The 72,089-nt window shown below is 40.5% G+C and overlaps 1 protein-coding gene across 7 annotated transcripts; it reads left to right on the top strand.

The window, feature by feature from the left end:
• Nucleotides 1-11,297: 11,297 nt before the first annotated feature.
• On the top strand, nucleotides 11,298-50,414 carry LOC148522960 (transmembrane protein 176B-like). Of its 7 annotated transcripts, XM_088473526.1 has the most exons (8): nucleotides 11,302-11,383; nucleotides 13,585-13,761; nucleotides 22,319-22,565; nucleotides 27,796-27,909; nucleotides 31,117-31,173; nucleotides 45,771-46,007; nucleotides 46,687-46,803; nucleotides 50,086-50,414. In XM_088473526.1, the coding sequence occupies exons 3-8, from the start codon at nucleotides 22,329-22,331 to the stop codon at nucleotides 50,152-50,154; spliced, it is 831 nt and encodes a 276-aa protein (XP_088329652.1). In that variant the 5' UTR covers nucleotides 11,302-11,383; nucleotides 13,585-13,761; nucleotides 22,319-22,328; the 3' UTR covers nucleotides 50,155-50,414. The 7 variants fall into 7 exon arrangements, with proteins under 7 accessions (XP_088329651.1, XP_088329654.1, XP_088329655.1 ...); XM_088473525.1 differs by lacking the exon at nucleotides 13,585-13,761 and having other exon boundaries at nucleotides 11,298-11,383; XM_088473528.1 differs by lacking the exon at nucleotides 13,585-13,761 and having other exon boundaries at nucleotides 11,298-11,383; nucleotides 45,774-46,007.
• Nucleotides 50,415-72,089: the final 21,675 nt, after the last annotated feature.

Below are 72,089 nucleotides of genomic sequence, written 5' to 3' on the forward strand. Positions count from 1 at the left end.
ATCTGTTATACAAGTGTAAATATGATGTGGTTGTCTTAGTGCATTCCTGAGATATGTCATATCTTCAAATCTGTATGTCTCAGTGATCTGGGAATTGCACATAACCTAGATATGGAGTCCAGTTATATGTATATAATTTTCCAAGCTTTCAGCTATCACTGATACATCACTTTTGTCACATAAACCATCCAAATATGACTGATCATTGATCTGCCATATCTCATCAGCCTGGTTTCTATTTGTTTTACCCCCTATAGTGCTGACTGTCTATAGATGCAGAAACAAAGGCTGAGCAATACACATGTCCTGGTGACAATGTTACCATAATTGAAAGGAAACAAAAATAGGCTCTAAGCTAGATAAATCTGTGTTGTATTTCCTAATTTCATTAACAGGGAATTTAGCCTGTCCCTGTTAATTTCATTACCTGGGCAATACTTTAACCAAAAGGTTTCCTGCCTTGTACACTTCCAAGAATAATTATCATGTGACAGTCATGTTACATTTAACAATTCTTAAAACTGAGCTGGGGCTCTGAAATGTGAGAATAGGCCCATTCAGGAACATACAGAACTAGGTTCCATTTGCATGTCAAAGGGTTAGCTTCCTATTTTTCCTGCCTGTCATTAACCTTGTAACAGGACTAACAGGCTACATGACCTAATAAGGACAGTCAGCTCTCCTGCCCTCACATTTATAAAACAGTTATTCTATGAATTTTAATTACCAATCTGTTATGACATTAAAACTATAATTTGCGATATGTGCCATATCGCTATATTCCTCACAGATGGTAATACGATGCGATCACAATGATTTTTTGATTCAACTCTTTGTTCTAACTCAAAATTACTTTACATGTAATGAATCCCACTATCTCCAGGTTAGAGGGACAGCAATGGGGACAGCTTGTGCCCCTACCTACGCTAACCTCTACCTGGGGTGGTGGGAGAAAGAAATAGTATTCCAAGAATCATTGGAGATGTATACGGATAACCTCCTACTATACTTTCGATATATTGATGATATCCTGTTTCTTTGGGAAGGTCAATTGGAGGAAATCATTACATTTATTATGATACTTAATAGGAATGATCTCAACCTTAAATTAACATATGAGACAAGATAGAGTTCAATTAATTTCCTTGACCTGATGATTCATATTGATGAAGAAGGCAATATCTCCACTGATATTTTTAGGAAATTGACAGCTACTAACGGCATTCTCCACTTGACCAGTTCACATTTTCCATCTACGATTAAGGCAATACCAAAGGGTGATTTCTTGTGGACAAAGAGAAACTGTTCAGATATGGATACCTTTGATATCAGACAGGAAGAACTGAAGAAGAGATTTATTAATCGTGGATATAGTAAAAAGTTGATTAGGAAAACAATCCAAGAAGTGAAGACCTATTCTAGAGATTCTCTCCTTATACCTAAACTAAAATATAACAAGGAGGAACCCATAAGATTTGTGGGTACTTTCAATGCTCAGTAGAAGAATATTAACAACATCCTCCAGAAGCACTGGCTGATTTTACAAACCAATCATGATCTTAAGACAATTCTACCTGTTAAAGTTCAGACAAGCTGGAGGAGATCCCGCAATATTCAGGACCGGATAGCAAATAGTAATTTTTCCAGCATACAGAAGCCTAAATATAAGAAACGAGGCATTTCGTGTTGTGGGCATTGTAAAGCATGTAAATTTATGACTTCTAAACAATACTTTTTTGATGAATACAACAATAAATGGTCCATATCTTCCTATATCACATGTACTACGGTTGGTACAATCTATCTTCTAGAGTGCCCATGCCATAAAATATATATCGGTAAGACATCTAGACCTCTGAAAGTCTGAATTCTTGAACATGTAGGTAACATCCGGAATGCCAATAAAGATCAGGCTAGATTTAAAACCTTAACCATTGTGGTAACGCATTTTCAAAGATTTCATAACAGTGATCCCACAGGCCTCCTAGCCTATGGTATGAGACACATTCATTTGGGAATTTGAGGTGGAGACCTAGACCGGGATCTTCTAAAATGGGAGACGAAGATGAATTTTCTGATGAATAGCCAACATCTAGGAGGTCTGAATGAGGCTAATAGTTTTAGTCCATATCTCTAATATTTTTCAGTCCATTTTTTCTAGATAACCCCTCTTTACATATTAAAGTATATATTTATACCACCAGGAATTTTTCGGTTTAATTATATTATTTTTATAAAATTATATTAACATATTAAATTTTGTATGAAAGTTGTTATATTTAGTGGGACTCAATAGTTATACATTAAATATGTTCACATGTTAGTGTTATGTTTAATTCTATTTGTGATTTATATAATTAATTTCACTAGAGTAAATGTTGTTTTTGTTTGCACATTCACACATAATTTTTTCACTTTTTTCTCTTTCACTATAATTTTCATTTTTTATATATTATATTTAAAACATAATTTTTTAAGCAAATTTATACTACCATATAGAAGTATTATCACATGGTAATCATTCTGTGGGATTTATCAAAGATCACTTTATTTGAATTAATTAATAATTATTCTTTGTTTTCACTCATCTACACAGGTTTTACTGTGTTCTTACATTATGCATTCACTCACTTTTTTAGATTTTTTTATGTTTTTGTGGTGTTTTTTTATTATTAATAATATTTTTATACTCACACTCCACATTTTATTATTTATGATTATGCCTTAATATTTATGCATGTATACATTATATATAGTAGTGAATGATGGTGGCATGTCTGTATGCCCTTTAGTGGATTAACTGATATCTGCTTCTTTTTATTTGTAATAAATTTATCATTCTTATTCTTTGTAGAGGAAACTAGGTTTTGATTATAAAACCATTATTCCGATGGAATGTTTTTATATATACTTTTTCTTATGGATCAATAAATACTTGCCTTTTTTACTATTAATTGATAAAATATTTCTCAGATAATAAATATAGATATATGATTGTGGTGTATTTAATAAACCCTATATCAATAAAGTATACTGAAGGATGATCCATATATATACATACCACTTTATTTTATGGATTAATAAATACTTACCTTTCTCTAGCTCTAACTGAAAAACTTCTTCCTGGATAATTAACAGAGATGCATGATCGAGATGTACCTAATAAACTCTGCATTAATAGAATACACTGAAGGATGACCCGTAAGATACTGTTGATCTCCGTTCTTATCACAAATCAATCATTAGACGGCTGCGTCATGTGATGTAAATAATAACATGACGGGAGGCTTGAGTATTACTGAATACACTGCTGAACTGTGTTGAGGGATAAATCATGTGACCTCTGATGTATAAGACATAAACAAAAGCTCTCATTGGTTGATTGTACCATGTGACATAAATCTGGAACGTGATTGGAAATCTCTATTCTGTTAAATATCTTGTCGGGTGAGACAATTGGGTTAAGGCTTGACAAAGCTGTTTATGCAGTGAAATGCGTGTGTTGGCGTTTCAGCGGGTCCACTATAATATATTCTCAATTGAGATTAATATATAATACTGCCTAAATATATACTATATTGTAGTTCCGTGCACCAGCAGGTCTAGCAAATGGCTAGAATGGTGAATGGTGTAACCAAATGAAAATAATGTATACTACATAACCTATTTACTGTAGAATATCACTATAGGTGGTGTCAGCTGCTGAGAAACAAATCATCACATATTTTATGGTTTTATATGGGGTTCTTACCAACTTGATTTTATCCCTATATGAGTTTTTTTCTCCATAATTTATGGGGATAGTTTGTGTTACTATATATTTTAGTAGAGGATGCAATAATTTTAGAGACGCTTCTCCATTATAACCAGCACTATATTTAGCTGTATGAACCACCTGGGTAACAATAAGTGAAACGCTGACACTGTGTAACAGTGATACTGCCAGACAGTTGTTCATTAAATGCTATATTGTTGCGACCTGGGATTTGTAACTTTAAATCAAATTGCAATATATTAGGTATAAACAACCATCATAAATTGTATGTATCACTTGATAAACGCAACTATAGTCAATTAAATATGTTGCACATCCTGATTAAATGAGATGAGAAATGGATAGCTGTTTATTAGTGCCATATTGTTGCGACCTGTGATTAGCAGCCTTAAACTAATTACCATTTGTTAAGCATAAATAATTATTTAAAATTGAATGTGCTGTTTAACAAATGCATCTATAGTTGGATGAAAATGTTGCACATCCTAATTGAATGAGATGAGAAATTGCCAGCATGTAGCCACCTAATCAACACAGTTATTACCCCATAATTACATTTGTGAAATATATATCCCTAATTAATCCAACCAGTTATATTCCATCCATCATAGATCTCCCTTATGATTGTTGTCTCTGCGGACACAAATCATTAATAGATGATTTATCTTTATACTGATTGGAGATAACTGGTGCCAGTAACTACATTTGCACAATTGATGTTAAGATAAAAATGGATAATCTCAGCCAATATTAGGCTTAATCATATGATAAGTCATCCATTAGATCTATTCATCTCTAGTAGAGGATAAATTTATAGGGCAGTATTTAGCATTAGCAGAGATTTATTAGTGGACCCTGCTTTTTATAAATTTTTCATAATCTATCTATGTATCTATTTTTTTTCACTTATTGGTGTTTGATTTTTTTATTATTTAAACCTTATATTTCACTGTTTAAGTCCCTAATATGGGATATTTTTATATTGAATATAATAAATGTTATAGTTTAATAAATTTACTTTTGTGCACCCATGAGATAACAACCCCTGGTTCTCTCTCGTTTCACTCTAATATATTATGGTTGGAATAGGGCAGCACCCCCATACCTAAGAATTTACTGATATATAGAATTTTGGGGCCATCTGTGTAATATCAAGCAATAATTTATGTAGAGTGCAGACATACTTTTTTCTTTTTGTATTACATATTTTGGTTGTAACTGACCATTATACTAGATATGCACCAACGTATGTTACTCATAATCAGAAGGCTCAAATGTAGCAAACACTCTTTGGGATAAATTCTTTGTCCATTGTGGACTTCCTCAAAGATTACATTCTGATCAGGGAAGGGAATTTGAGCATAAGCTAATAAAAGAATTATGTCTGAGTTGTGGGATTGCAAAGTGTAGAACTACGCCAAACCATCCAAGGAGATCCTCAGCCAGAGAGGTTCAATAGAGCATTGTTAGACATGTTGGGGACCTTAAACCCATTAAATAAAAACCACTGGAAAAGGTACATTGATCGTCTAGTACATGCATACATTTGTACACATAATGAAGCCACGGAGTGTTCTCCATACTATTTAATGTTAGGGAGGGAAGCTAGGCTTCCCATAGATGTGAGTTTGGGAGTATCCTCAGATGATAGGACTTTTTTCTCACATATAAAATATGTGGAGGATTTAAGGAAGGAGTTAAGGAACGCTTATTATTTGGCTGAACAAACTGCAAAAAAATTTGGAAAAAAGAACAAGACTCTATATGATAGTAAAGTACATAACCATGTACTAGTCTCTGGGGATCGAGTGTTACTCCGGCAATTGGGAACTCCAAGGAAATTTAAGATAAACAATAGAAGGAAAGAGTAACCTTAAATAGTAGTGAAAAAATTTCAAGACTTACCTGTACATAATGTAACACTATGTATAAAATATAGGGAGTGCTATAAGTTATAACTAAATGTAAGTTCAATACATATATGTACACCAATAGTTTAAATATATTTATCTAGTAAAATTCTATCTTAAAGAAAATAAATAAAAAGAATAAGACAAATATATATCAATGTTTAATATGTTACTTAATGTATTTATAGTGTTCATTGCCTATGTATATTGTTGTAATAATGTGACTGGAATGGCCTGGGAGGGGAAGATGTGCTGCATGAGATGTGCTGCAGGAGCAGAGGAACACATGGCCTGGGACAGCTGTGTGGGGGAGGAAGGTTCTAGTAGCCCTCGAGCCTTCTTAACTGTCAATCAACACTGTCGTGCTGTAGGTGGGAAATGAGGGACACAAGCCCCTACCTTGGCAGTCTCATGCCTTTGTGATTGGGTTATAAAAGGGAGAGCTGCCATAGCACCAGTGGCTTTTGGCAGTTTGCTCCCTCAGAGCTCACCCCCTGTGGTATAACATCTAACTAACTTTTAATGAACATACCTTACAAAGGAATATAGCTAATGAACTGCAGAAAGGATACAGGAAGGATACAAAGTTTCACTAAGTCCATGACTTTAATGTTCAGGCTCGGCTCAGGAAATAAACTGAAATATTACCTGCACAGAAGCTTCATTTAACTAAATAGATATATATGCATATATATTCCCATTATAAAATATCTACTTACAGCATATGAACACAGATGAAAGACTATTCAATATTTTAGTTATATGAGCTCATACACTTAAGAAAGTTATTCTTAAACAATATACACGTTTTTTACCATTGTAGATGGAAAGATTGTTATTGTTGTATTTTCTTTTATTCTTTGTACAAATTAGGATATGAATTATACTGAAGATCGAAGAAGGAAATAAACTAGTATCAATTGAGATACACTCAGAGGTTTGTGTAAGTGGTACAATACGTTTAAATCATATATGTTCACTGTACATTTGGATGTAGGAAGATATTATTGATATTGGTGGATTTTCCCAAGTAGGCCCATACCTACTACCAATACTTGGGTGGAGGCACTGATATAAGGTTACACCACCAGTATAGGAAGTTAAAGGTGGATACATATTAGGCACCAAGGTACTTAGTAACCTATAGTCCCTTTATCAATGTAGAGGGGGGTTACTTAAAATTAAACCAGAAATTGGAGGGGATGTAATCTTAACTTACCCATAGGCAGCATTTGCTCCCAATAGGGCAAGAAGTTTGTTTGGATAGGGTTAACCCTAAAACTTAGAGAGGAATAAATTCAAGTGTAAAACTTAGAGAGGAATAAATTCAAGTGTAAAACTTAGAGAGGAATAAATTCCTGGGATGATACAATGTTGACAATAATAAAGAAGAATGGGAGGAGGATCTGAATCAGGGTAATTTCTATAAAGACTCAGGTACACAGTGGAAAAGAGCTGCCAATGATTTTTAACAGAGGCCAGTCAAGAGTGCACTGATAGAGAACCAAGTCAAATAAGTAATGAAGAAATCCCTGATAGAAGTGAAGAAATTCAAAGTGAATATTCTTTGTATAGTAGTGATAAGGAGGAGAGAATTCAGCATGGCAGACCTAAAAGGTCATGTCGGCATCCCTTAATAATTAGCTATGATAGGTTAGGAGAATCTAAAAGTATTCCAAGAGAAATACACCCGAATATAGTGTTTAGTTGGCCATATTTTGGGTATACTGAAAGAGGGGGATAGCGTATAATTAATACTAGTGTCTATTAGTGTGGTGATCTAGTTGAGTGAATTAATGTAGATCACCAGGGGGAGAATTGTAGCCATATTTTATATATGGCTAATTTTTAGGGAAATGTATGTGGACATATTTGTATGTTTGGTGTATACTTCCAGGTATATATGGATAAACTCTTGTGTTTAGATGTAATTTATTCAGAATGGATTATCACTGTAATATAGGTAGGATATATATATATATATATATATATATATATCAAATATATAAGAATATATAACTAAGGTAAAATCTATGTAATGGAGTGCATTATATGTATTGTGTATATTAACATTATAAGTATATTGGGTCCTCGAGGTAAAGCCAGTAGCAGTGGCATGAGACTCCCTAGGAAGTGCTAGAAATGGCATGAGCACTAGGTAGTCTATTAGTAATGCAGGGACAGGAGAGAAGGGTTTGTGCTGCTGGCAGTTAGGGACTGGTCGCACGGCTGTAGAGTGGGGATATATAGGTGCTGGGGTGGCAGTTAAGTCAGTCTGCAGTTCCCCGTTGAGCGCTCAGATCGGAAAGTCTTTCTGGTACCACTTGGCAATTAGCGATGGTTGGTGGCGGTGCCGGAGAGCCTCCGGCACTGAAGCCAGTGAGGGCTCTTACCATGAGCTGTGAGAAGTCACCGTAGGACCTGCTGAGCTTCGGCGGGCCCCAGACTTTGTATCTGTGGAAGTGCGGCAGTGAAAAGGGGTGGCGGCCATTCCAGAAGATCCGGATGCTGGTCATAAGCAGGCTGCCGTATCAGAAGGGTGAAGAAGCAGAGAGTCACCTGACAGGCAGTTAGAGGCGAAGAGCCACGACAGGCAGTTACAGAGGAAGTGGGCAAGGCCTCCATTCAGTCTCCCTGTACATCTGCTAAACAGTGTAACAGAGTTGCAATTACAGGCAACTGTAGCTTTAGCCCACCCTTCATGATCAGCTGAGTCGCAGTGCAGGACGGAGCGAGTGAGTAGATAAAGAAAAGTACACTGCCCTGCAAGCAGCATTAAGTAGCCACAGTAGTACACTAGTTGCTCTGAACTCAGAGAGAATATATATATATAGTATAGAAGCTGACTCCCATACTGCGGGCACTGAGTTTCAGACTAAAAGGGAAAGGAAAGGATAAGACTATAAGACTAATGCAGTCGCTCTATGGTGACAGAAGCTAATTATTGGTCTTACATTATCATTTATAAAGGATTCGGGGGAGGAAAAGGTAGTTTGAGGAAGAATCACTTCAGGAATTCTTTTGGCTCTCAGCCAGCCTATATAAGAAAGAAAGACAGTATAATTTAGCTGTATATATAGCACTGGCTTACCTCTACTGACTTATATGTAATTCTTCTAAATTTGTCAGTGTGTATGGATATATATTTGCAGCAATATAACTAAGGAAGTTTGTGTTGAACTTTAATAGACTTTCAACTTATTTTTGCGCTGCCAAATGATACTAGGATTTATGCTCAGGTGGTTCTGGACATTTTAAGGACCTTTATCTGCTACCTTATGAACTTCATAGGCAGAGACTAAAATACTGAGCAACATTTTATGTGTATAGGTATTAAACTTTATAATAGTTTATATTAGTGTAAAAGGTATTCCATTTGCATTTGGAAGTAAAATTGGTGCTCTATATGTAGTGAACCTTGTATCAATATGTTTTTCCTCTGAATTTATGACATATGTAAATACAAAGTGTTAACCTACTATAAGCAGTGTGCAATACTTACGTATAGGAATTGGAAGAGCGTCATCGAGGGAAGCCTGTGGAGAAAAGTAACAGGTGGTCAATTCATTATAGTAAAGTGTTAATGCACCAGTATTGTATGAATTACATATCACATTAAATTCATCATATTATACCATATAATTCAAACAGGGCATAACTAGGCTAGCCCTATAACCACAGCCTAGGTGGAGGCACATATATTGTTAAGTATAGTATCTGGTAACCTAGGTACACTTTATAAGGTACGATAGAGATAGGGTTACATTTGGAGGCACTGCTGAGATATGATATTAATTCAGGAACAGAAATGGAAAGTTTAAAAGGAGATGTATATAATTTGTGTCAGGATGTGGGAAAGAATACAAGGAAATGTATAGGTACAAGTGGAAATTTCTCTGAATACTGTAACGAGGAGGTAGTTAGGCAGTTATATAAATTATATGGGACAGCCCCAGCCTAGGTGGAGGCACATATATTGTTAAGTATAGTATCTGGTAACCTAGGCTCTCTTTATAAGGTACGGGAGAGAGGGTTACAATTGTACAAAGAAAGAACTGTTTGGAGGTATGCATGACATACTTGCTGATATTTCTTTTCTCTTTTCCGGGACAAGCAGTTAATCGCTAATGAGGGCGGAGCCAGGTGCTACTTGTCACTAGATGCGCCTCCTTATGTCATAACAAATTGTGCATGTAAAAAGAGGATGCAGGGATAAAATTATGCAATTCTCACTAAATCAGCATCATATTGGCCACGCCCACTTCTCATGGACCTGCAAATCACAGCATTATGCTCGTCATCCTTCCCATATCAATAGGAAATGTACGAGAGGGCCACCTGACCTTTCCCGGAAATCTCGGAAACACCCCGAAAATTTGGGATTCTCCCAGCTACTCCAGAAGTGTAGGTAAGTATGATGCATAAGTGCCATAAAATACAGCGAGACAGGAAGAAAACGTTCCTCATTATGATCATAGCAACATGTACCTGTTTTGATTGTAAAAGTCTAAATTACAAGACTTTTTGTACATTTACACTCAGTGCCTCATTCCTAGGTAGTCTCACCTGTCACTCCTAAGAAGTTATAGCATATCTAAACTTACTAAAACACTGCACAAAGTACTATAGTAGAGAGGCAAAAACAAATGACAGATGCACTTTAAATGGGGTGAGGTATTTTATCTGGACCATCAGAATGTCAACATGGATGTTATACCAACATGTGACAAACCAACATAGTCTCCCGGAGAGGAGATATAAAATGTCGGCAAGTACACTTACCCTAACCCTAAACCATACTTGCCTACTTTTGAACCAGTACTGTCAAAATCACATCATCATACCTCCCAACTGTCCCGCATTTAGCGGGACAGTCCCATTTTTATGGGACTGTCTGGTTGTCCCACCCATGGGCCACAGTGTCCCGAGGTGGGGGGGAAGTTGGGGAGAGTACACCCGCTGCTCTGCAGAGCAGCGGGTGTGTAGATGGTGAACAGATGCCGTGCGATGTGCATGGCATCTGTTCACTAGTGTAGGTAGAGCCTGGGGGGCTGCCCAGCATCTTGGAGAGTGCTGGGCATGCTCCCTATAGTGACGCAAATATGGGTTGCGGCGAGGGTCCACCCCATTTCCTATGAACTCCACCCCCCTTGCGGGCTCCTTCAAAAGTTGGGAGATATGCATCATGTCGGCATATTTACAATGTTAACATTTTGTTCATACCGACATGATCACTGTCAACATTTCGACCGCGTCAACATTCTGAATAACAACATAATAACTACATACTGTACTCTTTAAAAGTTCAGCAATATAAAACATGGAAATGTTGGTTGTACGAGTTTTTTCCTATTCATTTCTAGATAACAAATGTGTGTAACTTGTCTGAGTTTGTTTCACTTAAAAATAGGTCTTGCAAATGCCCTCCCTAAATCCATAGCAATTAAATTACATTAAGTAAACTACTAAACTACTCTATTGTAAATGAACAAGAGAAAGTAATCTAAGCAGCTGAGAAAAAAATAGTCCCTTCAGCTCAGGCTGCTCACTACTCCCATATCCTTCCACCGTATTCACTTCCTCTGTAATGTTTACAATACATACAAAGCACAGCTACTTGGAACAGGTACACAGAGACTGTGCTGACAGGCAGGGAGAGAGCTCCAGGAACAGTGACTGTGTGTCTGCTGGACTAAAAGTGAGTAGTATACCCACTGCATTTTACACTGAGGCTGTGGACTAGATCTAGAAGCAGGGGTGGGCACTAAGCAGCCCTCCAGCTGTTGGTGAACTACAAATATAATAAATAGTCTCTATTAAATGCAACTGTTTTTTTTAAGTTGTTTTTTTAATAATGTCCCCCTCCCCCTCCTAACATACCTCTAAATTAATATAAAGTGGGAAATTTTGCATTAACATGCATAATGATCAGTAGGGTTAATATTTGGGTACATTCTGAACCTTTTTCTGTCACTTTAAAAAAAATTTGAAATTGTCCAGTTACCCCCCATGGGGTGGGGAGGTGGCAAGGAGAGAAGACTGCCTAAAATGCCACTGGAGAATTTGGATGGATTCTGATCTGTATACAGATTTCAGGATTTTTACTTTTTTTTTTTTTTTATCCAGTAACAGCAGAATGCCTAGCTGGTTTATTACTGCGTTGTCCTCCCTCTTTTTTTTTTCTTGGCTTGCCTCTCTTTGTAAATGAATTATCGTAATAATTTTACAGTATGGGTTATAGGCTAGCTGAATGCTTGTTTGCATGACAGAGATCCTGGCTGTATTCTGTTTGTGCAATGTTACCAAACGTAGCTTCTCAGGCCCAGGTGCGCTGTCTCTCCTGGAGAGGGGGTCTGGTTATCATGGGATACAGGATGTGGAACCTATGGAGCTTTCAGAAGCCGGTAATAATGGTTGCTTCCCTGTAGTCCCTAGCAGTCATTGACTGCCCAGCTACAAGTGTTTATCACATTCCTCTTCTTTGCCACATTTACACATTATTTGTGCTATTTAGGGGCATACATATGTATCAAAGCTTGATGTGAGATAAAATTGTGAAATATATATCACCAACCAATCAGCTCCAAACTATCATTTCTTAAACACAGCCTGCAAAATATAAGTTAGAAGCTGATTGGTTGGTGATGTATATCTCACAATTGTATCTAACATCAAGCTTTGATACATATGTCCCTTATTGTGGATTCAGTTTTTCTGTGCGTGTTCGCTGTAGTCAGGCCTTTTCTATATATTTATCATGGAACTAGCCTGTTCTGTATATTTAAGCTGCCTACACAAACAACGATTTTGTAAATGAACGATTTTAATAAACGATTTTCGTTCATTTTTTACTAAATGTAATGAACGATTTTTTTGAACTACAAATAATTTTTGTATATTCCCTTAATGAAAATCTTTGAGTTGGTCAGCCTGACTGAACTACAAACATGAACGCGCATGAACGATAATCGTTCATCATTTTAGCTTAGAAAGTGAACGATTTTTTTCAATGATTGAACGATAAACGATATCATTAATGATAATCATTAAAAAAATAATTTTGTGTGTATGCACATTTAGTATCGATCCAGCTTTTACCGTTTTCCGATTTTTGTGGAAGTAATAATGTCTGGCTTCTCAAACAGGGTTTACCAAGTTATCAGTGGAAAGGAAAAATAATCAGGGTTTTGAAGCTAAGCAGTAAAAATATAAGGTGTGTAGGTGTCACTGTTTGCTATTTGTAGCTGGAATATTATGCATATTTTACTGATTAGGAAAAAAACAGTGACTAGATTTTGCAGTGCTGCACTGCTAGATGACAGCCATAGACCATTTCAGACACAGCGATTTTGTCCGGACAGAAAAAAGATAATGGCATGGCAGCCGTCCTTGTCAGTGGGTATTCACGGCTGTAACTCGGTGACCGTGCCGTCTGAAAGCAGGCATGTATTTCTCCGTTTGACTACAAAACACTCTATGGAAATAAACCTGACATTTTTTTTCTGTCTATACAAAACCATTGTGTGTGAATAGACCCATATGAGCATTGGGCTGGATTAACAAAGGGAATAAATGTATGGTGGGACTCCTTTTTAGAAGGTGTATTTTTTATATGATTAGAATAGATGACAGGTTCCCAAACTCGGTCCTCAGGACCCCACACAGTGCATGTTTTCCAATTCTCACAATCACAATTGAAATAAATAGCTTCACCTGTGGATCTTTTAAAATGTGTCAGTTAGTAATGAATACACCTGTGCACCTGCTAGGTGAACTGGAAAATGTGACCAGTGTGGGGTCCTGCGGACTGAGTTTGAGAACCACTGGAATATCTATCTATCTGTGAGCCGTATTCAATTTGAGCTAACTGACTTTCCGCCAATTTCACCTGTTTTGTAGGCAGGAAAGTATCGCGCGCGTGCCCGTATTCAGTTTGAAAGTACGCAAAAACGGGACCCGGCGAAACTTAAACAGGCGGAAAGTACTGTCAGATTTGGGGAAATCAGCCTGACACCCCCCAGAAGATTCCCTGACATGGGGGTCCCCTATAGCACCCCCCGATTTGGCTTGCTAAAGGTATTTCATTTGCAGTTTGAAAAACAGTCATTAACTGAAACAGAAACAGCTGTGTAGGAGGCTTAAAACTGGATGAACAGCCAAATTATGCTACAAAGGTAAGGTTGTGGAAGACCGTTTCATACACCATGGCAAAATTGAGCCAGAGGCAAGGCAGTTATACTGCAACAGCAAGGTCTCTCCCATTTTCAAAGCAGACAGGGGTTTCAAGATGTGCCATCAGCTCAGAACTGGCAGAAACCAGTGGGAACCAGGTACACCCATCTCATGTTCTGAGAAGTTTGGCCAGAAGTGGTATTCATATAAGAATTGCAGCCAAAAAGCCATACCTTTGACAAGGAAACAAGGCCAACCGACTCAACTATGCACGAAAACATAGGAACTGGGGTGCAGAAAAATGGCAGCAGGTGCTCTAGACTGATGAGTCAAAATTTTAAATATTTGGCTGAAGGCAGTTTGTTCACCGAAGGGCTAGAGAGCAGTACAATAATGAGTGTCTGCAGGCAACAGTGAAGGATGGTGGAGATTCCTAGAGGTGGAGATCAGTTCTCCAAGATGTCTGAAACAACCTCCCTGTCGAGTTCCTTCAAATACTGTGTGCAAGTGTACCTAGAAGGGCCACACAATCCCTAAAAATGGGGACACTTAAACTACACAGGTTTCAGGGTTTGCTCCAGTGGAAATTGGCAGTCTGCCAAAACCTGAGAATGCTGCAAAAGTATTCTTTTAACATCAGTCTGAGCTACCTTTATGACTCATGCAAGTTCATATTAAACTCAGAGCCTCTGTGTTTACGTGCAAGGGGGCGTAACTAAATTTGTGAGCCTATGTAATAAAAATAGAATAATAAAAACAGGCGCCGAACACTTATATTGCTGCAAGCAAGAAGTCACCGCAGTAGCACCCTAAGATACTGAATATTGATACATAACAAATGGGTAGTGACGACTATATGTGCGCACGGTGTTATAATAAAATATTAAGAATACTTCCCAAATATGGTGATTCTTGTAAATAGATGTCAATAGATGATTTCTCCATGGACATGAAAATCATCAAAAATATATACACATCGTGTGATATAGTACAAACAAAATTTTATTCACCACAAAGAGAAATAAGATAAAAAAAAATAATAATAAATAAAATAAAAAATAAAAAATATGAAAAAATGAATAATATATTGTAAAGGACAAGCCTGATGTGACCTTCAGTAATTAGTATACCAAAAATTTAGAAACAAGGTATATGTATGGAATCCTTAAATGATATTCAATATGAAATTACCAGAAGTTCCATTTCCTGAGGGCTCGTAGATATAAAAGGTGGAGGTTTTCCGGATAACCTCTCATCAACTCCTCGTCAGGGGGCTTCTTGTAATGTGAGTCTCACAAGTCAGGTAATCCTGTCACCAAATGCCAACGCGTTTCGAGAGCCAAACTCTCCTCCTCAAGGCTGTGTGACAAGGATTCCCACAGTCTGCCTTATATACCAAACAGTCAGACCACTTCCGGGTCAAGGGGTAATTAATCCCATCTGTTCATAACCACTTTTTAGAACATCGCAGGGGAGGGTTTTCCTATCCCCTATGGTCTCTCAACATTATACACTGATACTGGACAAAAACAGCCTCTTTAAAGAAATAGTTTAAAACATTGCGTGTGTGAACCGGAAGTGCGTCACTCCTCTACTTCCAGTTCGCGATATGCCTTATAGAGTTACTTGCCGCAGTCATTACAATCCATATGTGTTGTATAGATTCCCGCAAGGCTGCGCTGTCTTACTGTATGCTTCAGTATGGCTGAATTAACGCCCTACAGGACCTCCGTTTTCTTGGAAGGGTACTTCCAGTTTTGGCGGCCATTTTGTTGAAGTCTTAGAGTGCATATTAATTCAGACCAAAAGTTTTATTTTTCTTGGAAGGGTACTTCCGGATTTAGTGGCCATTTTGTTAAAGTCTTAGAGTGCATATTAATTCAGACCAAATGTTTTATTTTGTTCATAATTCCTCATAGCAGTTGAAAATTTTAGTTCTTTGCAACCTTGTAAGAACCAAAGATTAAAATTAAAAATCATATGATCATGGAACGACTGATATCAATGGTGGCAATATAGATAGATAAAGACTTATAAAGTGACTTGTGCTAAATGTCTAAAGTGACTAGTGCTCATATAACAAGTGACTGATATGAAAATCTAAAAGGAGATGTGATCTTATAGATATAAAATGGATTAAATAATACTATAAATATATAAAATCTATAAAAACCATTTTAATTCAAAATCTGAATTGAGTCCCCTAGGTATAAGGGATTTTAATTTAAATATCCAATTCATTTCACTCTTAGCCAGACGTTTCTCTTCATTCCTATCTTTCCATGAATTTTTAATATTGTCAATGGCCATAAATAATTTTATTTCTTTAGAAGAGCAACCGTATGCTTGTTTAAAATGGTTTGATAGGGAGTGTGTCAAAACACCTTTTTTTATATTCCGAAGATGTTCGCTCAGCCTTGTTTTAAGTGCTCTGCTGGTCCTCCCTATATATATAAGACCACAGCTACATTCAATGAGATACACAACATTGGTTGTGTTACATGTCATGAAATGATTCAGTTTATAAGTTCTCTCATTCCTTGTGAAATCCACATACTTCGTTTGATCCATTTTTATTTATCTGCAGGCAATGCAGTTTCCACACCTAAAAAATCCTTTACTCCTGATTGGATGTGGATTAACTGTGTTAAGTGCGCTGCGTGTTAATTTATTCTTCAGATTTGGGGCTCGTCTGTAAATAAAAGATGGTTTTATAGGTAAAGTCTTTTTCAAAATAGGGTCCTTCAATAGTAAGTGCCAATGTTTTTTGATAATGCCTTCTACTTTTTTGTGTTGACCTGTATATTCGGTTATGAAAGCATATTCATACTTATTTGCACCGTTATTTTCTTTAACTTGTTTTTCTTCTAGTAATGTAGCTCTATCTTTATCCATAACCTCTTTTTTATATTTACATAATATTTCATCCTTGTAGCCTTTATCTTTAAACCTTTGTTGCATAATATTGATTTGCTCTTCACAGGTTGTTTTTTTTACTACAATTCGGTCTCAGACGTAAAAATTGGCTTTTAGGCACACTCTTAAGCCAATTTTCGTGATGTTCACTCTTGGTAGATATATAGTTATTTGTGTCTGTAGGTTTGCTGTAACCTTTGGTTTCTAATTGTCCATTTTCAACATATAATGTTAAGTCCAAAAAGTTAATTTCTGTGCGGCTCACTTGAAAACTAAAACCGATGATAAAATCATTCTCATTTAAAATGGTTAAAAATGAATCCAATTCCTCTTGTGTGTCTTCCCAAATAAAAAAGACATCATCTATATATCGATTCCAAATTCTAAGATTTTCTTCCAAAATTTCCTTCATTTTTGTTTCTTCCCAGTACGCCATGAAAAGATTGGCATAACTGGAAGCAAATTTTGTACCCATTGCAGTACCTTTAACCTGCATATAGTACTCCCCATTAAAATAGAAATAATTATTATTTAGGATAAAATCGATACTTTTTAATAAAAAGTCTTTCTTATCTTCATCTAAATCCGTTTTGTTTAAAAACCACTTTACAGCCTCTATACCTTTTATCATGTGGTATATTTGTGTATAGTGCTGTTACATCTGCAGTTACCAAAGTCTTATTCTCATTTCATCTTATGTTCTTTATTTTCCTCGAGGTGTCGGTAGTGTCTTTTAGATGTGATTTCGTTGTGCATACAATAGGTTGCAGGTAGGCATCTATGTATTCTGACAAATTAGTGGTAAGACTACCTAATCCTGCTACTATGGGTCTGCCCGGCGGGTTTTTTGGAACCTTATGTATTTTGGGAAGAATGTATATAGTGGGGATTGTAGGGTCTTCTACTTTTAAGAAATCATGTTCTTTCTTTGTGATGATGCCTTTCTTCATTGTCTCCTCCAATAGTTTCCAGAGATTATTTTTAATTTTGGATGTTGGGTCACCCCGAAGTTTATGATATGTACTTCCTTCTAGTAGTTGTCTATCAATCTCCATAATGTAATCTTCCTTGTTCAAAATAACAACACCACCACCTTTATCGCAAGGTTTTATAATAATTGTATCATCCTTCTGTAGTTCTTTTAGTGCTGTTCTTTCTTTTCTTGTAAGGTTCATTTTCTTCAGATGATTATTTTCTAATTTTTCAATGTCTTCTACTGCACATTTCTGGAAACTGTCAATCAACGACCCTTTTAGGTGCTTTGGATAAAAAAGGGATTTCTATTTAAATTCTTTTCTATTTATCCCATCAGGAGTTTCTGATTCTTCTTCTTTATCATCAAAAAAATTCTTTATAGTTAGTTTTTTCTTGCAAACTTTTCCACGTCTATAAAGGTGTTAAACTGATTGATCTGTTTGCTCGGTGCAAATTTTAACCCTTTTAATAATAGGCACTCTTCATCCTTTGTTAATATTCTCCGACTCAAGTTGTATATTTTCCCTTCATAATTGTTCACATTTTTTGGTATAAGATCTTCATTATTTCCTTTTGCTTCCACTTCTATTTCCTCTGTGTTAACCTTGGCTTTCTTTTTTCGACTTTTCCTCTTCTTCCCTCCCCTTTTTCCTCTTATCGTTTTATGTATCACCATCTCCTTCTGGGATGGTGATCTCCATCTAAAAAAGGACTGGATTCCTGTACATCCTTAAGATACGTTCTGTTTCTTCTTATTCTCCATGATTTATCCTCTGGATATACATCATATGGTCTTGTATTCATCTTTCTATGATACTCCTTGTCCTCTCCCATCTGCCTATTGCTTTTATATGGTCCAATTTGGTAGTTTCTTTTATCTTGATATTTTTGATATCTCCCATTTCTTCTCTTGTTATCCTCATATTTGTAATTGACATATTTGTTCTCATATATCCTATAGGGAATTCTTCTCCTTATCTCCTTGTTCTCGACATCTCTTCTATAGTCATAGTTCCTTGTCCGTCTTCTTTCTTCATTTCCTCTCCAATTGTCATTCCATAGTTCTTTTTGTGCTACTTCTTTGACATCTTCGTTTGTTTTGTCCCTTCTTTCTCTCTTTCTTTGTGTTCTAGTAGTTTTCGTTTCACTTTCCTTATTTTCATGGCATATATATCCTTCTGGGGTCTGTATATTCCAAACGGTTGATACCTCTAGATCAGAGGGTGTATCATCAAAGGAATATGTGGAGCCATCATGTAATACTTCTCTAAAGATATCTCCTTTACCTCCTCTATAATACTCATGATCTCTCTTGAGTTTTGTTTTTTTTTTCTTAATAATGTATTTTGTGTTCTTAATGATTTTCTGTTCTATCACAGTCTCTGCTCTTTTGTATTCTATTAATTCATGACATGGTTCAAGTAAGGTTTTAGTAATATCAATTTCCTCCTTGATTCCCTTCAATTTCTCTCTGCGATCTCTTAAGATTAGATCCATTAATGAGAATGAGCATGTTTCCAGTGTTCTCATCCATTCATCTCTGAAACTCTCATTGGTATCTTCAAAGGTGGGAAGTTTCTTAAATCTCAATCCTTGGGGGATAATCTGATCTGACACATATTTTTCAAGTGTCACTGTTTCCCACCATAATTGATTTTCTCTTATCAAGAGTTTCTCTAATTTATTCAACACAACATCTATGTTGTCATCACTTATTGTGGGAATTATAAGACTTATAAAGTGACTTGTGCTAAATGTGTAAAGTGACTAGTGCACATATAACAAGTGACTGATATGAAAATCTAAAAGGAGATGTGATCTTATAGATATAAAACGGATAAAATAATACTATAAATATATAAAATCCATTTTAATTCAAAATCTGAATTGAGTCCCCTAGGTATAAGGGTTTTTAATTTAAATATCCAATTCATTTCACTCTTAGCCAGATTTGTGTGTATAAATTTGTGAGCCGCACAGAAAGATCTTAAAAGGGTCCCCCCAGAGGTAAAAAAAAAACATTTGTCCCAACATAGAGCCCATTCATGTAATGCCACGCAGACCCCATTCAGGTTATGCCACAGAGTAGTACCCCTTGTATACATTTTGCCATGCAGTAGTAGTGCCAGTTACACATTATGCCACATGTTAATGTCCCTTAAACATTATACCACATTATAGCCTTTACAGATTATTCCACATAGTAGTAGTGTCCCATATAACACATTATTCCACACAATAGTAGTGCCCCTTACACATTATGCCCCCCAGCAACTTGCCTCCTTGTGTCCATCCAGCAGCCTCTCGCCTTCCCCCTGTGTGCTATTAGCAGCCAGCAGGTGTGGATTTGAATCTGGCGCCAGTCATGAGCCAATAAGAAGCCACCACTGCTGATTGGCTGGTGGTCCACAAGCATGGATTGCCTTGCAACCAGCTGTGCTGTCTCTCCGTGACTGCTTGCCAGTTGTAATCAGGCAGCGTCCACAACCAAATCAATATCGTTGACATCTGAGCCCCCCTTGACAGCTCTGACTGGACCGGCCCATCTTGTGTGCGTGACTGGGTGCAGGGAAAGCGGTGGGCCACAGAGGCAGCTCAGGCATCATAGCAGCTGCACCTCTTGCACCCACAGTAGTTATGCCACTGTTTCTATGCATGTTAGCAACAAAAGGGGTCCTTTTTAGAATCAATGGAATGGGGTTATCGGCGCAGACAATGTAAACAAATAAAGGCGGCAGGTGTACTTCAGGGTCCAGTGTTCAACCCTTCACAGCAGATAACGTGGTCAACTCCTTTCCTTTCCCTTTATACTTTTTCAGAGAGGCAAGCAGCGTGTCCAACTTAACCAGTTATGGCTGATACAATGACCCAGAACACAATTTTATGGTTTTTATTTTTCAGGAATAGGTTTCTTGAGCATGTTTCAAGGACAGCTATTACTCCGGAATGCACAAACAATGCATTAAGTAGTTTTACACTAAGCAATTGGTATTGAATCAAGAATTCATAGTTTAAGCTAACCATCTGCAAAGATCATACACCTCATCCAATTCTGACACTATTCATTACTATAACAAGTATAACTAGTATGGACTTACCGCAGTATAAAACCGTTTTTCTATTATAAGTCTCTAAGTGTTTAACCCTAGGTCAACATTGGTGGTGCACAGTTCTCCCTCTCTCACTTTTTGCAATGAATCCTAATTGTTTAGCTAGCAGTCAGTCGCAACTGAAATAAAGGTGAGTACACACCTAGCAGACATATCTGCAAATTGAGTGATCTGCAGATATATCTGTAGATGATGGTCGTTCATATACACTGAATGACCTGCATCTTCCAAGCAGGTCCCGCTGGCTTGGGGTCAGGTCCACCCCCCTCCCCGCGGCTGCTGCTGCTGCATGTGTATGGGCATGCTGCAGATGGACAGATATATCTGCAGATATATCTGTCCATCCACTGTGCAGCATAGCCAATGCGCTGGTACACACTGGCCAACAGGCACCAGATATATTGGCCAATCAATTGATCAGCCAATATATCTGTCAGTGTGAACCCAGCTTAGGACCTAGCTTTAGTTGGGCTGGGAGGTATTACTGAGTTTATTAACATGGGAGATGAAGTTCAGACCAATGAGAAGACATTGCTCAGTTGCGTATCGGTAGCAGCTATCTAATAGTTATAAGTATGGGCACTGAGCCAGCAAGCAGTCACCTGGTATTGTAAACATCTCCCTCAGCTTAGCTCCAATGCTGTCTATCACTCTGCCACACACCTTACGCAGACCAGGAAGCTCTGCCAGTCCCTCTGTCTCCCAATTGCAAGCTCCTCCTCGAGTCCGAACTGTGGACATGCTGAGGTGAAGGGAGCACCATGGGACGAAGACCTCTCTCACTTAGGTACGAGTTTAAACAAGCTGGTTTAAACCAGCCAAAGAGGATGTAGTCGGCATCCTGGAATTTGGGATACCAGCATTCCGAATACTGGCGCCGAGGTATCGATGGCAGTCGGAATTCTGGCTCCAGAATCCTGATTGCTGACATTCCAATGGTAAGTGTTAGGGTTAGGCTGCGGGAGGGGAGGGTTAGGGGAATGTGGTTAATATACTTACCGAATTTTGTCAGGATTCTGACTGTTGGGATGCCGTTATCTGTATTTTGACCAATGGGAACCCGTACCCAACCCTTCATTAGATATCCGATCCACATTCCAAACTGATTTATACTAAGTAAAAATAAATATCCCCTTCTGAACTGCCACACTCAGTGCACCTCCTGAGTTGATTTACAGCAGCTGCAACACACTTTGATGTCTTTTGTCATTTAGAATACCGCTGTGTTAATTGTCCAAAAAGTACTTCAATCCCCAATGGTAATCATATTAAATTCTAGGTAAATGCAGTTCGATAGCTGCAGATGGCCTCTTTCTGGGTTAACATAGGTCAGTCATGTCAGAAGCGATTGAGGACTGGCTTGTGTGTGTTTTAAAGAACATTTAATGTTTGGTGTAGGTTACATTCTTGCACTATGTTGTTTAGATGACTTATTAACATAAGTTTTTCTTTATATTGAGTTGATTGAAAATGGTGCCAATCAGCACAATAAATACTGAAAATGGGAAAGTGTCCTGTGAGACTCCGGATGGGACCGTGATTAACATCAACATTAATCAGCGATCTTTCTTGGACTGTCTTCTGGACACCATCAAGACACTCCAGACCAAGACAAAATCTCCAAAATCTCCTACAGAGACAAAGCCTACCAGAGGGACTGCAAATGGACTTACCCTCGGGCTCGGGGTAAGGTGTCCTAAATTAGAGGTCGTGTGCTTTTCTGATTTTGATATGTGTAATTAAAATGTCATATGGGGTGATATTAGAAGCTGAACCTATGTAGACATGCTGTTAATGTGAATGTTCAGATATCCTTTAAGAAGTCCTGTACCACAGGAGGGGAGTTCTCCGAGTTTGGTTTGTCAGTAGATTCCAACACTGTTTTATATTGACAGAGTGGAAAGTCTTGACTGCTCTTATTTCTTACATCATGGTAATAGACTGCAAAAGCTGTGACAGGGACTATGCTTATTGGATGAGACATCCTCAACATCCAAATTCTTTATATTTGGACCGGAAACCCCAGCAAGAGTCCTAAATGATTGGTAATTAGGTTTTCCTATTAGTACAGAGGCATACAATTGTTGTTACTAAAGGTAACGCTTAGCCCAGTGCTGGTTGTGCTAAATATAGGGGACCCCTACGTCTTTTGTCCCCTGTATTTTCACAACCAGGACTGGCTCTGAAAAGTCTGGGTCTGGCTGTGCTTTTAGCGGGAGGGGGCCCCACATCAAATTTTTTGGGGGGATTTAACTCTTTCCAATTTAGTTAAACACAGATACATGCACAAATCTCACTTATCTGTGCATGCTTCTGTGTCAATTGGACCTGCTAATGCTGAAAACTAAAGCATGAAGCAGGTTTATTATTTTGGGGATTTGAGGTTCGGTTTTGAGTGAGATTTGGGGGTCTATTTACAAAAAGTGTTAGGAGACAGAGTGAAAAGTGATAAGGTGCCAGCCAATCAGCTCCCAACTGTCATTTTTCAAACACAGTCTGTGAGATGGCAGTTAGGAACTGATTGGCTGGCACCTTATCACTTTTCACTCTGTCTCCTAACACTGCTTAGTAAATAGACCCCTTGGTGATCGATTTGCACATGGCCATGTAAAATCGAACCAAATCGAATTTGATTTGAAAATTGAATGCAAAATCATATATTAGTACAGTAAATGAGTGATTTGTTTAGGGATTTTGCAGTTCAATTTAAATTTAGATTTCTGTTGATTTTATAAATTCTCATAATCGAATCCCATATCGAACCTTAGTAAATTTAGCCCCTGGAGTAGCAGCCATGAAGGTGCTATTGCAAAATAAATGAATCTGCAAAGTATCAACAACACAAAGAGGAACAAGTTTTTATTTCAAAGGATTTTTTATGTTCAAAAATAAATAAAAAAAATAGCTCTGTGTTGAAGAAAGCTCAACGTACATATCAAACACCCCGAAATTGTAATTTGTTGGTAAGGACCATTGTGAACGTAATGGGGGTAGGAAGTTCCCAAACTGATTGGATCTTATAAATGAAACCACTCAGCCAGGTGTCAAATATTAATTAATATTACAGATATTCAATCCACATTTTCAATACATACAATATGTCTCTTTTGAACTTTTGAACTCACGAGGACCTTTGCAAATGTACTAATTGTGATCATGGCTAAGTTAAGAAAGGGTGGAATATTCCTGTATTCTGGTAATGACAAGTTTAGAGGTGTCGTCCGCTCAGGTTACAGGATGGGTTCTGTCACCTATGTCCAACTGAAAAGTAAAATTTCCTAGAGATTTTTTAAAATACCATTCATAGAACGATATTTCTAATTCTAGAAAGAGAGCTGACATTTAGGCAGGAAGTATTTACACTCAGGAGCCCTTGGGCAACAGCAGGACTGTGCCTCAGAGACATGGACCTTACGGTGGTCACAGGAGAAGTCGTTCCATGGGCCAAACTGCATAAGAGAAATCTGTAATGCTTTCTAACAAATTGAAACAAGGATACTGAATATCAAACTGGATTTTTGCATTTATCAAAAAGAAAGGCATACAGTGGTGGTCTGTAAACAAATGCTTGATAAGTCGCAATTATTGCAGATCACAAATGCATCATAATGACCATAGATAGGAATACGCAAGGATAGGACACATATATATCACAAGGTCAGGGGTAAGAAGATAAGCTGTGTATAATGCCTTTTTAAACTTTCACGAATACCTTCTCAATGATGCCTCATTTCATTCATACAACTGATATTTTATCCTATATTAGCCATACAGGTGACACAAGGGCTCTGTATGATAGAAATACATCATTACTGTTATTGGCAGAAGGCAATCTGTTAGGGCTGTTTTGCAGTCCATATAACAGGGACAAGCAATGTCAAGGCCAAATTGAGTCACAATAGGTGCAAGGCGAGTCCGTACAGACCAGAGACAAAAGATTGGAAATTCAATCTGGGTTATGTGTTTCCACCAATACCCAATGAATTCAAAGCAATGAAAAGATCTGAAATGTATTCATGCACTGAAAGAAACGTAGGATCAAGAAATTCATCAATACCTACAATACTGGACTACTATCAAGATGGTCTTTGATAAAGGATGGACAGCAAGTACATTTAGGCACCGATTCAATGCAACATGTCACCAAGGCAATGCCCAGCCACAGACATCTCGGTCAATCTATATCAAATGGTCCAGAATTAAATTCATTGGTAGCTTGACCATTTTTAATTTTTATTTTTTTGTGTGTGATGACCCCTGTTAGTTAATAGTTAGAAATCACCATTACTTTAGTTTTATTTACCTTCATATGAAGATGGCAGCCATTTTTGTATCATGGCGTATGACATTTTTCACTGTTGCGGACGTTTGGGGTAAATGCAATATATCTGCTCAGAAAACTCATAGAAAGCTGGGATAAAAAACATTATTTTCAGCACATTTCAAGCTACATTTTTTTGTCAAACACTATTTCCCTACCTCACTACCTTTTATGACTGAAATTTAAGCCCAAAGTTAATTGTCAGATTTTAAGAAAAGTCTATTTTTTGCATTGTATTTCAGTAGGAAGGCTAAAATTGCAGAGCTGTGATATTTTTTATTTAGGGGGGGGGGGGAATAGCTATATACTCCGAGATTTGCCAAAAAATGTTGAGTTATCTATCGTGTCTTCTTTTTATATTGGAGCACTTTGAAATTGCTTGTTTTTCCGTTTTTTCACCTAAATTGACCTCTAATATCTCTGGTGGGGGTCCTGATAAAAATGTCAAATTCACAGCATACACAGTACTCTGAGGGATAGTTGCTTTAAGTAAGAAGTAGCTCATACTTGCCTACCCTCCCGATTTGGTCGGGAGCCTCCCGAAAATCGGGTGCCGCTCCCGACCTCCCGGGAAGGCAGGCAATCCTCCCAGCCCCCGACTATGTGCCCGCACCCCCCCGTGCCTTTAGGTTCAAACCCCGGCAGCAGGGGGGCCGGTGACTCGATTCGCGCTGAATCGCGTCATCGTGGCTCTGCCCCCGCTGCACAATGCCATTAATCACAGCATTGTGAAGAGGTGGCAGAGCCACGATGACGCGATTGTGCTGTCACGCCCCCATGCTCCGCCCCCAATGCTGCGTCATGTGCCGGGTCCCGCCCCCTTTGGCCGCGTCACGCCCCCAGCCCTGTAAGCCCGACAGCTCCCTCCCGGAAGGAGGGAGCCAAATTCAGCAAGCATGAAGTAGCTTGTCTGCCCATAGTGCCTGCAAATCTGAGAGCCTCCTTGCTGATGTAACAGCCATCAGGAATACAACCTTCATAGGGAGATACCTTAAAGAGACATCTTGCAAAGGCCCAAACATTGATTCTGTGAGAGGATAGAAGATTAAACTAGGGTCTCAGGGAGCTAAGGGGGACCAAAAGAAAGGTCTACTTTTCTTTTCTGTCTGGACGTATATTCTCATTAGCAGCTAGCATTTTGTACAGCAGTTCTCATAGGGCTATAATTTGGACGTTAAGGGGGAGGATTCAAACTAGAGATGGGCATTGATTCCCAGTACCTCTGTTACATTGATATTTTCACACGATATGATACAATCCTCCTCCTGACATACATTGGGCAATATATTAGGCAGATCAATTCTAACTTTGACATCATTAATTGCCACCCAGCTGCTTTTTCCTATCCACCTCAGCACCAGAGCTAGTGCATTTATTGCTACTGTGCAGTTCCTGCAGCTGAAAAACATCCCAACAGCATGACACTGCCACCACCATGCTTCACTGTAGGGATGGTATTGGACTGGTGATGAGCGGTACCTGCTTTCCTCCAAACATAATGCCTGGCATTCATGCCAAAGAGTTCAATATTTGTCTCTCATGGTCTGAGAGTCCTTCAGATGCATTTTGGTAAACTCCAGGTGGGCTTCCATGTACTTTTTACTAAGGAGTGGCTTCTGTCTGGCCACTCTACCATACAGGCCTGATTGGTGGATTGCTGCAGAGATGGTTGTCCTTCTGGAAGGTTCTCCTCTATCCACAGAGGAATACTGTAGCTCTGATAGAGTGATCATCGGATTCTTGGTCACCTCGAAGACTAGGGCCCTTCTCCCCCAATCGCTCAGCTTAGATGTCCGGCCAACTCTAGGAAGAGTCCTGGTGGTTCTGATCGTCTTCCATTTATGGATGATGGAGACCACTGTGCTCATTGGGACCTTCAAAGCAGCAGATATTTTTCTGTACCCTTCCCCAAATTTGTGCCTCGAGACAATGCTGTCTCGGAGGTCTACAGACAATTCCTTGGACTTCATGCTTGGTTTGTGCTCTGACATGCACTGTCAAGTGTGGGACCTTTTATATAGACAGATGTATACCTTTCAAATCTTGTCCAATTAACTGAATTTACCACAGGTGGTCTCCAATTAAGCTGTAGGAACATCTCAAGGATGATCAATGGAAACGGGATGCACCTGAGCTCAATTTTGAGCTTCATGGCAAAGGCTGTGAATACTTATGTACATGTGATTTCTTCGTTTTTTTTTTTTTTTTTTTTTTATTAAATTTGCAAAAATCTCAAAAAAACTATTTCACGTTGTCATTATGGGGTATTGTGTGTAGAATTTTGAGGACCAAAATGAATTTATTCCATTTTGGAATAAGGCTGTAACATAACAAAGTGTGGAAAAAGTGAAGCGCTGTCAATACTTTCCGGATGCACTGTATCTTTTTTAAGTCTATTATGGGTAATCTTTAATCTTCAAATGGAATGGCTATGTGTTTCAGCACAGTTTACCTATGGCATAATACCATTGTTATTTCTACCATGAAAGGAAAATAGAGCTTTCTAACTTGCTTGTCTATATTCTGGAGTCCTTTCTGGAACATTGCATTGGTAAATTTACTATATGCTCTTTAACTTGACTTCAATATTAAACAATTGTTTTCCTCTTACTGTAGGTCTCCTTGATCAGCTTGGGCTGTATATGTGTCATGCTGGCCATTATTTTCTCTGTTATACGCCCAAGTTTTCGCCTATACAATAGTGGAACCCACTACTGGGTAGGATTTCCGGTGAGTATTGTCTGTAAAGCAAGCATGGACCCACCGTGATAAATTCATGCCAGCTTAACCACTTTATCATGGTGAGTTAGTAGAAGTAGAATATGGGAAATTTAAAGTTTCCATCAGGAAACTATAATTTATTTTAGATTTTATCAAAGAAAGAGGGGGTAGTTTATCCTGCTTCCAGAACTGAGCAATGGCTGCCCTGGAAGCAATAAGTACATGACCTATAAAATACCTGTGGTTAACTGGAACATCATCCTGGAATATATATAAAAGGGCAGTGGAGCGGTACAAAGACAACCTCAATCCAGTAACCTTCAGGATCAAATCCTCTACTTCCAGCCAAAGGGGGCGTATAGCATGGCAATTCGAGAAAATATGTAAGATCTCACCAATTTGACCACATGCACGCCAGCATAACCTAGATTGGGAAGGCCAAATTTTGTGTAATCTATCTGGGGTCAGATAAATGCGATATAGTACTTTCATATACATTTCAATATGTGAAATACATCTAGACATTTTAAATATAGAAAAGAATAGTTGGGACCATACCTGTGGAACTAGACATATATTTAAATGGTGTTCCCATTTAATAATGGCCGGTAGCTTATCTGGTTCTTCTGCTATAAGTAGTAGAGAATACCAAAAAGAAATACCTCTTTTGCGGGAGATCGAAGATATACGTGAAAAAACATGAGGAGGAATCATACCAGTCGAGCCTACCAAGTGTGGAAAGGACTGAATCCAGTGCCTGACTTGAAGATATTTATAGAAATCTCTAGAGGGAATGGAAAAGCTAGCTTGTAATTGGGCGAAGGAAAGGAGGGTATTATTTATAAAGAGGTCACGAAGAGTGCGGATACCACCGAGGTGCCAGGAAAATAAATTTAGATTTGGGATTAAATATGATAAGCCCTGAATAGAAAGATGGAGAGAAGGCAGGTCAAATTGTAGAAGGGTAGATAGGCCATCCCATGCCTTGAGAGAAGCTAGTGTCGCCTTGGACATAGAATTTAAAGAGACCCTAGAGCTGGATGGAATCCAGAGTAAGTCACAGAGGGGAAATTTGCCTAGCATATCGCTTTCCATACGACCAACACTTTAATGGGGTCTATGTAAGTGAGTGTGACGTAAGCTTTCAGATGTATCTCATAATTTTCAGTTCTCTATTTGTTTTGTAAACAGTGTATACAAAGAGAGACAGCTAAACCAGTTTTCCACAATGATTTATTTACACAGAAAGTAGTGTTACTTGACAAGTTCACTAGAAACAGCCAGTTGTGTAGAATAGCTCACTATAACAGGTGGCAAAAATAAATGGAAAACTGCATTAAGCCTGCCGTAACTAATGCTCACAACTTTAACACAAAATGAAGCCTTCAAGTGGGGAGACATACTGTAGATTGCAGTATTCCTATACAGAGCTGCAGCAATATAGCCAGCCTAAACTAGCATAATGCCGAAAAAAAAAAACACTGTTCCTTGCAGGGCAGGATAACAAGTTGATTCCCCTGCACTCAACCGATTGCGGGCACTTTATTTGATTTGGGAGATACATTCGGTTGATTAGTGGAGTTTTGGGCCTGGACCAGGGTTGTCTTAACAGCAGTGTGGGCCCTGGGCACTGGGGCCCCTACCCACCCACAAATACAGTATATGCACAGATTATAACAGATACAGGTTGCATGTTTACATCCCCAAAGAACTTGCAGAGGAAATATAAGATGTAGGACATATGTCTGTCCATTGCCCCTAATATGCCATCACACTTCACCACATGCCCTTTTTATGCCACTGAACTCATCTAAATGCCCCTTTTAATGCCACCAGACTCATCAGCATGCCTATTTTATGCCATCAGACCCATCCACCTCATTCCTCTACCTGCACCATTTAAGCCACCAGACCCGTTCCCATACAAATTTTATGCCACCAAACACCTCCACATGCCCCTTAAATGCCCTGAGACTTCTCCACAATGTAAGTTATTACACTTGTCCACACGTCCCTTTTGTGCCATGAGACCCCTCCATATGAGACTGTTATGTAATAAGTATACCATTACACTTGTTTTGTATTATGTAGCAAACCCCCACTCCCCATTATGTATTATGCAGTGTACTCTCCTCCTCCCCTATTTTGTATTAAGTGGTGTTCTCCCCCATCCCTCCCTGTTGTATTATGCCCCCCCTGATTTTGTATTGCGCTGTATCTCCCCAACCCCACATACAATTTCAAAATGCATTTGGAACTTACAAGCAAAGAGCAGTAGAATAACGCTCTGCTCCTGTAAATTGTGGGAAATCAAGCTGTAAAATCCAGCTCCACCCATCCCAAATCTGCCTCCTCGGCTCACTGTGGAAAGCAGCATCACACAGAATCACATGACCGTGACCTGACAGCTGCATCCTGCATGAAGGGATTCGGGCACTGAGTGCCCTCCAATACTATCGGTGCCAGACAGTCACAGAGCCTTCCACTACCAGAGGCCAGCCGAGCCCGGGTAAAGAAGGGGTTTGGCCTAATCGCGGGAGGTGTGGTCACACCCCCCTTTAAAAAAAACAAACATTTGCAGTGGCACCAAGGAGCGTGATGCTGTAAGCCCCCCAGCCAGGCACTAAGCTGTGTGCTGAGATGCTGAGCGAGAGGGGGGGCAACGCTGGGCCCCTCTAGCAAGCCCAGGTAAACTGTACCCACTCCCCCCCCTCTCATTGCCCATGCCATCGGCGCCCACAACAGGCATGTTCTCCACCAGCTCCGCCCTCGCTACGCTCCATCTGAAGTGGATTGGCGGATGAAGTGGAACTGGGACTTTGGTGAGTCCTTATCAGGGGGAAGGGTATGGAATTACCATCTGTCCACGGCTACAGGGGGGCTGATTGGCGGGCCCCTAGAAGCTTTGACCCTTGGGCAGCTGCCCAACAAGCCCAATGAAAGAGACAAACCTGGCCTGGACAGGAGCATTATATTTGTGTGACCAAAAGCTCCACTTCGGTTTTAATTGGCCCTATAGGCTCAGATGAAAACAAAATGTTCACTGAACATTCTGTAGAGTATATTATATCAATGATCTATATTAATGGGGCTTTCTGAATTTTTGCTATTTTTTTTTTTCCCCCTCACCATTGAAGTTTAGTGCATGTCCTGGGAATGAAGACTGATGCACTGGGAAATCACATTATTTTTTTTCAATTGTCTATTTTCTTACAGTTCATATTATTTGGCTCGCTGAGTGTGGTATCTTACAGATATCCCAAACCATGCTGGGTAAGTGTTTTGTCTGCACTGTCCTTTTCTATGCCTTAGATTGTCATTTGCAGATGACTGAAAAATATATAGAATGTGTCATTTTTGTCTGTAAACTAGTATAGATGTTAAATGACTTTGGTTGTTCCAGCCAAACTCTGTGCAAGATAAGTGGGGGTTGTCTAACTACAAATGTATGAGCTGATGGCAAGATTTAAATTTTTCTATTTTGCTTGCTACGATTCGCCAGATCCTTATGCTGATTCACCCTGCTCCTGTCCAGTCAGCTATCTTATAATCTCTCAAAATGCAACAAAAGAAAATTAGCGTTCCTACAGTGTACTGTGCTAAGGACCAAAAAGTCTTTAAAAGTTAGTCCTTTTATTTAATTTTACTTTTTTTTTTGCCTATTTTTAGATCCTACAGATGTGTCCTCATACATCTCACCTCCTTGCGTGTTAAACAGCCCTTCTAATTGCGCCATGCAGTGGCGTGACTCGCTAGCGCTGAGCATCTTTTTGTGCAACCTTTTATTTTCAAATGCGTATCATTCTCACAGTGATGCGAATAGCAAGCACAAGCAGGTTCTGCTGACTAAAATTACTATGCAGCATGCCTATGTTCTGTGTGCGTCTGCGGGTGTATCTGCATGTGAAACACTATGTTACAGTTTCAACAGCTATAACACTAACATAGCGTTTCGTATGCTGCATATCATTTTAATCAGCAGAAGCTGCTTGTGCTAGCTATTCGCATCACTGTGTGAATAAGACGTATTTGAAGGTAAAAAGTTGCACGAAAGACTTATCAACGCTACCGAGTCACACTGAGGGCCTGATTCAGAGCCGCTCGTAAGTGGCCGATCGTGCGCTCTGAGCGATGTTTGCACAACTGCGCATGCGTACGAGTCGTAATGTGCATGTGCCAACCAGTCATTGCGGTCGGAAATCGTACGTTCGTACAACAACGAAGGGCTGCTAGTTTGATTGACAGAATGTACCGTTTGTGGGTGGTAACAGGGGAAGGTGCTTGAAAACGGGGGAGTGGAGATCCAAACGCAGGCGTGCCAAACGGTCAAAATGGTGTTTAATGGGTGTGCATAATTAACAAGCAGCGTCAGCGACCAAAACACTTGGTTGTCTTTTAGCCTGAACTGCTCACAGTGATAGCGGGAAGTAAACCCTACCACAAGCACTGCGAGCAGTTCAGATGCCTTTCGATGTTCCCGATTAATCAAATAAATAGCGGAGATGACGTATTATGCGAACGGCAAAGAGGTGTCTTTACAAAATAGCGAGCGCATATTTCGGACGCTCGCTCAGACATAGAGGCGTCCACAGACCGCAAAGAGCGAGTGCTCAATTTAAATATCCGGCCCCTTTTTAAGAACGAGCGTCCCCAAATAGCGTCCGGGTCTGAATCAGGCCCTGAGATCCTACGTTATGTGGTGTGACTTGTAGCGCTTGGAGGATAGAGGTATGTAGATACATCTGTACATTTTAAGCAAAATATTTTAAAAAGATACAGATAAAGATACATAGAAGGTATGAACGTGCTCTTAATAGATTATATTGAACTGACACAGCTCTACTTATAATCTGTTACTTATAATGTAATTTTATCCAGCTCCCAATATTTATATACTGTGACTTGCAAAAGTATTCAACCCCTATACATTCAAACAAATTTGTTTGAATTACAAATCTCACCTACACAGATTGTTCCATACAGTAGTATAGTTATTGCTAACCAGTAGGCTATTAAAGTAAATTTTCAAACGTTTAATTCATTATTTGTCTGCAATTTAGTTTTTCTTTTTATAACTGGAAAATTTTGTTTGTATGAGAATTCAAACCTGGCAGACTAGTGCTTCATAGAACCCAGGGATGGCCATTGGGTTAATCCTGGATAGTGCCCAATGGTGATTAACAATGATGGCGTGAAACAGCTGATGATAAATCATCAATGGGCATCCCTGCTGGGGAGCCCGGCTGGCGAATCAGGCTGGGGGTTGAGGCTTAGCAGGTCTAAGCTCTGAGCCCTCTGCGTCGGGGAAGAGAAAACAATACCTACGCTGACAGGCAGCCATCGATGTCAGAGACATCCACCACTGATGGCAAAATCATTGACCACCAATGGCACTCTGTAGATGGTGCTTGCAATGGAATAGGCAGTGTTGGACTTGTACCACACATAGAGACTGATACTGAGTTGGACCCAAATGCCCACGTTCATGTAAACTAGGGGTGTGCTCCGGCCACTTTTCGTGTTTTGTGTTTTGGATCTGGATCTTTCTTCGTGTTTTGGATCTGGATTGGTTTTGCCAAAACCACCCTTCCGTGTTTTGGGTTCTGGGTTTTGTGTTTTGGATCTGGATTTTTTCTTAAAAAATAAAAAAAAATGCTAAAATCACATAAAATGGGCCTTTTTTTATTCCTACGCTATTAATAACCCCAATAACATTAATTTCCACTCATTTCCACTCTATTCTGAACACCTCACACCTCACAATATTGTTTTTAGGCCAAAAGGTTGCACCGAGGTAGCTGGATGACTATGCTAAGCGACACAAGTGGGCGGCACAAACACGTGGCCCATCTAGGAGTGGCACTGCAGTGGCAGACAGGAAGCCAATCAGCGTTATGGTGCCCATTTGCATGTAGCACGAACCCGGGAGATCCGTGCTACATGCATCTGTGTGATTGGCACAGAGCAATGACAGCTCCGTGAGACCCGTCTGTGCTGCTGTGGTAAAAAAAAAAAAAAAAACCTGTGTAAAAAAAGAAAAAAATGGCGTGCACCCCCCTAAAAAAGAGCAACCAGCCCCGGGCATTAGTAACCCAGTGCTGGGTGTGCTTAAATACAGGGGACAAACGATGTAGGGGTCCCCTGTACTTAAGCACAACCAGCAGCGGGCTAGTCAGAACCAGCGCTGGTTGCCAAAATACGGAGGACAAACGACGTAGGGGTCCCCCGTATTCTGCGCAACCAGCTCTGGGCTCTGATCCGGTCCTGGTTCTGGAAATACAGGGGAAAAAAATTAGTAGGGTTCCCCTGTATGTTCCAGAACCAGCACTGGACTTTTTCTAGCGGGGGGCTGATGCCACAGCCAGGGGAGCCCTTTCACCGGGCCCCCCAGCCGCAGCATCAGCCCTGACCGCTAGTCAGCCCAGGCCGGGGATCCCTGGAGAGCTGGGGACCCCCCCAATAAAGGAGTCACCTCTCCAGGGCACCCCAGGCCCAGGCTTATAGCCCGGGGCTATCCCCGCCACCCCTGGGTTGATTGTGTGGTGTGGTGTAAATAAAGAATATCAAACATTGTCTTTACAAGTAGAACTGCAAGTCCCAGCTAGCCTGTCCCGCATGCTGGTACTTGGAGAACCACAAGTACCAGCATGCAGGGCATTAAGGGCCCACTAGTACCTGTAGTTCACCTGTAAAAAAAATTAAAAAAAAAACACAGGACACACACACCGTGACAGTATAAGTTTATTAAACATACATACACACACACACACATGTACACATACTCACCTATGTAACATCGTCCACTTGTCCGGTAAAGTATCCATAGGGGAACTGTGAAAAAAAACATACTCACCATCTCCTATGCGAGGTTCTGTCCTCTTCGTTCCAAAGTAGGCATCCCCGGACTTGGCAAAAAAACAAAACGAAAACGCGATCCACGAACTTAGTACCGTTCTATAGAACGGTACTTCCCGAATGAGAGCTTAGCGGGGTAAACTTTAATAACCTTGCGGCTCCCACCATTGACTACAATGGAGGGAGCCGTTCATTGGCTGAGAGACGGGAGATGACCTCTCTCAGCCAATGAACGCTTAGCAGCGGGGTTTCCATGGTGATACCCCGCCGCTAAGCTCTCATTCGGGATGTACCGTTCTATAGAACGGTACTAAGTTCGTGGATCGCGTTTTCGTTTTGTTTTTTTGCCAAGTCCGGGTATGCCTACTTTGGAACGAAGAGGACAGAACCTCGCATAGGAGATGGTGAGTATGTTTTTTTTCACAGGTCCCCTATGGATACTTTACCGGACAAGTGTACGATGTTACATAGGTGAGTATGTGTACATGTGTGTGTGTGTGTATGTATGTTTAATAAACTTATACTGTCACGGTGTGTGTGTCCTGTGTTTTTTTAAACATTTTTTTTACAGGTGAACTACAGGTACTAGTGGGCCCTTAATGCCCTGCATGCTGGTACTTGTGGTTCTCCAAGTACCAGCATGCGGGGCAGGCTAGCTGGGACTTGCAGTTCTACTTGTAAAGACAATGTTTGATATTCTTTATTTACACCACACCACACAATCAACCCGCCACCCACCACCACCAGGGGTGGCGGGGATAGCCCCGGGCTATCAGCCTGGGCCTGGGGTGCCCTGGAGAGGGTGACCCCTTTATTGGGGGGTCCCCAGCTCTCCAGGGATCCCCGGCCTGGGCTGACTAGTGGTCAGGGCTGATGCTGCTGCTGGGGGGCCCGGTGAAAGGGCTCCCCTGGCTGTGGCATCAGCCCCACACTAGAAAAAGTCCAGTGCTGGTTCTGGAACATACAGGGGAACCCTACTAATTTTTTCCCCCTGTATTTCCAGAACGAGGACCGGATCAGAGCCCAGAGCTGGTTGCGCAGAATACGGGGGACCCCTACGTCATTTGTCCGCCGTATTTTGGCAACCAGCGCTGGTTCTGACTAGCCCGGTGCTGGTTGTGCTTAAGTACAGGGGACCCCTACGTCGTTTGTCCCCTGTATTTAAGCACACCCAGCACTGGGTTACTAATGCCCGGGGCTGGTTGCTCTTTTTTTGGGGGGGGGGCACGCCATTTTTATCTTTTTTTACACAGGTTTTTTTTTTTTTTTTACCACAGCAGCACAGACGGGTCTCACGGACCCGTCAGTGCTCTGTGTCAATGACACAGATGCAAGTAGCATGGATCCCCTGGTCCGTGCGTGCATCTGTGTCATTGAAATACACAGCAGCACTGACGGGTCTCACTGACCCATCTGTTCTCTGTGTCACTGTCAGTCACACAGAAGCATGTAGCACGGATCTCACGAGTCCGTGCTACATGCAAATGAGCACCATAATGCTGATTGGCTGAGAGCCGTGACAGACGGCTCTGTCAGCCAATCAGCACTTTGACCATTAAAGGCAAAGGCATTTTTTTTAAAATGGCCGCTCGAGGCAAAACCTCGAGATCCGACAGCAGATCTCGAGGTTTTGCCTCTGGAGAGGGATCCGGGGCAGACAGGGAGATCCGAGCTTGGGCTCGGATCGCCCCGGATCCCCGAAGTTCGGGTGGGTTCGGTTCTCAGGGAACCGAACCCGCTCATCCCTAATGTAAACTGGCGTTTTTTTGCATATGTGTCTAAATCTCTAAAAAGTAGTACGCTTCCCGTTGTCTGCATACAGAGTCACAGGACCAATTGAGCCACACTGAAGAGCGCTGAGACAGCTAATAAATTTGAATATGAATTTAATATAAATCCCCTTTAATTTCAATATGTATAAAAATTATAACCATAGACCAGATATAGACCGGCAATATTGTATCCAATTGTAAAACATGGACCCCAAGCAATTGGATATATACCACATGAAAAAGAATTTAAAACTTAAAAATAGAAACCTGATAAGACTTAGACAACATATGACACTTGGTATACATAAATAAGAGGCCAATTCTAAGACCGTTTCCGTAAATGTTACATTCAGCAGAAGATTCAGCAGCTTCTGTACTTAAACGGATAAAAATTTAACAATTTTGTGCTTCAGATGCAGATTGATTCACAGTATTTTTCCTCCACTGCCTTAATCAATTGCCGGCAGTATGCTGTTATCCACTTTCAAAAATATTCATATGAATCTTTATGTAGCAGTCAGAAGATTCAGAATATATCTATAGCAGTTTTTTTAAGCAGTACGTATCTTCCCTGCTCACATGGGCACAACATATATATTGAAGCAAATCACAGTCTCTTTTATCAGCCTTAAACTGTGTACTCACATAAGGAGTTCCTCTGATCGGTTTAGAGCATATGCTTTTAATTAATATTCACCATGGCCATGTATTATAAAATCACAAAAATATATAAAAGAAAAATGTCAAGAAAAAAAATTGTTATTATCCTTTTACCGCTATGTTGAGCCCGCAGTCTCTGTGGATCTTTCAAACAGAGAGAACTGCTGTGGCTATACTCCATTATTGATGCAATTATTTTCCCTGTGTAACAACAAGAAGTAGGTCCACATCAAATAGGGATCCTCCAGGCACTTAGCCTGCATCGGCTACCTCAGTATATATCGCTCATCTCTAGGGGTACCCTTTGAGTTGCAATAAGTCAATGCAGAGCAATATTCACCGGCGTCTCTGGGTAATAAAAACGCATTTCTCCGCCTAATCATTCAGCAGCTTCCTCAGTCAGTATGTCTCCATATTGAATGAGACTCTTTATTTATCTGTCTCACGGAGTTAGCGAACTTAATAATGTCCATTAGATCCTTATATTTAGATAGTGGAATCCTGGTACCTACTGGTTAGGATCAAAGTTCCCTTTGGGTTAGTGAGTATTCACTGGGATTAAATATAAATCTCCTTTTCCCCTTATGTTACATCTTTTCCTTGATTTTTATTCCCTGTAACTCGATCACATGAGGATCTATATAGTTTAGATGAGCGGTTTTCATATATGCATGCATGTATATGGGGTTTTATGATGCAATGTGGTTTTGGTTATAGGGAGCCTTGATAAAATAGTCTAGGTTTTATATTCTTGCTATTTCCAATTTTCCTATCTTCAGTTAATATTTATATGTAAAATCTTATTATATCATCGATAGTGGGTTTATTTAAGAGCTATTGACATATTAGGTTGTTAACACCACATATCGATATAGGTTATATGCTTGTTGTATAATTCTTGTACTACATAGCAGGTTTATGACAAACCCCCTTCCCTTATATAAGAAATTGTTTTTATTTTTATTATTATTTATTATTTTTTTATTTTTTATTTTCATGTTATGAAGGTTTTTGCTTTTATATTATTACTCACCCTATTTTTTTATATGGTAAAAGAGATAATAAAATAGAAATAAAAAGAAAAATATATATATCAATGAAAGGTAAAGGAAATAAATGAATATTGGGCCTGATTCAGACCCACTCGCGAGCGGCTGTCCGCTCGCAAGTGGGTCGAAGTTATGGACTGAGCATGCGCACGATGGAGGGAGCTCCGTCGTGCGCATGCGCCAGATGCGACGAGCGAAGGAAAGTCCTTCGCTCGTTGTGTCCGATCAAAGGGGGCGTGCTGTCAATGTTGATTGACAGCACACCCCCTTTGGTGGGCGTGCCTCCCTGATGGGGGCGTTCCCACGGGAACGCCTCCCGTCAGAAGCCGGCCCACTGACATCACTAGTGATGTCAGTGGGAGTGATTTTGGCTCTGATAGAGCCAAAATCACTCCGGAGCTTGCGGTTGAAAACTTCAGCCGCAGGCTCCGGCTCGCAAATTCGATGGTCGCGATGGTCTCGACCATCGCGACCATCACAATGCACGCTCGTATAGCCTGTGGGTGGTGACCCACAGCTATACGAGCGTCCAGGAGGACGCTCCATGAAAATGGAGGCCGGCCCTCATTCAGAGCGTGCGCTCTGCTCAGAGCGTACGGCTCTGAATGAGGGCCATTGTACGAAATGTGACACTATTTAGCATATGATCATCAATATTTTCTCTGACAAACAAAATGACACAAATTAAAATCTTAAAATACGAATGTCTGCTTTACTATTGGAAAAGACATAATGGAGAAATATGTCGAAATACTAAAGAAACAAATTAGCCTCTGTACAGCTACGATCTGTGTTACACAGGTGAGGCTTTAATGAGTCCTGAATAATAACTAAAGCACGCATGTGTTAGCTCCGTGAGACAGATAAATGAAGAGTCTCATTCAATTCATGTGAGCAGGGAAGATACATACTGCTTTAATAAACTGCTATAGATATATTCTGAATCTTCTGACTGCTACATAAAGATTCATATGAATATTTTTGAAAGTGGATAACAGCATACTGCCGGCAATTGATTAAGGCAGTGGAGGAAAAATACTGTGTATCAATCTGCATCTGAAGCACAAAATTGTTACATTTATTTCTGTTTAATTACAGAAGCTGCTGAATCTTCTGCTGAATGTAACATTTACGGATACGGTCTTAGAATTGGCCTCTTATTTATGTATACCAAGTGTCATATGTTGTCTAAGTCTTATCAGGTTTCTATTTTTAAGTTTTAAATACTTTTTCCTGTGGTATATATCCAATTGCTTGGGGTCCATGTTTTACAATTGGATACAATATTGCCGGTCTATGTCTTGTCTATGGTTATAATTTTTATACATATTGAAACTAAAGGGGATTTGTATTAAATTCATATTCAAATTATTAGCTGTCTCAGTGCTCTCTTTTATATATAATTTTTTCTATGTGCCAGATTAGGAGATTTTGAGTAGATTTCCTCTTTAGAGAGCTGCAGTTTCAGCTAAATTTGGTTAATTAAGTTCAGCGCCAGGTGTATTCTCCTTTTTGGTTTTTCTACTTTGAGCCACACTGACTTTGGAATGTATTGGGTGTTCAGGGAGGTGGCTAAACAGATGTACAAAGATATTCCTTTTGATGGGAGTGATGCAGGTGCAGTTACTGAGCTGGTGCAAATCCTGATGCGCTTCCAATTGTTGCAACTGCAGGTGCCCGCTTTTACACCAGAGGAAGGGCTTTTACTAGCATTAGCATAATGCCACTACAGCAAAAGATGCAAACACGGTCACAGCAGTGTGCAAATCAGAATCAGCCCAGAGGTTAAATATTTATGTAAGCAATATTCTTCAGTTCATATGAGTTTGAACAGTTTAACAGACTACTGGTTTGCTGTAAAAATACACTTTGGAACAGTCTGTGTGTCATTTGAAATACAGACAAATCTGTTTCAAGTTTAGAGGGTTGAATACTTTTGCGAGCCACTGTACATTTGTATAGGGATCACAAGATTTTCCTCTTGAGCTATATAGTCCTCCCTCCAAAGTCTTCATAAATGGTTATATAAGTTGGTAAAACTTTAAAGGGACCTTTCTGTTGGTATCATACACAAAACCATCCATCGATTTTTACAATGGGTTTTATTATTGTAGTAATTTTTTTGTTAACATCCTAGTATATTTACTACAATAAAGAGTTTAAAATATTTCAAAGGACTTCTTATTACCTTCCGAAATACACATCGCTTATCATTTTGGGAATGTGTTTCCCCTAATTTTTGACCTTTTGATACTTTTTTTCAAATCTACAGCTTCACGTGCTGAAACAGGTTAAAACATACTCTTCATTTATATCCTGATGTCATTAGTTTTGCCTGTCAGCTCTTAAACTGCTATTCCGACTAATAAAATTTGTAGACATGTTGCAGCCTTTCCATTGTTATGTATCTATCTCCAACTGTTGTTCTAGTGACTTTGCTGATGCCTAAATACTCTTTCTCCCTGTTCACCCATTACTAATTCACCTCTCTAGTTTCAACCTTCAGCCTATATTTTCTATCTCCCATTAAGCCTATCCTATTAGCTTAGTACATGGTCCATAGGTGCTGGAAGTCTACCGCTGTTTTCAATAATGTCATGGAGATGAGCCTCCATCCAGAGGTCTTTAACTGGTTTATAGAAAGATGGGGTAAACCAGAGGATGAAATGATTGCCTCTTATCTGAACAACAAAGCAGCCTAGTACTGTGCAAGAACCTGGTGTCTGAAGGCATTTGTAATGGATGCAATGATGGTCCCATGGAGGCATCAATGTAGGTATCTTATCCCCCTTCCACAAGATGCCTCAAGTACTCAAGAAGGCCAAGAAAGAGGGTGTCCAAGTATTTCTGGTAGCTCCAGACTGGCCAAGAAGATGATTGTATGGCAACATTCTAAGCATATTAGTGCAACCACTTTGGAGACTAACTCTAATTATATATATATATATATATATATATATATATATATTGCTGACCATTTAATAGCTCATTTGGTATATACACTCCAGTAATCATATACTTAGATCCTCATTAACATGCTAAATGATGACCAACAAAGAACATAAAGCATAGTACAATACTTGGTGATATCTTTATTACCCAAGGTATGAGATGTTTTCTGAGACTAGAAGCTGTGAGTTGCCAACTGTCCCACTTTTTGCCCCCCTTGTGGCCCGATTGAGTCCCTAACTCGTTGATTTTTGTACGCAGCCCTATATAGCCGACACTAACCCGCAGAAGCTACTTATACCCCTTTTCCACCAAATAGCCCAGGTTATTGCCAGGACATCCTTTGTGTAAAAGGGTCTAAGAAAAATAACCAGGGTCAAGTTACCTGGGAATATGGCTAACAGTGCAGTGTAAACTGCACGACCTGGATTGTCCGACCCAGGTCAAGCAAAAAAGCCTCTGATTTAAGCATTCGTAAGCAGTAAACAACCACTTTTATGACTTCATCTTTTGTGAGCCTGAAAAAAGGGGATTTCTAATGACAAACACAAGTTTTGCAGGGCAGACCCGGGTTCAATGTGAATGGGGCCAACCCGGGAATAACCAAGGTAGGTTACGTTGTAAAAGGGGTCTGACCTGGCTATGACACGGTTCCAACCATGTTCGAAAACCCAGGTCGGACAAGGCATTTTGGTGGAAAAGGGGTAAAGGTCACAAATTGACCACATAGTGTACTAGATACTTAGAATTAGTGTTTCGGTATGGCTAAATTCCAAAGTCCACAGCTAGATTTGTGTATGTAGACATAGCTGTATTTATCACAGAAAAACCTTAATAAGTGATGTCTCCATTGCTAATCATACATGTCTAGCCCATGGGTTGAAAGTCCATGTCTTGTTATTCATATAACACAGTCCGATTAATCCCTGAAGCATTAACCCCTGCTCACCTTAATCCATGATTAAGGTGAGCAGGATTAAAATCGAACATACAAACTGACAGGCGCTAAAAATATTAATATTTAATAATGATGTAGGAATACCACAATAATATAATTAAAATAAACACTCAAAAAAATGGATGAAATTAAAATTATGCAAGAGATAAAAAAACATTGTAAATAGTATAATGAAAAGAAATAAATAAAGCTGAGACAATATATGAATCAATAGAAAAAATGTAAGGACAATACTTATTATAGATAGTCTGCACTAAGCAAAAAAAACGGACCTACAAGATATAATATGGAATGTGTAGCAATAAAAACAATGGCCCTGATTCAGAGCCGGACGCTCTGAACAGAGCGCTCGCTCTGAATCAGGGCCCACCTCCATTAAAATGGAGCATCCTTCTGGACGCTCGTATAACTGTGGGTCGCCACCTACAGCATATACGAGCGTGCAAAAAGATGGTCGCGATGGTCTTGACCATCGCGACCATCGGAACTGCGAGTGGAAGCCTGCGGTTGGGTTTCCCAACCGCAAGGCCAGGAGTGATTTTGGCTCTATCAGAGCGAAAATCACTCCCACTGACATCACTAGTGATGTCAGTGGGGCCGGCTTCAGATGGTAGGCGTTCCCTTGGGAACACCTCTGTCTGGCAGGCACACCCCTGGCACGCCCACCAAAGGGGGCATGCTGTCAGTCACCATCGACAGCACGCCCCCTTTGATGAGACACTCCGAGCGAAGGAAAGTACTTCGCTCGCCGGGTCTCGCGCATGCGCACGACGGAGCTCCCTCCATCGTGCGCATGCGCAGTGGGGAACATCGACCCACTTGCGAGCATACTGCCGCTCGCGAGTGGGTCTGAATGATCCCCAATATGCAGTGGCTTGCATATGCACAATCACAGATAACATTAAAAATGATGACATTAATACGTAGCTCTTAGATTGTCCATATATACATAAATGTATATCAATGTCTCTCACACATCTGAGACTATAGGAGAGTGTTAATTAGTACACCATAGTAAAAGTATTCCAGCCTGTGTGGCACAATACGGATTTTAAAAGGGGACTGTCAATGTCCAGTGATATTCTGAAAAGAGTTGAAATATATAGTATCATTCTGTCTCCTGAAGAAGCCGCCGATATTCCTAAGGTGGAAAAACGCGTATTGTGCCACACAGGCTGGAATACTTTTACTATGGTGTACTAATTAACACTCTCCTATAGTCTCAGATGTGTGAGAGACATTGATATACATTTATGTATATATGGACAATCTAAGAGCTACATATTAACGTCATCATTTTTAATGTTATCTGTGATTGTGCATATGCAAGCCACTGCATATTGTCTTTACTGCTACACATTCCATATTATTTCTTGTAGGTCCGTTTTTTTTGCTTGGTGCAGACTCTATGTATCTATAATAAGTATTGTCCTTACATTTTTTCTATTGATTCATATATTGTCTCAGCTTTATTTATTTTCTTACAATGTTTTTTTATCTCTTGCATAATTTTAATTTCATCCATTTTTTTGTGTATTTATTTTAATTATATTATTGTGGTCTTCCTACATCATTATTAAATAGTAATATTTTTAGCGCCTGTCAGTTTGTACGTTCGATTTTTTTGGCAATTGTTCGGGAGGGTCCAGATTCCTCCATTTTCATGACGGCTGCTTTATATGAATTAATCCCCTGGTCCTCAGCACACTCCTTACCTATCTCCTGGTCCATTGAGGTGGATATAGTCCAGCGCCTACTTTTGTCTGTGTGTGAGCAGGATTAAGGTGCGTCACATTACCTTGTATACTCTCCAGTGACTGCATGGCTCGATGAGGGTGATGGTGTCCAGGTAATGGATCTTATAGCAGTCTATCAATTTCAGCAGGGTTGTTAAACTCCTAGACCCCGATCTTGACGCTGCAGCCGAGCAGAAGATGATGTAGTGAGAGATCTGCAAGGTCTCGGACACGGACAGTACATGATCTCCGGGGCAGGAGGAAAAGTCCAAATCAGGATGGATCACTGGAAAAAGGCGTTTCTATGTTTAAAAAAAGAAGTGTGCTGCGTCCTGCCCTAAAACATCCTAGCAGGAACACTAGTACATAGGTGGATGAAATGTGGCAAGATTTATTTCTGTCCTTCCCTTTTACAAAATTCTCCAAATTTGATGTATTTTTATGAAAAAACTCAGCTACGGCTGTGCAATACCGTCCATCTCTGTATCAGACCTTAACGGGTTTGATTCAGAGTTGTACGCTATTTCCTCCACTGCTGCGTCTTTGTACATAGCTGCAATGTAAAGATATGCAAATATTGCAGCCGCCAGGAGATGTAGTGAGACTCCCAATGGTGGCTCTGCAAAGCCAAGCATCTGCATAAAATGTCGCAGCATCATAGCTTCGGTCGCAAATCAATTGATTATCACAGACCTGAGTGAGTCTATGGTCCATGGGAACTGACACGCTGAAGCCATATTTTTTGTGTACGGGATCACAGTCGCAGCATGTGATATGCTCCCAAACAAAATCACAACGCACCTGCTTTCTTTGCCGACACTCCCAGTTATCTCCCCCATACTCTCCATGACTGTCAATCACACTGCAAGTAAATTGTCCCTGTGAGCGACATCGGTAATGTACCCTGACAAATGCACTGTGCAGCTTAGACACATGCGTGGTTTACTGACAATCGCTCCATAAACATTGGAATGCGTACAACTCTGTAACAGGCCCAATGTCTCTTAATTGCTCATGAGGACAGTGAGCCGTCTCCTCACAGTACATGGTATGTTCACACTCCTGTATCATCATATCCGACTATAAAATGACTAATTTAATGCACTCTCTGTATCCACCCATCCTCTAGATCAGGGTTGTCATGGTTGGTGTCGTACCACTTTAGCTGGGCAAATATCTGCCTCCGCTCTGGTTTGTGGGTTCTCTAAGAAAATGGGGTGTAAACAGTGGCTTGATGAGCTACCTCCTTCAGTTAAGAAGAAACACTTTCTTGTGAGTCGGCAGAAGAACCCACCTCCTCCCTCTTCTGCACATGCTCCTCACACTCAGCTTTTGCAAACATTGGAATGTATTCCCCTCACTGTAGGGGATAATCAAAAGGGCATGGAACATTGTGTAGACTATATTGCCAAACTCCCAGCGTTGGCATCTCAACTGATGTTGGGATTCCGGCGCTGGTGTTCTGGACAGCGGGTACGGATTCCGGTGCCGGGATTTCGACCGCGGGCATCCCGTGCGGAGGCAAATTAACTACATCCTGTGAATATGATTCTCCTAAATTTATATAATATATATATATATATATATATATGTGCATCTAAATCCTAAGCACCATAGAGATTACATGTGATGGCGTGCATTGGTCATGGGTGGGCATAATCTTTGTTGAACGTACTTGTGTACATCCCAGCATACACGAGGGACATAGAGCTACAATAAACCATAGCCATGTACCTTGTGGTAAATGAAGTACTGGTAGCTGGAGCAGTATAAATACCTAGTTTGATCACCTGTTTGTTTTCCAGGAGTTGCAGTATCATGTGACATTTCCATAGGCTGACACCAAACTCTTCTTAATGCTTATTTCTTTATTTTTTTATTTTTTTCACAGCAGGTCATTGCCTTCATCGGTGTCTTGGGCACCCTTACTGTTTCCATTATTGGCATGATCTTTTGTATTACTGATATCAGCATGTTTTGGTATGACATATCTTCTGTCTGTGATGATCTACGAAATGGGAGAGACACCTATAAAGGCTATGGCTACAGAGCGACAAGACCTCCCAGAGATTCTTATAATACAGACTGGGACCTGGAGAGATGCAAGGATGGACTTCGGCAGTACCAGGTGTGGTCCGTGGTGTATATGTGTGTGCCCAATGTGTATCTTATGCTGCAATCTCAAGTGTGGCTGTAAATATCTTTTGCAGATTTAGATTTTACTCTCTGTTCAGGGTCTAGTTTGCACATACACGTTTTTTGTGCCTGTTAGACCTAAACCAATAACTACATATCATAATGGATGTAAAGATGTAATTATTACATCTCGTATTGCACTTCATGATTATGGAATTTGATGACCAATAGTGTGGGAGATGGCACCGGATTGTAAAGCCAGCACTTAAGGGACAACACAGGGGACCAATGCATGTTGAGCTAGACCGGAGATCCCCAAGAGTATTCAATGTGCACCTTCTAGTCTGTTGAATTGTATAGAAAATTAAGAGTCTGACCATCATGAGAGCTTGACATAAACCATGCAACTTATCACTACCACTGCGAGGGTTCCATAAGATTTTCTCCTTTTGCAGTATTTTTGGCAGTTCTTCATCACACAGACTGGATTGTTATAAATGTAAGGTGTCTGTTGGTGCACTTAGAGATACATAAGTTGCCCTCTTGGGGTGTATTATCCTTACTTAGGGGTAAAAATTACTGACTGGCTGTGATTAGTGGAGTGACTCACTCACATGATCACAAGTGTCCCCTGCATTGTCGGATTCTATTCTTCCCTCTCCTCCCTACAGAACCTGTTGAAAGGCTTGTCGATTATGACCTTGCTCATGGTGATCTGGGGTCTCTGCTTCTCCATCATTAGTCTGGGAAGTAGACTGAAAGCTTTATGTTGTGGTCGCACATGTGAGGTAAGTGATGACACATAACATCATTACTCTTCTATTTTTTCTATGCTATGTCATTTTGTTTTTATTTTTTGTTTTTTTGGCACGGGAGGCTTTTTCCTTAGCTGTTGTACAAGTTTAGTACTTTTAAGTGTCTAGCCTAGAACATTTTTGGTACTTTTAGCTTATGACATGTAGTAAACAAGGTTCCGATAATCACACTAGCCTAAAAATGAAATGGGTGTACTATTCACATTCAGATGGAATCACTGTCCATTAAATCCAGTAGTCTAATAGTTTGGCTGTATATTTGACATAGTTGCAAAAGTGTTTTTGCATTTGCTTCCTTTCTTTTCTTTTTCTTCAAAACCCCATCAGTAAAGGCCCCCATTCATCAGTGACGGATTGTCACAATTCCTGGATCCCTAGGTGCCTGGTTAAGGGCATCTGGGCAACACAACATGTTGGATTTCCCATATTTTGCTATTCCCGACCAAAAGTGATCAGAATCAGCAAATCGGGGATTTTTAATAAGCAGAATTTCCCTGATGGATCGCCGATCATCGATGCCAGCCGATCAGATCGCTATCAGGGAATTGCAGTTGAGGTTTATAGTCCTTTTAAGGCACAAATCTCCAACTGTCAATGTTGTATCCATCTCAGCATATCCGCCCCCCTCCTCCCCCACTAACTTACTGATTTTAGGGGATTTGTTATGCTAATGGAAAGAGAGCACAGATATAACTACATCACTTATATCTGTAGCTAATGAGCACGTTCGTAACAGTTATAGCCATTGAATGGTGAAGTTGATGGCACAGAGTGTACGAATTACTTACAAACAATTGTAAATTGTATATTGTTTACCAGCTGGGATACCCAGCATTGCCCAGGTTGAAGACTGAACCCTGAAGTACATCTGCAGCCTTTATTTGTCTACATTGTCCTCACCTATAACACCAGGCCATTGATCCTGAAAAGGAACCTACTGTGGCCCACCACTCCTCCTACACCCTGTCACGCTAACAAGATGTGTCCAGACAGGGCCATCAAGGGGGGCCAGGCTGTCGGCGATGTTGATTTGGTGCCATTCCGCCAGCTGATTATAGCTGGCGCACTGGCAGGCAGGCATGTAGAGACAGCACCGCCAGTCGCGAGGCAATCGGACCAGCACCAGATTCATATTGCATATGCGCTGTCTATTCATGTCTGCCGCTACCAACCGGTGCACCAGCTGTAATTGGCTAGCGGCCCGGTCCCAAATCCAAACCTGCTGGCTGCTGACAGCACACGGGGAGGCGAGAAGCTGTTGGAGGGACACAGGGAGGGGAGTTGCTGGGGGGGGCATAATGTGAAAAAATATATGGTTCCCCTGTCTCAGAAGGACATCTCAGCTATCAGTGCTGACTGCTCTTAGTACAACACACACAAAATGGTGGCTGCTGTAAGCAACTTGCATACATTGAAGTCACTGTACATAAGCTGCAGCATCTTTGTAAAGTTGATAAAATGGGCCAATCTTCCTGTGTTGATGAATATGTGAATGTTTGCTATATCAGTTAGAGATGTTCGGTTCTCCAGAAATCCGAATCCACACGAATTTCATGAATCTTGGAAAATCCTAGGCGCGGTTCTAATCTCATGAGGAGATCCGGGTAAATCCAAATTTTGGGTTTTTGGATTACATAAATTGCAAGATTTTAGCTTTTTTTAAAACTTATCTCTTTTTTATTTAAAAAAATCCAGATCCAAAACCAAAACCAAAACACTTGAGGGTGGTTTGTAAATCCAAACCAAGATCCAAAACCTTGAAGGAGATACAGATCCAAAACCATAACACAGGGGTCAGCGCACATCCCTAATTTCTAGAGATGTGCGCTGACCCTCGTGTTTTGGTTTTCGATCTGGATCTCCCCTGGTTTTGGATCTGGATTGGTTTTGCCAAAACCTCACCTCTGTGTTTAGTTTTCGTGTTTTGGTTTTGAATCTGGATTTTTTCTTAAAAAATCATACAAACAGCTAAAATCACATAAAATGGGCCTATTTTTGTTCCTACAGTATAATTAACCTCATTAACATTTATTTCCAGTAATTTCCAATCAGTTTTGACCACCCCACAATATAATTTGCTTCATCTAGTTAAGGCCAAAAGGTTGCATCCAGTTAGCTGGCTGACTAAGCTAAGTTACTCAGTGGGCGGCACTAACAAACGGCAGTTCAGTTTCTAATTTCCAACATGGATACAGTGTGTTATACAGTGTGGGTTGGATACACCAATAGTGCACTTACTGTGACAGCAGTGTCGGCAAAGCGGGGTTGCTGACGGTGTCCTCAGTACATGGAAAGGCAGTGCTGGCAGTGTCCTTAGTGAAGGGTACCGGTGATGTCGGCAGTGCGGGGGTGCTAGCAGTGTCTTTAGTGCAGGTTTTCTGGCTGTGTCAGCAGTGCAGGGGTGCTAGCGGTGTCTTTAGTGCAGGTTTGCTGGCTGTGTCAGCAGTGCCAGTGGTGTCTTTAGTGCAGGTTTGCTGGCTTTGTCGGCAGGGTGGGGGTGCCAGCGGTGTCTTTAGTGCAGGTTTTCTGGCTGTGTCGGCAGTGCAGGGGTGCCAGCAGTGTCTTTAGTGCAGGTTTGCTGGCTGTGCAGGGGTGTTCTCAATGCATGTTGCCAGTGGTGTCGGCAGAGTGGGGGTGCCAGCGATGTCCTCAATGCAAGTCTGCTGACTGTGTCGGCAGTGCAGGAGTGCTGGTGGTGTCCTCACTGTGGGAGTGTCGGCAGTGTCGGGGTTGCTGACAGTGTCCTCAGTACGTTGGGAAGCAGTGCAGGAGTGTTGGCAGCGGTGGTGTCGGCAGTGGGGGATGATGCCAGTGGGGGAGCCGGCGTTGTCGGTAGCGGGGGGTGCAGGCGGTGTTAGGCTGTGGGGGATGGCGGGTGCAATATTTTTTCCCTCCCATATACTGTTTTCAATGGGCATAACGCTGATTGGCTGAGAGACGTGACAGGCGGCTCTCTCAGCAAATCAGTATTCAGCCCGCTGAAAACAAAACCTCGTGACTCAACAGAAGGCTTGCAAGGTTTTGCCTCGGGTCAGGGATCCGGGGCAGGCAGGGAGATCCGAGCTGCGCTCAGATTGCCCCGAATCCCCGATATTCGGGAGGGTCCGGTTCTCAGACCCGCTCATCTCTACTAATTTCAGTCCAAACTACCACTTATTATTTTGGAGGGGCTTTAATTCACTTCAAATATACGGTAAACGCAATGTATGCTTGTCATGGTAAGATCACGTCACATGCGTTTGCTTTGTCTTACAGAAGTCTGTTGAAGATAAAGATGATCCTCTGCTGTCAGCTAGCCCTACGGGTGATGTACTCGTTGTGTAGAAAGAAGATGGTTTCTCTGCACATAATCTGCCAATTTCATTCTCCGTGACATCACATAAATCTTTTCCGTTACTAGAACGAGTATATGAAATTTTCTCCATTTATCCTCATTTTTTTTGTTTGTGTAGTGGGTGATTTTATTATTGGAGATTTATAGCTTTCTAATGAGATACTCTTACAATTAACAAGCATTGATTTATTGGAGCAATGCACATGATACGAATTCACTGCGGTCACTAATAAAATCTATTTGTATTCTCTGCCAATGTGTGTTTTGTAGTGATGTGTAACTGATATGTTTTGGATAATGATAAATTAAGTGCAATAAATTGCTGCAAAAGACTACACCTGTAGTTGTCTGGTTAAAACACTTATTGCTCATATTGGGGTCTTTGTATTAAGCCCTGAAGAGAGATAAAGTGGGAGCGATAATGTACCAACCAATCAGTTCTTAACTGTCAAATGTCAAACACAGTCTGCGACATGGCAGTTAGGAGCTGATTGACTGGTATTTGATCTCCATTCACTTTATCTCAATCCAACGCTTAGTACATAGACCCTTTATTCTGTCTATAACCAAGTTAGTAGTTCCAGGATTCATATCACAGAAGAGACAAAGGTGGACACACCAATATTTGCCATTCTAAATAAAGAAAGCAGACAGAATGAAAGCCGCTGAGAAAAAAAGTGATACATTTAAAAACTCTTTCTTTGCTGTGTAACCTTCCATATACAGATCCTAGACAAAAATTTGTACTAGGAATGCAGTAGTTTATATATAGCATTATAGAAAGTCTGTGGCGTAAATAGGGTATTTGGAGCCCAGATCAAATTGAAAAATGTAGCCTCCCCCCCCCCCATATGCGTGCGCCACAGACGGGTGTGCTGGAAAATGGGCATGGTCACTGAAAAAATTGGGCATGTCAACATTGCACACACCCCTTTTTCATCACTCTGGGAACATTCCTTACCATTCGATATGCATCTTAAAGCAGTGCCCCTTATACAGTACCCCCTATGCAGTGCCCCTAGTAGTGGTATGCCTTTTGCAGCTCTCCATTAGTTCCCCTTATACAGTGCCCCCAGATGTGATCCCTCCCTATGCAGTGCCCCTTATACAGTGCCCCATGTAGTCCCCCTTTATGCAGGCCCAAAGTAGTGCCCCTTATACAGTGCCCCCAGTAGTGATCCTCCCCTATGCAGTGCCCCTTATACAGTGCCCTCTGTAGTGGTTCTCCTTATGCAGTGCTCCCAGTAAAGGTCCAACCTATGCAGTGCCCCCAGTAGTAAGCCCCTATATAGTGCCACTTATGTAGTCCTCCCTATGCAGTGCCCCAGTAGTCGTTCCACTTGATGCAGGCCCCGAGTAGTGAGTGCCCCAGTAGTGGTCCCCCTTATGCAGGCCCCCAGTAGTGGTCCCCCTTATGCAGACCCCCAGTAGTGATCCCCCCTATGCAGTGCCCCTTATACAGTGCCCTCTGTAGTGGTCCTCCCTATGCAGTGCTTCCAGTAGTAAGCCCTTAAATAGTGCCACTTATGTAGTCCTCTCTATGCAGTTCCCCCAGTAGTGGTCCCCCTTTATGCAGGCCCCCAGTAGTGCCCCTTATACACTGCCCCCAGTAGTGGTCCCCCTTTATGCAGGCCCCCAGTAGTGCCCCTTATACAGTGCCCCCAGTAGTGGTTCCCCTTATGCAGGCCCCCAGTAATGATCCCCTCCCTATGCAGTGCCCCTTATACAGTGGTCCCTGTAGTGGACCTCCCTATGCAGTGCCCCCAGTAGTGGTCCCCCCTTTGCAGTGCCCCTAGTAGTAAGCCCCTAATATAGTGCCCCCAGTAGTAGTCCACTCTATGCAGTGCCCCTTATATAGTGCCCCCCCAATGCAATGCCCCCAGTAGTAGCCCCCCCGATGTAGTGGCCCCAGTAATAGTCCCCCCCCGATGTAGTGGCCCCAGAAGTAGTCCTCCCAATGCAGTGCCCTGCACACACAGACACACACGTAAAAAAAACCCTGAATCCCCACTACGGCTCATGCTCCTGCCACCGTCCGCTCTGCATTATGGGAGAGAAATCATGATGTCTTTCTCATCCATCACCCACTGCGGTTCCAGAAGAGAGAGCTCATGAGTGGGCGCAGCAGTCAATGAGAGTCAATGCCTGACTCTCATTGGCTGCTAATTAAAACAAACACACAGCCGGCGGCTGTGTGTTTGTCACTGTGTAGTTTTGACTGAACTCCGTCTGGTCAGCACTACACTGACCACAGTGTCATGGACCATGGGGGTGGGGCGTAGCGAGTCCTATGGTGCCCAGGGCACAAGCCCTACTCGACCCCCCTCCCCCAGTTACGCCACTATAGAAAGTCCTATATAAGCATCAAATAGAGGAAGTATTGATATCTCGTATAAGTAGATATAGCTATAGCATGAGCAATTGCACCACTAGGTGATAATTTACCCCTGCTCTTTGTACTGTTTTCCTAACTACAATCATCTCAGCAAAGTTAATTATATGGCCTTGTAGGTGTTATTTAGCATTATTTTTAAAATACAGGCTATTGCATTTGGAGAGAGTGTGAGAAGCAGAAACAATATAAAGAAACTGCAGATTTGTGGGTAATAGTAGAGGTAGTTGCTACATATCTCTGTCTTCCAATGTTTATCCTGGTTGTCTTGGGCACATACTGATTGCATGATGTCTCCCATGATTTTCATCAACCCTGACGTTACTAAATGCTTTCCATAATTTTCTGCTTATGGGTTAGTAGCTGCGGAGCCCCTTTCTGTACAGCAGCAATAGATGCTGGAATGTTTGTAATTTTGGTGGTCTCTACTGACTTGTAGTTTACCATTCAGTAGAGACCACCAATAAGAGTTCTGCATGTTTCAGACTTCATATGAACGTCTCTGCACTTACCATAATGCATACATACCTCGTACTTCAATATATCTGTGACAAAGATCAGTGCCTGCTCCATTACATATCATTGGGAGTATGTTCTTTCTGTATACTGGCTGACAACCAGTGGGACCACAGCATGATATGCATGATACAATGGTTTCAGAGCAATACCAATTTTGATTTTTAATTAAATGAAACATATAATTGCTCAGACTAGTGCTGGGTACTAATTTTGGGGTCTTAGCTGCTCTCTTCTCATAGATTATTTAGGGAGTGGTCTGGGCACAAGTATTGGCATGCTATATCTGCGTGGTAATAATATTAACCAGTAATTAATACGTTTGCGATGATAATTATTTTTAAAAATGTGTTTCTATTATCTAATAAGCCTGCGGTGCTCCTCTAGAGTCAGTAAAGAAAGAAGACTCTTGTTTGGGGCACTCTTAAACGTTTTAAAACTTAACTTTTATTGGATCTCATCAAAGATCACACATAACTCCTCGCACATATTCAAAAACTGGTCTCTAACAGAGAAGTAAATAAATATGTTCTCTTCAAATACCAGTTGTGACAATTAAAATTATATTAAACCATGATTATTGAATGACAATATTGCACCAACTAAAATGTCATATCTTCATATATACACATATGTTGTCAGTCTCTACCCTTGTAGACAAAATTATTGGCATGTATATAGTATCATACGTAATATGAATCAGCATACAGTACATAGCATATACTCACGGTGAAAATTATGTCAAGAAGCTTCTTATACATACATTTTTAGCCTAGAGACTGCAATAACATGGCCGCATTATGCTGGCAATTGTGAATCCAGGGGTTTGCCAAAGTTCCCCCTTGGGTGATGAATTCACACGGTATGAAATTGTCTAACTTTAATGTCAGAGCAGTTCTGAAAAGCATCTGTATCTCACTGAACTAGTGATCTACTTTCAACCATGTGTCCATCGGCAGAGGTGATTGATGAGAGTCACCCACTTCAATACAGATGATTATAAGAATTCCCTGCATCACCTGTCAGCTCCCAGAGATGGAGCTGATGAGATTACAGAATGAAAAGTGAGAGGAGAGACAGAGAATTTCTCAAGTTGCATATTGATGGATACCATTCATAAAAAGATAATGAATAACAATTGCTTTGGTATGTATCATAATTGTCAAATTATTACATTCATAAAAAAACACAAAGGTTTTCTTGTTAAAGTGTGAAACAATTTTACCACAAGTTTTTCAGAAAATGTTATAAATATATGTGCACTCCTAGTATTGCAGCAATTCAAATATATATCAATGTATTCTCCCTGTCCTTTATTTTCTGCAATAACACGGTAACTTGTTAATTTATCAGAATGTACATTGTAAATGCAGTTTTCAGATTTGCATAAGATAAAAGATCATTCAAAAGAGAAGGGAAAGATATTAAGGAAATATGAAAAAAGAAGAAAGTCTCCATTCTATTCAAATCCAGCAAAACTATCAAAGCATGTGCAATACCTACCATTACAGTGAATGCTTGGCAGTGAGAGCCGGATGCCCTACTAGCAGACAAAGACATATAATGCTCTTATTGCAGATATGGGGGAATGATTCCCTTGGTGAGGATAATACTCACTATCTGCTGAGAATTATAGTAGAAAAAATAGAATATCAAATACCAGTTTTTCCTCCTGCGTGCAATCTGCATTAGGAAAGGGAGTTTGCTGCAAAAATTCAGGGACCCAGTGTGCACATTACAGAGAGTTCCTGCCTTCGGACCAATGCGCGTTTCACCCTGCGGCTTCTTCAAAGGTCCGTTTGTGTCCTCATGGACTGCTGGCTTATATCCGGAAATAGAGTCTCCTAATCTAAGCGCTTGGTATCCCCCACCAATCAGCGTGTCTTGGAGGTGAGGAGTTGGGGAGGTCACATTTGTATATGTAATACCCCCAGCTGTGTGGACATATGTAGCCCTGGGGATTCCCTACACTCGTCATCTATGTGGGCGGGGCTAAATTCTGTCTAGCACATAACAGATTCTATTAGGCGGAAGAGAGATATATTAAATGGAGATCTTATTTTCAGCAATTAACAGGCTGTTCTTATAATCCTAGACTCCGGCATACCTGGCTACAGAGATTCCCCATAAGTAGGTCATTCTTATGTCTGGGCTGGATTCTGTCATGTTAATATCAGTAGCGGGCTGCTATTCGGTAATGAGAGCCAGGTAGAATCACATGTCTTAGCATCACTGATTCAGCTCTTAATATTGATGTTATAGCAATGCTGTCATTAAAACGGGGCATAAGGGAGATTCAGCTAATTGTTATCATATGGTCAATTGTGTATGTAGCCATATTTTATATATGGCTAATATTAAGGGAAGTGTTTGTGGACATATCTGTATGTTTGGTGTATACTTCCAGGTATATATGGATAAACTCTTGTGTTTAGATGTTATTTATTCAGAAAGGATTGTCACTGTAATATAGGTAGGATATATATATATATATATATATATATTGAATATATAACTGCATAATGTAAAATCTATGTAATGGAGTGCATTATATGTATTGTGTATATTAACATTGTAAGCATATTGGGTACTCGAGGTAGAGCCAGTAGCAGTGGCACGAGACTACCTAGGAAGTGCTAGAAATGGCATGAGCAGCTAGGTAGTCTATTAGTAATGCAGGGACAGGAGAGAAGGATTTGTGCTGCTGGCAGTTAGGGACTGGTCACACGGCTGTAGAGTGGGGATATATAGGCGCTGGGGTGGCAGTTAAGTCAGTCTGCAGTTCCCCATTGAGCGCAGATTGGATAGTCTCTCTGGTACCGCTTGGCTATTAGTGACGGTTGGTGGTGGTGTCGGAGAGTCTCTGGCACTGAAGCCAGTGAGGGCTCTTACCGTGAGCTGGGAGAAGTCACCGCAGGACCTGCTGAACTTCGGCGGGCCACGGACTTTGTATCTTCAGAAGTGCGGTAGTGAAAAGGGGTGGCAGCCATTCTGGAAGATCCAGATGCTGGTCATAAGCAGGCTGCCATATCAGAAGGGTGAAGAAGCGGAGAGTCACCTAACAGGCAGTTAGAGGCGAAGAGCCGCGACAGGCAGTTACAGAGTTACAGAGGCAGTGGGCATCCATTCGGTCTCCCTGTACATCAGCTAAACAGTGTAACAGAGTTGCAGTTACAGGCAACTGTAGCTCTAGCCCACCCTTCATGATCAGCTGAGTCGCAGCGCAGGATGGAGCTAGTGAGTAGATAAAGAAAAGTACACTGCCCTGCAAGCAGCATTAAGTAGCCACAGTAGTACACTAGTTGCTCTGAACTCAGAGAGAATATATATATTTATATAGTATAGAAGCTGACACCCATACTGCGGGCACTGAGTTTCAGACTAAAAGGGAAAGGAAAGGATAAGACTATAAGACTAATGCAGTTGTTCTATGGAGACAGAAGCTAATTATTGGTCTTACATTATCATATATAAAGGATTCGGGGAAGGAAATGGTAGTTTGAGGAAGAATCACTTCAGGAATTCTTTTGGCTCTCAGCCAGCTTATATAACAAAGAAAGACAGTATAATTTAGCTGTATATATAGCACTGGCTTACCTCTACTGACTTATATGTAATTCTTCTAAATTTGTCAGTGTATATGGATATATATTTGCAGCAATATTACTAAGGAAGTTTGTGTTGAACTTTAATAGACTTTGAACTTCCTTTTGCGCTGCCAAGTGATACTAGGATTTATGCTCAGGTGGTTCTGGACATATTAAGGACCTTTATCTGCTACCTTATGAACTTCATAGGCAGAGACTAAAATACTGAGCAACATTTTATGTGTAAAGGTATTAAACTTTATAATAGTTTATATTAGTGTAAAAGGTATTCCATTTGCATATGGAAGTAAAATTGGTGTTCTGTATGTAGTGAACCTTGTATCAATATGTTTTTCCTCTGAATTTATGACATATGTAAATACAAAGTGTTAACCTACTATAAGCAGTGTGCAATACTTACCTCTAGGAATTGGAAGAGCGTCATTGAGGGAAGCCGGTGGAGAAAAGTAACAGGTGGTCAATTCATTATAGTAAAGTGTTAATGCACCAGTATTGTATGAATTACATGTCACATTAAATTCATCATATTATACCATATAACTCAAACAGGGCATTCCTAGGCTAGCTCTATAACCACAGCCTAGGTGGAGGCACATATATTATTAAGTATAGTATCTGGTAACCTAGGTACACTTTATAAGGTACGATAGAGATAGGGTTACATTTGGAGGCACTGCTGAGATATGATATTAATTCAGGAACAGAAATGGAAAGTTTAAAAGGAGATGTATATAATATGTGTCAGGAGGTGGGAAAGAATACAAGGAAATGTATAGGTACAAGTGGAAATTTCTCTGAATACTGTAACAAGGAGGTGGTTAGGCAGTTATATAAATTATATGGGACAGCCCCAGCCTAGGTGAAGGCACATATATTGTTAAGTATAGTATCTGGTAACCTAGGCTCTCTTTATAAGGTACGGGAAAGAGGGTTAGAATTGTACAAAGAAAGAACTGTTTGGAGTTATGCATGACATACTTGCTGATATTTCTTTTCTCTTTTCCGGGACAAGCAGTTAATCGCTAATGAGGGTGGAGCCAGGTGCTACTTGTCACTAGATGCGCCCCCTTATGTCATAACAAATTGTGCTTCTAAAAAGAGGATGCAGGGCTAAAATTATGCAATTCTCACAAAATCAGCATCATATTGGCCACGCCCCCTTCTCATGGAACTGCAAATCACAGCATTATGCTCCTCATCCTGCCCATATCAATAGGAAATGTACGAGAGGGCCACCTGACCTTCCCGGGAATCTCGGAAACTCCACAAAAATTTGGGATTCTCCCAGCTGCTCCAGAAGTGTAGGTAAGTATGATGCATAAGAGCCAAAAAATACAGTGAGACAGGAAGAAAACTTTCCTCATTATGATCATAGCAACATGTACCTATTTTGAATGTAAAAGTCTAAATTACGAGACTTTTTGTACATTTACACTCAGTGCCTCATTCCTAGGTAGTCTCACCTGTCACTCCTAAGAAGTTATAGCATATCTAAACTTACTAAAACACTGCCCAAAGTACTATAGTAGAGAGGCAAAAACAAATGATAGATGCACTTTAAAAGGGGTGAGGTATTTTATCTGGACCATCAGAAAGTCAACATGAACTCAAAATGTTGACATGGATGTTATACCAACATGTGACAAACTAACATAGTCTCCTGGAGAGGAGATATAAAATGTCGGCAAGTACGCTTACCCTAAACCTAAACCATACTTGCCTACTTTTGAACCTGTACTGTCAAAATCACATCATCATACCTCCCAACTGTCCCGCATTTAGCGGGACAGTCCCGTTTTCATGGGACTGTCCGTCTGTCCCACCCATGGGCCACAGTGTCCCGCGGGTGTGCAGATGGTGAACAGATGCCGTGCGATGTGCATGGCATCTGTTCACTAGTGTAGGTAGAGCCTGGGGGGCTGCCCAGCATCTTGGAGAGTGCTGGGCACGCTCCCTATAGTGACGCAAATGGAGGTTGCCGCGAGGTTCCGCCCCATTTCCTATGTACTCCACCCCCTTTGCGAGCGCACGCGCCTGCGTGTGCGAAAGGTCCCGCATCCCTGCCTTCAAAAGTTGGGAGATATGCATCATGTCGGCATATTTACCATGTTAACATTTTGTTCATACCGACATGATCACTGTCAACATTTCGACCGCGTCAACATTCTGAATAACAACATAATAACTACATACTGTACTCTTTAAAAGTTCAGCAATATAAAACATGGAAATGTTGGTTGTACGAGTTTTTTCCTATTCATTTCTAGATAACAAATGTGTGTAACTTGTCTGAGTTTGTTTCACTTAAAAATAGGTCTTGCAAATGCCCTCCCTAAATTCATAGCAATGAAAATACATTAAGTAAACTTCTAAACTGCTCTATTGTATATGAACAAGAGAAAGTAATCTAAGCATCTGAGAAAATTATAGTCCCTCCTGCTCAGGCTGCTCACTACTCCCATATCCTTCCACCGTATGCACTTCCTCTGTAATGTTTACAATACATACAAAGCACAGCTACTTGGAACAGTTACACAGTTACTGGGCTGACAGGCAGGGAGAGAGCTCCAGGAATGGTGACTGTGTGTCTGCTGGACTAAAAGTGAGTAGTATACCCACTGCATTTTACACTGAGGCTGTGGTCTAGATCTAGAAGCAGGGGTGGGCACTAAGCAGCCCTCCAGCTGTTGGTGAACTACAAATATAATAAATAGTCTCTATTAAATGCAACTGTTTTTTTTTAAGTTGTTTTTTTAATAATGTCCGCCTCCCCCTCCTAACATACCTCTAAATTAATATAAAGTGGGAAATTTTGCATTAACATGCATAATGATCGGAAGGGTTAATATTTGGGTACATTCTGTACCTTTTCCTGTCGCTTTAAAAATTTTTGCAATTGTCCAGTTATCCCCCATGGGGTGGGGAGGTGGCAAGGAGAGAAGACTGCCTAAAATGCCACTGGAGAATTTGGAGGGATTCTGATCTGTATACAGATTTCAGGATTTTTACTTTTTTTAATCCAGTAACAGCAGAATGCCTAGCTGGTTTATTACTGCATTGTCCTCCCTCTTTTTTTTTTTTTTTCTTGGCTTGCCTCTCTTTGTAAATGAATTATCGTAATAATTTTACAGTATGGGTTATAGGCTAGCTGAATGCTTGTTTGCATGACAGAGATCCTGGCTGTATTCTGTTTGTGCAATGTTACCAAATGTAGCTTCTCAGGCCCAGTTGCGCTGTCTCTCCTGGAGAGGGGATCTGGTTATCATGGGATACAGGATGTGGACCCTATGGAGTTTTCAGAAGCCGGTAATAATGGTTGCTTCCCTGTAGTCCCTAGCAGTCATTGACTGCCCAGCTACAAGTGTTTATCACATTTCTCTTCTTTGCCACATTTACACATTATTTGTGCTATTTAGGGGCATAGATATGTATCAAAGCTTGATGTGAGATAAAATTGTGAAATATATATCACCAACCAATCAGCTCCAAACTATCATTTCTTAAACACAGCCTGCAAAATGTAAGTTAGATGCTGATTGGTTGGTGATGTATATCTCACAATTGTATCTAACATCAAGGTTTGATACATATATCCAATATTGTGGATTCAGTTTTTCTGTGCGTGTTTGCTGTAGTCAGGCCTTTTCTATATATTTAGCATGGAACTAGCCTGTTCTGTATATTTAAGCTGCATACACAAACAACGATTTTGTAAATGAATGATTTTAATAAACGATTTTACTAAATGTAATGAATGATTTTTTTGAACTACAAACAATTTTTGTATATTTCCTTAATGAAAATCGTTGAGTTGGTCAGCCTGACTGAACTACAAACATGAACGCGCATGAACGATAATCGTTAATCATTTTAGCTTAGAAAGTGAACGATTTTTTTTCAACGATTGAACGATAAACGATACCATTAATGATAATCATTCAAAAAATAGTTTTGTGTGTATGCACCTTTAGTATCGATCCAGTTTTACGCTTTTACCGTTTTCTGATTTTTGTGGAAGTAATAATGTCTGGCTTCTCAAACAGGGTTTACCAAGTTATCAGTGGAAAGGAAAAATAATCAGGGTTTTGAAGCTAAGCAGTAAAAATATAAGGTGTGTAGGTGTCACTGTTTGCTCTTTGTAGCTGGAATATTATGCATATTTTACTGATTAGGAAAAAAACAGTGACTAGATTTTGCAGTGCTGCACTGCTAGATGACAGCCATAGACCATTTCAGACACAGCGATTTTGTCCTGACAGAAAAAAAATAATGGCATGGCAGCCGTCCTTGTCAGTGGGCATTCACGGCTGTAACTCGGTGACCGTGCCGTCTGAAAGCAGGCATGTATTTCTCCGTTTGACTACAAAACACTCTATGGAAATAAACCTGACATTTTTTTTCTGTCTATACAAAACCATTGTATGTGAATAGACCCATATGAGCATTGGGCTGGATTAACAAGGGGAAGCAATGTATGGTGGAATTCCTTTTTTAGAAGGTGTATTTTTTTTATATGATTAGAATAGATGACAGGTTCTCAAACTCGGTCCTCTGGACTCCACACAGTGCATGTTTTCCAATTCTCCTCACAATCACAACTGAAATAAATAGCTTCACCTGTGGATCTTTTAAAATGTGTCAGTTAGTAATGAATACACCTGTGCACCTGCTAGGTGAACTGGAAAATGTGACCAGTGTGGGATTCTGGGGACTGAGTTTGAGAACTACTGGAATATCTATCTATCTGTGAGCCGTATTCAATTTGAGCCAAGCCACGATACTTTTAAGCGTCCCGGACTTTCCGCCGATTTCGCCTGTTTTGTAGGCAGGAAAGTATAATGCGTGTGCCCGTATTCAGTTTGAATATACAGGCGGAAAGTACTGTCAGATTTTGGGAAATCAGCCTGACACCCCCCAGAAAATGCTCTGACATGGGGGGTCCCCTATGGCACCCCCCAATTTGGCTTGCTAAAGGTATTTCATATGTAGTTTGAAACACAGTCATTAAATGAAACAGAAACAGCTGTGTAGGAGGCTTAAAACTGGATGAACAGCCAAATTATGCTACAAAGGTAAGGTTGTGGAAGACCGTTTCATACACCATGGCAAGATTGAGCCAGACACAAGGTAGTTATACTGCATCAGCAAGGTCTCTCCCATTTCCAAAGCAGACAGGGGTTTCAAGATGTGCCATCAACTCAGAACTGGCAGAAACCAGTGGGAACCAGGTACACCCATCTACTGTTCAGAGAAGTTTGGCCAGAAGTGGTATTCATAGAAGAATTGCAGCCAAAAAGCCATACCTTCAACATGGAAACAAGGCCAAGCGACTCAACTATGCACGAAAACATAGGAACTGGGGGGCAGAAAAATGGCAGCAGGTGCTCTAGACTGATGAGCCAAAATCTTAAATATTTGGCTGAAGGCAGTTTGTTCACCGAAGGGCTAGAGAGCAGTACAATAATGAGTGTCTGCAAGCAACAGTGAAGGATGGTGGAGATTCCTAGAGGTGGAGATCAGTTCTCCAAGATGTCTGAAACAACCTCCCTGTCAAGTTCCTTCAAATACTGTGTGCAAGTGTACCTAGAAGGGCCACACAATCCCTAAAAATGGGGACACTTAAACTACACAGGTTTCAGGGTTTGCTCCAGTGGAAATTGTCAGTTTGCCAAAACCTGAGAATGCTGCCAAAGTATTCTTGTAACATCAGTCTGAGCTAACTTTATGACTCGTGCAAGTTCATATTAAACCCAGAGCCTCTGTGTTTGCGTGCAAGGGGGCGTAACTAAATTTGTGAGCCGCATAGAAAGATCTTAAAAGGGTCCCCCCAGAGGTAAAAAAAAAAACATTTGTCCCCACATATAATGCCACGCAGACCCCATTCAGGTTATGCAACACAGTAGTACCCCTTGTACACATTATGCCATGCAGTAGTGCCAGTTACACATTATGCCACACGGTAATGCCCCTTAAACATTATGCCTCATTATACCCTTTACAGATTATTCCACATAGTAGTAGTGCCCCTTACACATTATGCCCCCCAGCAACTCGCCTCCTTGTGTCCATCCAGCAGCCTCTCATCTTCCCTTGTATGCTATTAGCAGGCAGTAGGTGTGGATTTGAATCTGGCACCAGTCATGAGCCAATAAGGAGCCACCACTGCTGATTGGCTGGCAGTCCACGAGCACGGATTGCCTTGCAACCAGCTGCGCTGTCTCTATGTGACTGCCTGCCAGTTGTAATCAGGCAGCGTCCACAACCAAATCAATATCATTGACACCTGTGCCCCCCTTGATAGCTCTGACTGGACCGGCCCACCTTGTGTGCGTGACTGGGTGCAGGGGAAGCGGCAGGCCACGGAGGCAGCTCAGGCATCATAGCAGCCGTACCTCTTGCACCCACAGTAGTTTTGCCACTGTTTACATGCATGTAAGCAAACAAAGGGGTCATTTTTAGGATCAATGGAATGGGGTTATGGGCGCAGACACTGTAAACAAATAAAGGCAAATAAAGGCGGCAGGTGTACTTCAGGGTCCAGTGTTCAACCCTAACGTGGTAACCTCCTTTTCCTTTATACTTTTTCAGGGAGGCAAGCAGCGTGTCCAACTTAACCAGTTATGGCTGACACAATGACCCAGAACACAATTTTATGTTTTTTTTATTTTTCAGGAATGGGTTTCTTGAGCACGTTTCAAGGACAGCTATTACTCCGGAATGCACAAACAATGCATTAAGTTGTTTTACACTAAGCAATTGGTATTGAATCAAGAATTCATTGTTTAAGCTAACCATCTGCAAAGATCATACACCTCATCCAATTCTGACACTATTCATTACTATAACAAGTATAACTAGTATGAACTTCACTATCTAAAGTTTATACTGCACTATAAAACCATTTTTCTATTATAAGTCTCTAAGGGTTTAACCCTAGGTCAACCTCGGTAGTGCACAGTTCTCCCTCTCTCACTTTTTGCAATGAATTCTAATATTATAGCTTGTGGTCAGTCACAAGTGAAATAAAGGTGGGTACACACCTAGCAGACATATCTGCAGATATATCTATAGATGATGGTCGAACGGTTGAATGGTTGAACGACCATCATCTTACAGGCAGCCGTGGGTCCCGCTGGCAGGGGGTCGAGTCCGCCCCCCTCCCGACTGCTGCTGCTGCTGCATGTGTACGGGCGGTCTGCAGATATGTGTCCATCCGCTGTGCAGCACAGCCAATGTGATGAATGTGAACAACGTCATTCACAGGCATATCGCTGGTACACACTGGCCAATGGGCACCAGATATATTGGCTGATCAAGTGATCGGCCAATATATCTGTCAGCTTAGGACCTATCTTTAGTTGGGCTGGGAGGTATTACTGAGTTTCTTAACATGGGAGATGAAGTTCAGGCCAATGAGTAGACATTGCTCAGTTGAGTATCTGTAGCAGTTATCTAATAGTTATAAATATGGGCACTGATCCAGCAATCAGTCACCCGGAATTGTAAACATCTCCCTCAGCTTAGCTCCAACGCTGTCTATCACTCTGCCACACACCTTATGCAGACCAGGAAGCTCTGTCAGTCCCTCTGACTCCCAATTGCAAGCTCCTCCTCCAGAGTCCGAACTGTGGACCTGCTGAGGTGAAGGGAGCACCATGGGATGAAGACCTCTCTCACTTAGCTATGAGTTTAAACAAGGTGGTTTAACCAGCCAAAGAGGATGTAGTCGGTATCCTGGCAGTCGGGATGCCGGTGGTCAGAATACTGGCGCCGAGATACCGACAGCAGTCGGAATCCCGGCTCCAGAATACCGATTGCTGACATTCCATTGGTAAGTGTTAGGGTTAGGCTGCGTGGGAGGGAGGTTTAGGGTTAGGCTGCGGGAGGGGAGGGTTAGGGGAATGAGGTTACTATACTTACCTAATTTTGTCAGGATTCTGACTGTTGGGATGATGCTGTCTGTATTCTGACCGACGGAAACCTGTACCCAACCCTTCCTTAGTATAAACCACTTTCCAAACTGATTTATACTAAGTAAAAATAAATTCCCACTTCTGAATTGCCACACTTTACAGCAGCTGCAACACACTTTGATGTCTTTTGTCATTTAGACTAACGCTGTGTAAATTGTCCAAAAAGTACATCAATCCCCAATGGTAATCATATTAAATTCTAGGTAAATGGAATTCGATAGCTGCAGATGACCACTTTCCGGGTTAACATAGGCCAGTCAAGTCAGAAGCGATTGAGGACTGGCACGTGTGTGTTTTAAAGAACATTTAATGTGTTGGTGTAGGTTACATTCTTGCAATATATTGTTTAGATGACTTATTAACATAACTTTACTCTCAACTCTGTTTACTTTTTCTTTATATTTAGTTGATTCAAAATGGTGCCAATCAGCACAATAAATACTGAAAATGGGAAAGTGTCCTATGAGACCCCGGATGGGACCGTGATTAACATCAACATTAATCAGCGATCTTTCTTGGACTGTCTGCTGGACACAATCAAGACACTCCAGACCAAGACAAAATCTTCAAAATCTCCTACAGAGACAAAGCCTACCAGAGGGACTGCTAATGGACTTACTCTCGGGCTCGGGGTAAGGTGTCCTAAATTAGAGGTCTTGTGCTTTTCTGATTTTGAAACGTTTAATTAAAATGTCATATGGGGTGATATTAGAAGCTGAACCTATGTGGACACGCTGTTAATGTGAATGTTCAGATATTCTTTAAGAAGTACTGTACCGCAGGAGAGGAGTTCTCCAAGATTGGTTTGTTAGTAGATTCCTACACTGTTTTATATTGACAGTGTAAAGTCTTGAATGCTCCTATTTCTTACATCATGGTAGTAGACTGCAAATGCTGTGACATGGATTATGCTTATTGGATGAGACATCCTCAATATCAAAATTCTTTATATTTGGACCGGAAACCCCAGCAAGAGTCCTAAATGATTGGTAATTAGGTTTTCCTATTAGTACAGAGGCATAAAATTGTTGTTACTAAAGGTAACGCTTAACCAAGTGCTGGTTGTGCTAAATATAGGGGACCCCTACATCTTTTGTCCCCTGTATTTTCACAACCAGGACTGGCTCTGAAAAGTCCGGGGCTGGCTGTGCTTTTAGCGGGAGGGGGCCACACGTCAAATTTTTTTGGGGGGGATTTAACTCTTTCCAATTTAGTTAAACACAGATACATGCACAAATCTCACTGATCTGTGCATGCTTTTGTATCAATTGGACCTGCTAATGCTGAAAACTAATGCATGAAGCAGGTTTATTACTTTGGGGATATGAGGTTTGGTTTTGAGTGAGATTTGGGGGTCTATTTACTAAGCAGTGTTAATAGACAGAATGAAAAGTGATATGGTGCCAGCCAATCAGCTCCTAACTGCCATCTCACAGGCTGTGTTTGAAAATGACAGTTGGGTGCTGATTGGCTGGCACCTTATCACTTTTCACTCTGTCTATTAACACTGCTTAGTAAATAGACCCCTTGGTGTTCGATTTGCACATGGGCATACAAAATCGAACCAAATCGAATTTGATTTGAAAACTGAATGCAAAATCAAATATTAGTACAGTAAAGTAGTGATTTGTTAAGGGATTTTGCAGTTCAATTTAAATTCGATTTCTGTTGATTTTATAGATTCACATAATCGAATCCCATATCGAACCTTAGTAAATTAGCCCCTGGAGTAGCAGTCATGAAGATTCTATTGCAAAATTAATGAATCTGCAAAGTATCAACAACACAAAGAGGAACAAGTTTTTATTTCAAAGGATTTTTTATGTTCAAAAATAAATAAAAAAAATAGGTCTGTGTTGAAGAAAGCTCAACGTACATATCAAACACCCCGAAATTGTAATTTGTTGGTAAGGACCATTGTGAACGTAATGGGGGTAGGAAGTTCCCAAACTGATTGGATCTTATAAATGAAACCACTCAGCCAGGTGTCAAATATTAATTAATATTACAGATATTCAATCCACATTTTCAATACATACAATATGTCTCTTTTGAACTTTTGAACTCACGAGGACCTTTGCAAATGTACTAATTGTGATCATGGCTAAGTTAAGAAAGGGTGGAATATTCCTGTATTCTGGTAATGACAAGTTTAGAGGTGTCGTCCGCTCAGGTTACAGGATGGGTTCTGTCACCTATGTCCAACTGAAAAGTTTTTATTTCAAATGATTTTTTCATGTTAAAAAATAATTTAAAAAAATAGGTCTGTGTTGAAGGAAGCTCAACGTACATATCAAACACCCCGAAATTGTAATATGTTGGTAAGGACCATTGTGAACGTAATGGGGGTAGGAGTTCCTAAACTGTTTGGATCTTATAAATTAAACCACTCAGCCAGGTGTCAATTATTTAATTAAGATTACGGATGTTCACTCCACATTTTCAATACATACAATATGTCTCTTTTGGACTTTCGAACTCACGAGGACCTATGCAAATGTACTAATTGTGATCATGGCTAAGTTAAGAAAGGGTGGAATATTCCTCTGCTCTGGTAATGACAAGATTAGAGGTGTCGTTCGCTCAGGTTACAGGATGGGTTCTGTCACCTATGTCCAACTGAAAAGTAACATTTCCTAGATATTTGATAAAATACCGTTCATGGAACGATATTTCTAATTCTAGAAAGAGAGCTGACATTTAGGCAGGAAGTATTTACACTCAGGAGCCCTTGGCCAACAGCAGGACTGTGCATCAGAGACATGGACCTTACGGTGACCACTGTAGAAGTCGTTCCAGTGGCCAAACTGCATAAAATAAATCTGTAATGCTTTCTAACAGATTGAAACAAGGATACTGAATATCAAACTGGATTTTTGCATTTATCAAAAAGAAAGGCATACAGTGGTGGTTTGTAAACAAATGATTGATAAGTCGCAATTATTGCAGATCACAAATGCATCATAATGACCATAGATAGGAGTATGTAATGATAGGAAACATATAAATCACAAGGTCAGGGGTAAGAAGATAAGCTGTGTATAATGCCTTTTTAAACTTTCACGAATACCTTCTTGATGATGCCTCATTTCATTCATACAACTGATATTGTGTCCTATATTAGCCATCAAGGTGATACAAGGGCTCTATATGATAGAAATACATCTTTACTGTTATGGGCACAAGGCAATCTGGCAGGGCTGTTGGCAGTCCATATAAAAGGGACAAGCAATGTCAAGGCCAAACTGAGTCACAATAGGTGCCAGGCAAGTCCATACAGACCAGAGACAAAAGATAGAAAATTCAATCTGGGTTATGTGTTTCCACCAATACCCATTCAAAGCAATGAAAAGATCTGAAATGTATTCAGGAGAGGTGGGGCACTGAAGGAAACGTAGGACCAAGCAATTCATCAATAACTACAATACTGGACTACTATCAAGATGGTCTTTGATAAAGGATGGACAGCAAGTACATTTAGGCGCCGATTCAATGCAACATGTCGCCAAGGCAATGCCCAGCCACACACATCTTGGTCAATCCATATCAAATGGTCCAGAATTAAATTAATTGGTTGCTTGACCATTTTTAATTTTTGTTATTTTTTGTGTGTGATGACATCTGTAAGTTAGTAGTTAGAAACCACCATTACTTTTATTTTTATTTACCTTCCTATGAAGATGGCGGCCATTTTCGTATCATGGCGTATGCCAGTTTTCACTGTTAATCACTATTTCCCTACCTCAATTCCTTTCTGACTGTAATTTAATTGTGATTGTAAGAAAAGTGTATTTTTTGGATTGTATTTCAGTAGGAAGGAATAAAATTTCAGCGCTGTGTTTTTTTTTTTTTTTTTGGGGGGGGGGGGATATAGCTATATACTCCGAGATTTGCCAAAAAATTTTGTTATCTATCATGTCAATTGCTAGTTTTTCCGTTTTTCATCTAAATTAACCTCTAATATCTCTTGTGGGGGTCCTGATAAAAATGTCAAATTCACAGCATACACAGTACTCTGAGGGATAGCTGCTTTAAGGAAGAAGTTGCTTGTCTGCCCATAGTGCCTGCAAATCTGAGAGCCTCCTTGCTGATGCAACAGCCATCAGGAATAAAACCTTCATAGGGAGATACCTTAAAAAAACGCCTTGCAAAGGCCAAAACATTGATTCTGTGAGAGAATAGAATAAAACTAGTCTCAAGGTGCCCACATACATACTGATGTGCTCCCAATCAGCCGATTTACACGGTTTCCCCTGAACTCTCCCCAGGCAGTCATGGTCACGATTTGGAGTTAAAAATGTCCAATCTGACTTAAGATCTATCTTGCAGCCAGTGCATTGTATCCCAGATTGGCTAATCTGCCCTACAGCACGGCAGATCTGAAGATGCGAGGTACGACGAGCGGGGACGCGCATCGGCATCGTGATCAAGAGTAGAAACTCACGATTTGTACTTTTTTTTTTTACCCGATTCGTCGTCACGATTCGCCGAAATCGGCCTAATTGGATGAAAAGTCGGTATGTGTGTGGGCACCTTTAGGGCGCTAAGGTGGACCAAAAGAAAGGTCTATTTTTCTTTTCTGTCTGGACGGATATTCTCATTAGCAGCTAGCAGTTCTCATAGGGCTGTAATTTGGACATTAAAGGTGGGGGTGGGGATTCAAACTAGAGATGGGCATTGATTCCCAATGTCTCTGTTACATTGATATTTTCACACGATACGATACAGTCCTCCACCTGACATACGTTGGGCATTATATCAGGCAGATCAATTCTAAATTTGACATCATTAACTGCCCCTTAATGTCCAAATTAGTGCCCTGAGACTCTAGTTTAATATTATATCCTCTCACAGAATCAATGTTTAGGCCTCTGCAAGGCGTCTCTTTAAGATATTTCCTTATGAAGGTTATAGTCATAATGGCTGTAACATCATCAAGGAGGCTCTCAGATTTGCAGGCGCTATGGACAGATAAGCTACTTCTTACTTAAAGATAAGGTGGCTCTTTTGAGGAAAAATTCAATTGATTAGATCTGGTTAGAGCCGTTACATTTTCATCTAAATAAAACATATAATAAAGGGTAAGAAGATAAAGTGGCTTCAAAAGCACCTACTGTTAGATGGATAAAATCCTGCATTCAGGAAATGTATACAGTCACGGACGTGGAAATTCCAGAATGCCTCATGGCACATTCTTGGCAAGAATTTTCTTAATGTACTAATGTGGGCCATACAGCTACGGTTATGATTCCTGGTTCTGCCAATCTGTGATCAAACAGCTGATCTGCAGACATTGGTGATCGGCAATCCGTCGGTGGATCAGGGGAAATAAACTCTCCGATATCTACCATTTTATGGTCTGGATCGGTGAATCCAGGATTTCCAACTCGTTGAATTTATATGATCCCCCAAGCCCGACGTCAGCAGAATGGGGAATTGCTGCCATAGCGGCTAGATGTATAGGCCCCTTTACATAAATATATATCTTATTGTAATTCTATTATTAGTATTCATTAATCTTCAAATGGAATGGCTATGTGGCAGAGCACAGTTCACCTTTGGTATAATACCATTGATTTTTCTACCATCCAAGAAAAACAGAGCTTTCTAACCTGCTTGTATGATTTCTGGAGTCCTTTCTGGAACATTGCAGTGGTAAATTTACTATATGCTTTTTAACTTGACTTCAATATTAAACAATTGTTTTCCTCTTACTGTAGGTCTCCTTGATCAGCTTGGGCTGTATATGTGTCATGTTGGCCATTATTTTCTCTGTTATACACCCAAGTCAGTTACTATACTACAGTGGAACCCACTACTGGGTAGGATTTCTGGTGAGTATTGTCTGTAAAGTAATTTTCCTCCTTCTCCTTTTGCTAAACTTTCATACGACCAACACTTTTATGTTGTCTATGTAAGTGAGTGTGACGTAAGCTTTCAGATGTATATCTCATAATTTTGAGATCTCTTTGCTTTATAAACGGTGTATACAGAGAGACAGCTGTACCAGTTGTCCACAATGATTTATTTACACAGAAAGTAGTGTTACTTGACAAGTTCAAACAGTCAGTTGCATAGAATAGCTCACTATAGCATGGGGCAAAAATAAATGGAAAACTGCATTCAGCCTGTCGTAACTAAAGCTCACAACTTAAAACAAAATTAAACTTTCAAGTGGGGAGACATACTGTAGATTGCAGTATTCCTATACAGAGCTGTAGCAATATAGCCAGCCTAAACTAGCAGAATGCCGAAAAAAAAAACCACTGTTCCTTGCAGGGCTGGATAACAAGTTGATTCCCATGCACTCAACCGATAGTGGGCACTTTATTTGATTTGGGAGATACTTTCGGTTGATAAGTGGAGTTTTGGGCCTGGACAGGAGCATTATATTTGTGTGACCGAAAACTCCACTTCCGTTTGAATTGGCCCTATAGGTTCCGATGAAAGCAAAATGTACACTGAACATTCTGTAGAATATATTATATCAATGATCTATATTAATGGGGCTTTCTGAATTCTTGGCAAAGTTTTTTTTTTTTTTTTTTTCCCCCCTGACCATTGAAGTTTAGTGCATGTCCTGGGAATGAAGACTGATGCACTGGCAAATCACATTATTTGTTTTCAATTGTCTATTTTCTTACAGTTCATATTATTTGGCTCGCTGAGTGTGGTGTCTTACAGATATCCAAATCCATGCTGGGTAAGTGTTTTGTCTGCACTGTCCTTTTCTATGCCTTAGATTGCCATTTGCAGATGACTGAAAAATATATAGAATGTGTCACTTTTGTTTGTAAACTAGTGTAGATGTTAAATGACTTTTGTTGTTCCAGCCAAACTCTGTGCAAGATAAGTGGGGGTTGTCTAACTAAAAATGTATAAGCTGATGGCAAGATTTAAATTTGTCTATTATGCTTGCTACGATTCGCCCGATCCTTATGCTAATTCACCCTGCTTCTGTCCAGTCAGCTACCTAATAATCTCTCAAAATGCAACAAAAGAAAAAAAGCGTTCCTACAGTGTAACAAAAGGTCTTTAAAAGTTAGTCCTTTTAGTTCATTTAATTTTTTTTGCCTATGTTGAAATCCTACAGATGTGTCCTCATACATCTCGCCTCTTTGCTTGTTAAACAGCCTAAATGGCAATTGACATAACTGCACACTGCAGCCAGTGCAAACCAAATGGGACTAATACAAAGCCATAGTACAGTATACTAGCCTTCATTCATGTATGCACCTCAATTACAAATGATCTGGCTTGGCCTAAGATTGCTGACAAGCGCAATGCAGGCAGCAGGGGTGTCTTTAGAGAGGAGGGGGCCCATGTGCATTCCCCGTCTGGGGCTCCCATCTCTATTCCTGGTGGCTGGCAGCCAACTGACACAGCTGGCCTGCCACCGGAGCATCAGTAGACTCTGGGCACTAGAGTGTGCCCGG

Source organism: Taudactylus pleione, unplaced genomic scaffold (assembly GCF_031769625.1).
Source record: "Taudactylus pleione unplaced genomic scaffold, aTauple2 ptg000136l, whole genome shotgun sequence".
Lineage (NCBI taxonomy): Eukaryota > Metazoa > Chordata > Amphibia > Anura > Myobatrachidae > Taudactylus > Taudactylus pleione.

Bases quoted from the DNA above. Each gene is read 5' to 3' on its own strand.
- LOC148522960 (XM_088473525.1), top strand. From the start codon at position 22,329: ATGGTGCCAATCAGCACAATAAATACTGAAAATGGGAAAGTGTCCTGT. The intron at 31,174-45,770 runs GTAAGTGTTTTG...TTTTTTTCACAG, and splicing joins GATATCCCAAACCATGCTGG to CAGGTCATTGCCTTCATCGG. The intron at 46,008-46,686 runs GTGTGGTCCGTG...TCCTCCCTACAG, and splicing joins ATGGACTTCGGCAGTACCAG to AACCTGTTGAAAGGCTTGTC.